Raw genomic sequence first — 70342 nt, forward strand, 5'->3', positions numbered from 1 at the left:
AAGCCACGTGCAGTTTCTTGGGTTGATGGTCTGCATCTGCTACTTTTCATCCTGGACTCTTGGGAACAGCTGTCTATTTTGGAAGTTGGTTGCTTCAGAGTGAGTTTGATTTTCAAAGTCAGGTCATCTGTAGGTTGTATAACCCAGGTAGGTGGAACTGCCCTTTTGAGATGTGACAGGTGGATCTAGAACTCCACTCCATGGAGTTTGGCTGCAGTAGGAGTGGTGAGCAGGACTTCAAAGGAACCTCTCTACCATGAATGTTCTTGGAGATGGTGTTTCCAGTCGTCCCAGTCACCTGATTGGATGAGGGGCTGAGCTTCAGGTGAGATTCCTAACGAATGGGGCTGTGAGACAAGTTGTTCAGTCTCATATTTTCTGAGCCTTCCCAATACAGTATTGTAGGAGAGAGCCTTTAGCTGCTACAGGTACAGTGGCATTGGGTGTCTTGTAACTGTCTCATAAGGAATGAGCTTATGGGAACCAAATGATCTAGATCTAAGGCTTAGTAGAACTAAAGGGAGGGCTTTCAGCTAGGAAATACTTAGCTCTACAGAGAATTCAGTAAGGGAGGTTTTAAGTATCCAATTAATTTTTTCAACCATCCCAGATGGCTAGAACTGATGGGCACAATCGAGATGCTGAGTGATTGAGCAAGATGAGAGCAGCTTCTGTAAAATGGGTACATCTATGTATTTCTTTAGGAAGCCCTTTAATGGAATGATTTTTAAGAGGATTCTGCCAGAGGCTATGGCAGTATGACTGAAGAACTTATCCATCCCCTGGGAAAGCATACAGGTCATAACCAAAGCTTATTTGTAACCATAGGCAAGTGGCAATTGAATGAAGTCTGACTGCCAGGTTTCAAAAAGTGTATCTGGGAGAGGAAGCCCACAAGCTGGTTTCAGAGGCTTGGATGTGTTGTGCTTAGGGCAAGTAGGATACATCTTATAAATGGTGACATTTCACAGGAAGTTTCCTATGAAAACTTCCCCACCAATATTTTCAAGCTAGTTCCACCAACTTGTCAGGATGAATGAATGAAGGTGTTCCATCATGAAGGGGGATACATTCTTAGGGAATCTATAAGTCCGTTTCGGGCCAATTCTAGTCTTAACAAATTTATATCCCTCCTTTTGAAGTTTTTCTTGCTCTGTGATAAACATTCTTTTAACTATTTCTTCTTTCTTTAGGCTAAGAGGCGTAGGTAGGCCTTCAGAACAAGATGGATAAGCGAAGGCCATACCTATGGGACAAAGTGAACGTTCTGCTAAGGGAGCTGTACCCTCAGGAATTTGGGGAGTTAAAGCTGCGGGTTTTAGCTGCTTGGTCAGCCAAATAATTTCCACGGGCATGAATGGTGTTTTTTCCACTGTGCCCTGGAATTTTAATTACTGTACAGCCTGATGAAACAATAAACAGTCTAATATACATGAAACCTATTGATGATTTTTAATAGGCTGTCCTGAGGAGGTGAGAAAGCCCTGATGTTTTCATAGCATCCCAAAGTCATGTGCCACCCCAAATTCATACCTGCTATCAGTGCAAATATTAATCTTTTTTCCTTTTCCTAATTCACAAATCCTGGCTACTGCCTTGAGTTTGATTTGTGCTGAATGGGCACCAAGTAATGATGAAACTTTAACCACTTCTGTAGTGGTGCAAAAAGCCATACCCAGCAATCAAATCTCCTTCCTCATTTCTGAGGCAGGAGCCATCAGATATCAGTGAAAGTCTGCTCCCTCTAAGGGGGTTTCTCCTTCAAATCCTCCAGGGGAGAAGCAAGACATCCAGATAAATTACACAGTTATAGTCTAAAGTCTCAGTGTCACTTTCCACCTCTGGTAGAAAGGTGGCAGGATTGAGAGTTGACAGATTTGTTGGCAGATTAGGCTTGGATAACAATGTCACTTCCAGGCTGGCTAGCCCGCTAAAGGACAAGTGCTGAGAACAGTGTAAATTCAGGAGTGTTTCAACAGCATGAGGAGCTTGTACTATTAAGAGAGAATCAAGACTAATATCCTCATTAGCAGAGATAAGGACAACTGTGGCCACCACAGTACAAAAAGCAGCCTTTAACAACATTGTCCAAAGTTTTACTCTAGTGTCCCACCAAATGAAAGTTTTTACCATGTATTCTGGGCTAGTTCACCAACTGCATTCCCTCCTTCTTCAGAAACAGATAAATTAAATGGGAGAGAATAGTTGGAGAGACCTAAAGTTGGTGGGTGTTAGAGGGAAGACTTCGAAGAATCAAAGGAATTTTGAAATTCTGGGAGAAAAAGCCAAAGGCTCAGAAGGGGTTAAAGGAAAGAAACTTAAAGGAAAGGGAACACTTTTTAATGTGAAAGGTGTTGGAGATAAAAGACAAGAAAGTGGTCCCTTCTGGGTCAAATGAAACAATGGCTTGTAATTTATGGAGTAGATCACTGTCCTAGTAAGAACTAAAAATCAGGGTTCCAGGAAAAATGGATGAAAGGCACTGATCCCTCCAATAAAAGGGAAAGACCTTCTGAGATATGGGCTGCAATATTCTTATTAGCAGTCCTAGGGGAGGGGAATGAGAAAGGCTGAGGGGTTTAAAAGTGAGAGTATGGCACCAGTATTAACTAGAGCAGACGTCTCTTGCCCTGTATGGGCAAGGAAACATCTCCAAAGGGAGTCAGGGGATAATGGGCATGGCCTGAATGTCCCCCTCCTTATACCACCTCTCCTGTCCCCCTACCCCATGAGTCATGCTGAGTGATTGGGATTTTATGGAGGGTCCCTCAGTGTTTTCTGGGATGCTTTTTTTTTTCTTTCTTCAACATCTACTCCAATTCCCCTTTGATATTCTTTCCTTCAGTGGACAGGTTTTCCACAAATAAAACAAATTTTTGGTCTGATTGATTTTGATGGTGGAGGGAGAAGGTAGGGGGAGGATGGGAAAGGGGCAGGATGGTAAAGGATGAATAGTGAGGAGATACTGCTAGTGAGGGCTTGAGTTGATAGCATTAGTTAAGAGACTTCCCTTCTATCCCTAGAATGAAGAAGCATTGATGCAGGTATCAATATCCCATTACACTAGCACTTCATGTTTGCAAAATGTTTTACATAAGTTATCTCATTTGATCTTGTTATTATCCTCATTTTAAAAATGAGGGAAATGAGGCTAAGAGAAAATCAAGTGACTTGCTCAAAGTCATAGAGGTAATCAGTGTCTGGGTCAGGATTCAAATTCAATTATTCCTGATTCCCAGTCTAATACACTTAGCAGCCTTCATTTTAGTCATCAAATTGAAAATAGTAATATTCACAAGAGATATTCAGTCTAAAGAAAGTTGACTTTTTTGTTTTAAATTTATTTTTATTGATATATTTTATTTCCTTTGTTGGCTTTCCCTATGCCTCCAGGACAGATTCTCCTTTATAACAAATAGTTGTGCTGTTGTTTTGTTTTGTTTTGTTTTGTTTTTGAAGAAGGAAAAGATCAGAACAGATCAGCCTATCAAATAATATGACATCCATACTCATTATACTCAATAACACAATATTTCACCACAGTTAAAGATAAAGATGATAATGCTATATTATTAATAAATATCTGTGATCAATTCTGAGGGATTCTCTTCAACAGTGAGATGATTCAAACCAATTCCAGTTGTTCAGTGATAAAGAGAGCCATCTGCATCCAAAGAGAGGACTGTGGGAGCTGAGTGTGGAACACAACATAGCATTCTCACTCTTTCTGTTGTTTGCTTGCATTGTGTTTTTTTCCCAGTTTTTTTCCCCTTCTTGATCCAATTTTTCTCGTGCAGCAAGATAACTGTATAAATATGTATACATATATTATATTTAACATATATTTTAACATATTTAACATGTTTTGGACTTCCTGCCATCTAAGAGACAGAGTAGGGGGAAGGAGATAAAACTATCCCTATTTGCAGAAGATATGATAATTTAGTTGGAAAATCCTAGACAAGCAGAAAAGATCTAATATTTTCAACAAAATTGCAGGTTATTACAAAAAAAAAAAACCTTTAAGAGTCATATGTATGTCTATATAACAAAATCCAAAAATCAGTAACAGAATGTGGATTCCAATTCCACATATCTAGAAAAAGCATGAAGTACCAAAACACACTGAAGGCTTACATATATTCAATTGTAAATTGCTACTTAAAAAATAAAGAACTTAAATAGCTGGCAAAATATTCAGTGTTCAAGCAAAGTTAATTTAAATTTTAATACTATGCCAATATAATTTTCAAAAGAATATTTTATAGAACTTGACAAAATAACAAAAAATTCTTTTAAAAAAACAAAAGATCCAGAATATCATGGGAAATTATGAAAAGAGGAAAAAAAGGAATAGCCTTGCACTGTAAATTGTATTATAAAGAAGCAGGGATTAAAATATTTGATATTGATGAAAAAATAGATAAAACAATGGAATGGACTAAACAAGAGGGGAATCTGAAATAAAAGAACTTGATAAATCAGTGTAGGATAAACTTAAAATCATAAATTACTTAGAAAAGAACTTCCTATTTGATTAAAAAAATGTGGGGAGCAAGCTGTAAGTCTTAAGGAAGACTGAAGCAAGGCAAGATCATTTGGAGGACTATTTGGAACATGGTAAGGCTTTTTCTATAACTGATAATCTATATCTGAGCTCCCTTGGATTATTTACTGAAAATATAATAGTAGACATGACTGGATTGTATTCTGAAACAGGATGTTTTCTAAAAGGCAAACAAAAAACAGGATAAGTTAGACTAATGGAACAAGGAAATATCACAGCCTTGATTATACTTTCTGTGGTTTTCTGGCATTTGTATAATGTATAACAGAGAAAAATATACTTATGGTAGAGTATAAAAGAGAAGCTGTAAGAAATAAAGTCAGTTCCATGCTTTAAGCTTGAACTCACCTAGCCCCACATTCAAAGCTCTCACATCAATTGCTGGCAAAAAAGTACTGAGGAAACTGAAAAACTGCTTAGATCAGCACTTTATACTATATTCCCCCATTAAATTCCAAATGGATAAGTGTCCTTTATATTGAAAATCCTGCTAATAAAAAGAAGAAAAGCAGATCATATAATAATAATCGTTATGAGTATCTCGATATGCACCAGAATATTTATCGCAGCACTTTTTGTGACAATCAAGAATTGGAAACACAGTAGATGGCCTTGTATACATAGTACATGTATATAATAGAATATTACTATGCTCTAAGAAATACTGAATAGGATGAATATAAAGAAATATGGAAAGATTTTACATGATCTAATGTGGAGTGAAGTAAACAGAACCAAGAAAATAATATATACAATTACTACAACTATGTAAATGGAAAGAACGACAATACAAAAATCAAAAGTGAAAGCTATAAATGATAAAAAAAAAAACCAAGCATATCTCAAAAGAAGACATATGTGAAGACGCTCTATCTAATACCTTTGCAAAGGAGAGAGGACTACATGTATACATCACACATATGTATTTTCAGAACTTTTAAATGTATTGATCAGTTGTGCTGATTTTTTGCTATATCTTTAAAAATACCATTTGTCATATAGGATGGCTTTTGGGGCAGAAGAAAGAGCAGGTTACTATGGGAAATGATGATGGTGTATAAAAAATAGATGAAAATTTATTTTAAAATTATCATACTTGGTGGACATATGGATTCAACATATGTTTGGCATTTGAACAATGTGGCCAGACCATTAGAGTTATGTTCTCTGCAGTAGAATTTGAATGCTTGGTAATTCAACTCCAGAAAGGACTTCTGTGTTTGGTATCTTTTCTTGCCAGGTGATTGTCATAAGATAATTCAAATGGAGGCAATTAAGTTTCCTGGCATGGAGCTTGTAAACTGTCTAGGATTCACAGGCCTACAGCAATGAAGTAAGCACACTGGTTCTATAAATCTTCAGTTCAGTAGGCAACCTAAAAATAACTCTTCTCTCACATATTTTCATTTGAAGCCTCTCAAACACTGAGCTAGCTCTGGTAAAGAGTGTGTTGACTACTACATCTATGTAAAAAGTATATTGCCAAGGTAAATGAACTTATCCATAGCATTATGGAGAACTTTATTTCTTTATTTGCTGGAGCCAATGGTCACACATATGGATTGTATAGTGCTGATTGGTGGAGAATTTGTATTTTCTTGGTATTAATTGTTAGGCCAAAATTAACACAAGCAACAGAGAATCAATCCATACTTTGTTGCATATCAATCTTAGAGACTGCATTGAGTACACAATCATCTGTGAACAAAAAATAATGCACCAACTCTCCTTCCACTTTAGTTTTGGCTTGTAGCTTTTTCAAGTTGAATAATTTGCCATTAGTATGGCAACTAACCTTGATGCTATTTTTAGCCTCATTGAATGTGTCTAACAACATTGCTGAAAACATCATGCTCAAAAGCATGGGACCAAGCTCATGGCCCTACTTCACTCCATTAGTGACTGGGAAAACTAGAATTTCATCCATTATCCAGAAACTGTGCAAAGCATGCTGTCATGAAAGTGATATACAATATTGATGAACTTATCTGGGCAACCAAATTTTATTTATTTTTTTAAAGCTTTTTATTTTCAAAATATATGCACAGATAGTTTTCAATATTCACCTTTGCAAAATCTTGTGTTCCAAATTTTTTCTCCCTCCCTTCCCCTTCCTCCCATCCCTAGACAGCAAGTAATCTAATATATGTTAAACATGTACAATTCTTCTATACAGATTTCCACCATTATCATGTTGCACAAGAAAAATCAGATCAAAAAAGGAAAAAAAAAAAGAAATAAAACAAAAAGCAAGCAAACAACAAAAAAAAGTGAAAATGCTAAATTGTGATCCTCATTCAGTTCCCAGAGTCCTCTCTATGGGTGCAGATGGCTCTCTCCATCAAAATCCATGAGAAGTGGCTTGAATCACCTTCTACTGAAAAGAGCCATGTCCATCAGAATTGATCATCATATCATTTTGTTCCTGTGTACAATGTTCTCTTGGTTCTATTCACTTCACTTAGGATCAGTTCATTAAAATCTCTCCAGTTTTTTCTGAAATAAGCCTGTTTGTCATTTCTTATAAAACAATAATATTCTATATGGGTCCTTTTCCTTTTTTTTTTATGATCTATTTGGGATACATGCCCAGTAGAGCATTAAAGGGTAGGCAAAATTTGATAGCTTTTTGGCATAGGGCAACCAAAATTTAACACAATTTTTCACAAGCTATCAAGAATGACAGTATCAAAGGCCTTGGTCAGATTGACAAACATTGTGTAGAAGTGTCTGTTCTGCTTCTGGCATTTATCTTGGAGTTGTGGGTCAGCAAACATCATATCAACTATTCCTTCGTCCTTTCTAAAGCCACATTGGCTTTTAGATAGATGACCATCTTCCAGGTGAAGAATCAATCTCTTAAGGAAGATCCTATTAAAAAAGATCAACCTATTAAGGCAAGAATCTTGCCAGCAAGGACTAACAAAGAGAACCCCCTATAATTATCCTAGGATAACCTATCTCCTTTCCCTTTATAGAGATGGACAATGGAAGCATATTTGAATCCCTGGGGCTAACTAACCTCCTCTTGAGATATAACCTGGAAAATTTCAATGTGTTGTCTTGTAATTTTCATTTAAGATAGAATCAGTACCAAGCTCTTGGCCACACAAGAGGATCCTAATAGCATTCAAATCTCTTCTTCAATTGGACATTTGGCTAGAGAAGGACTGAATTTCATCTGCCATCTTACTGAGCCAAGAATCCTGCATCTTTCTAAGCTTTACCTTTTACTTTTTATAGAATTAAACACTATCTATTTAAAGACAGATGAACCATCCTACTGGCAAATCCTGTAGAGTTCTTGTTTTTTATTTAGCAGTTTTCGACTTTCCCTATCATTTTCATCAAAGCAGTCTTGATGTTTACAAGTGTTCTGGCCTAGATGAGTAAATGTGGTACTGAACACCAAATCTCTGAAAGCTGCCCACTCTTTTTCTGTTTCACTGTTGCCAATCGTATATTGGCTCTGCTTTCCCTCCAAGTTAGCAATGAACTGTTTTCATTTAGAGAAGTGCTCTAATTTGTTGATATTAAATGTTCTAATAATTGTGTTGCCTTGGGGCTGCTGCATTTGTTGAATGAGAATATTTTGCTTGGAGAGGGGTAAATCTCCACACTGTGCATCACACATCACTTCCTCACTCTCACATCCTGCCTGTCTCTTCTCCTTACAAGACATAGTCTGTTACTATAGATTTTTGCTATGAGAGTCCATTCACAAAGTTTTATTGCATTTAGGTAAACAGAAAACCGTGTTGGTGATGAGAAAGTCATGAGACATACCAGTTTCACTAGTAAGTGACCTTTACTGTTGCTATTTATGACTCCCTTTCTCCCAAGGATTGTCATATCTAGTAGTTTGTGTCTATTCTTTCATTGAAGATACCTAGAACTATAAGCTTGTCCTCTTTTGGTACATTGATATTGAGGTCTTCATAAATTTTTTCTTTGACCTCATCAGGGTTAGTCATGGTGGGAGCATACACACTCATGATTCTGGTGTGGTTGTTTCTTGTAAATGAAAATCATATTTTCATGAGCTTGTCATTTACTCCTTTTGGTAGGAATACAACCTTATTGACTAGCTTTGATTGCAAAATCTATGCCAGCTTCATGGTACTCCCCTTCACTGCAGCTACTCCAGAAAAATGTTTATCCAGCTCCAAATTTGGTGAGCTGGCTTTCATTTGCCAGACTTGTTTCACTTAAGGCTGCTATTAGGGTGTAATACTTGCTGAGTTCTTTCACAAGAGCTGTTTGCCTTTCAGGTCTAGTGGATTTTGTATTGTCCATATGTATGTGCACATTCTATGTACAGATGGTTAGTGGAATCATTTTTGCAAAGTTTTTGGATCTTTTTTTGTGTGTATCAACCTCAGGGTAAGAGGCCAGGATTGAGTGAAACAGATTTTTAAAAGAATAATCCATTTTATTTCATCCTCCCCCGCCCCCAATTACATGTTAAAAAAACAATTTAACATTTGTTTTTGTTTTTCTAAAGTTTTGAATTCCAAATCCTGTCGTTCTTTTCCTCTTCCCTGATAAGGTAAACTATCGGGTATAGATTATACATATACATGTACAATCATGTAAAACATTTCCAGATTCAAGAAGACATTTTTTTAAAGTGAAAAAATAGCATGCTTCTGTCTGCATTCGGACAATATGAATTCTTTTTGTGAAGGCATATAATATGCTTCCTCCTGAGTCCTTTGGGATTGCCTTGGATCTTGTATTGCTGAGAATAACCAAGTCATTCACAGTTCTTCATTGTACAATATTGCTGAACATTCTCCTAGCTCTGCTCATTTCATTTTGTTTCAGTTCATGTAAGTCTCTCCAGTTTTCTGAAATTATCCTGTTTGCTATTTCTTATAGCACAACAACATGATAATAATCCATCACAATCATATACCACAGCTTGTTTAGTCATTGCCCAATTCCCTGAACACATCCTATACCACAGTTTTACAGGTAAGCCTATAGGTTCACCATGTCACCTCCCTAGTGTCTTGTGCATTCCCTCCTATCCATCCAGCTACTTTGTAATGTGTTGTCTTTCCCCGTTAGAATTTAAGCTCCTTAAGGGTAAGAAATATCTTGCTTTTAATTATATCTTCAGCACCTAGCATTGTTGTAAATGGATTTTTAGGAAAATTTAACGGGATTCCATTTTGTGCTATATTTGCTTTCATATAAATGTATTGAATGTCTCCTTCAGGATTTTCATTCCCCCATTCACTTTACAATTACAAAAGAAAACATTAAACAGGATTTTAAACAGTTCCAAACTCATCCCTTTCCTCTTTATTCTATCTGATGAAGCCTATGGTAGGGGCTTAATAAAAGTTGATTAATTATCTTACAATTACTTTTTCATCCTATACTAAACATCAGTCCAGTGTAATAGCTCTAGTAAAGGACACATTTCCTTTCTTAAGTAATAATGTAAATATTCTTTTTCATTTGATAATGTGCCTTTTCCTGTCTACCTGCTTTATCTGATCTTAATCCAAACTTTTCTGTAAGTTTGTTTATATGACCTACCTGTTCTTATCCAAACTCTGGGTCATATAGCTCAGACGAAGGAACTACACAAAAATATATACTGATGGTGTGTAGCACATTTCTTGAGTAGATAAATAAACTGTAATGTACTTCTCACTGTAACATGTGCTGTTTTATTCATGTAATGGCTAGCAAAGAGCTGAAAAATTATTTTAATGGTCCAATACATGACTCATAGAAGTATTTAATAAATAATTTATTTACCACAAAATATTATCTATCTATCTCAAAAAAGTGTATATAATGTTTAGACATAAGACTTCTATGTACTTTATTAGTCTTTGACTTCTCTCATTTCTTAATATTTATCCCTATTCTTATATACTTTTTGCCATTCTCACCTGTTCTCATGTTTGCATTAAAATCACCAAGTATCAAAGTATATAGGACAAGTTTAGAGACTGGATCTATATATGCAGTGTCCCTCTTGAATTTCACAACTAACTGCCTTTTGGTTATCTCAAACTCATATGTCCAAAACAAAATTCATTTTCTTTTCCCCCAATATGAAAGCACCATCTTTCTCCCAGTCAAATCAAGATCAGATCATCCTGAACTCATTCTCACTCACTTCACATATTCAAAACATGGATAAATTTTGTTCATTCTTTTCTCACATCTATCATATACATTCTCTAAGCTTATATAACAATCACTCTATCTCAGGTGCTCATCAATTTTCACCTAATGTATTGAAAGAGTCTTTCAATGGATTTCTCTGTCTTAAATCTTTTCCTATGCTAATTCATCCTTTACTCAGTGACAAGGTAGTTTTCCAAAGTACAAATCTGGCCATGTTACCCCTGTGCTCAGTGAGCTTCAGTGGCTCTCCATTACCTCTAAGATCAAAGATATAAAGTCCTCTGTGTGCAACTTAAGCTCTTCATAACAAGGTTCCTTCTTACCAGTCTTACAAACTTTGTTCCACAAGTTCTTATGATTCAGGTACACTGGACAAAACGCTGTTTCTCAAGCACATAACATACTATCTCCCATCATTGTCTATTCCTCATGCCTCCTCATCTCTCCTTTTTAGTTTCTCAGCTACCTTCAAGACTCAATTAAAAATCCTATCTTGTGCAGGATGTCACAATTCCTCCAGCTTCCAAGATTACCTTCCATTTATTTACTCTTATACATACATAGTTTTTTTTTACATGTATCCCCTTGACATGTTGAGCTCCTTTTGGGAAGGGGCTATGTCTTTGTGTCTCTTTGTATCCCTGGTGTGTCTACCATCTTGATACATAGTAAGCATTAATAAATGCTTGTTGCCTAATTTAGGGAACTTCCAGATGAGGAAACTTGATCTAGTAGTACAAGTCAATACCTCACCAACTTAATTTCTTAGAATGTTGGCTAGAAGAACACAAGATATTGCTCACAGTCGCAATCCAGTATTTATGATTAATTTGGAGGGTATTACTTAGTTTTTCACAGAATATCTCTTTGTCTTCATCATCTACAAAAGATGCTAATGCATTTGTTATTATTGTTATTGTTAACTCTTCATGACCTCATTTGAAGTTTTCTTGGCAAAGATACTGGAGCGATTTGCCATTTCCTTCTCCAGGTCATTTTACAGATGAGGAAACTGAAGCAGACAGTTAAATGACTTGCCTAGGGTCATACATCTAGTGTCAAAGGTCAGATTTTAATTCATGAAGATGATTCTGTCTCCAAGTCTAACACTATATCCACTTTGCCACCTAGGTGTCCCTTGTTAATGTATTAATGGCAATTATATTCTTTTTTAAAGTTTTTTTAATGATGTCTTTTGTATTTATATGATTTTAATAATATTAATCATATACTTTATATGATATTAATTTCCTATTCATTCCCACCAATCACACCATCCCCTGCCTAAAATCAAAATAAACAAAAAGAAAGAAAAGAAAAACAGTTCAGGTAAATCTGACTCTGACAGTACATGCATGATTCCACATCCATATTTCCCTACCTCTTCAGTGAAAAGAGAGGGATGCTACAATTTTCATGATAATTCTATTGCCAATGAGAATCAGTTTTGCCATAGTAAATAGGGAGCCAAGCACTGAGCTTGAAAACCTGTAGTCAAGTCCTTCCACTGACACATAATGGCTAGGTGACTTCAACAAACTCTCAAATTATAAATTGCAGAACAAGTGTTGATCTGCTTTGGTAGGACCATCCTGAATTCTCTCTATACTAATGATATTAAAGTCCTAGTTCCCTTACCTCTTCCCTATACCCCCTTTCTCTAACACACACACACACACACACACACACACACACACACACACACACACTTTTGCAAATATTTATCATGAACATTGCAATACCAGATGATTAAACATTCTATGAAACTATGTTACTATTGCCTTTGGGCACATGATAAAACCCAACTCTTCCAGCTCTTTTATTTGCCCTCCAGCCAAAATCTCTGAGCCTTCCTTCCATTTAGCTATAATTTAGATCCTTTTCTGATTTCATTTTTAATAAGACAATTAAAAATAATACAATTCAATCCCTCCCTTATTTTATTCTTGGTCATTGGACATACTTTTCCTACTTTGATTATAAAAAAACTATCCATACAAAAAGTATATAGCCAGTCTGTAAACAGTGATTTTTAGTACATTTTATACTCGTTTCTGCCACTATATAACAGAAGTGGAAAGTGATTGCACAACAGGTCCATTTTGTATTCTTCTTTGATTCATGGATTGACATGGTTAAAAAAATTCATTCTAAACTTGTCATTACTTAGAAGGCAGACTTATTCTCCTGCTGAGATTATACTGAAAGATTTTCCAGTGTGGAAGAACCATAGTTTGTATATAGTCTTCCAGAATCCAAGATTACTACCACAGCATGATGAGGCATCTTTATAACTTTAAAAAAATAAACATTTATTAATATATCATTTTTATATATTTACATTTCCTAATATATCTCTACCTCCTAGAGGGTATTCCTTATAACAATTTTAAAAACCATTTAGCAAAACTAACCAACACATTGAAAAAGTCTGATAATAGATACAATATTCAATACCCAAATGTCCCCACCTTTGCAAAGAAGGTGGGAAAGACTCTATGTTGGGGTCAGAAAGTTTGATAAAACACCAAATTAAGTCAGATTATCTTGAAAACTTTTCCATTTACAAATGGCAAATGAAAGATATATTTCGATTTCTATAATAAACTGTTTTTTCTTCATAAATGTCAGTGAATAGAGGACATTTGGACATCATTGTCCCTCGTTAAATGAAGAAGTAAAAATGGCCAAAAGAACACAGACAAGAATGCTTGATAAAAATCAGATTTATTCAGAGGAAATCCATGCTGAAGGCAATAATTTTGATAGCACTGAGGGAGCCATTCTCAAACAATTCGAAAAGGCAGGAACATGTCAAGCAACTGCAAAAATCACAGATATTATTACTACCAAAAAATGATGTTCAAGAGAATATCAATACCCATAGTCTGAGAATCAGTCAAGATCATTTGGGTCCTAGGAAAACGGAGCAAGTCAGTTCTCAATCAAGGCAGATTTTATTGTGAATAATGAAGCTGGCTTAGCCCATAAGAGACCAGCAGCAAGTTAGAGAAATTTCTGGGCTAGATGTCATGGGATGAGTTGGTTCTAATATGGGAATTAATCACAAGAAATAGAAAAACAGAATGTGGTTGCCTACTCAGCCAGGTGCAGGAAGCTTGGGTTGCACTGCATGTTTCAAAGATCTTGGGAACAAGGTCAATCCTGTTTGCCTCAGTCCCAAAAACAGACTTTGCTACTGGGCAAAGTTTCCATTGTTTCTGGGCAAGTTTTCCACAGGGCAAGGGTACAAGGCAAGGGCTGAAGTTCATCCTATAAAATATTCCTTTTTCTCAACCAAATCTTTATATTGGATAATCCAGTGAGTCTGTGATCTTAACAATCAATTAATCAAAATTCATCCATTAAGTTCCTCCAAGAATAAGTTCATTAGTTTTAATCTTATCATTCTACTAACACTAGCCTTGACTGATATCATCTCTTACTGTATTCTCCTTTCATTAGAAGACTTGACCTTCTTTTATAGAGGGCAGAAATTGCATTTTCAACTCACTCCACTGCATATGCTGCTCTCCCTAGTTTCAACCCCATAGAACATGATTCTTCCCTCTTTTACCTATCCCCTTTTCGTCTCCTTAAAGACATGGGCTGTCTTTATTAACTTAGCATAATGCTTGGGTTTAATAAATGTTTATTGCATTGGATTGGATTAGTACATGCTACATGGTAGAAGAGTGTGTGCCTCAGCATTGGATCCACTAAAAATAAAGATAGCAACACATATATTCTTCCTGATTCCATAGGGTGTTTGTCCATTCCTCTTATCCAGCCAAATTTCTGGGGGTTTTATTTATTTACTCTTCTATGGCATGGATATTAATGCATGGAAGCACAGGCTCTTGCTGTGTGACCAGACCATTCCATCTTTTTTTCTGGTTATAAATTTTTCTGTTAATATCCTTTACATTGGTTCTCTAATTAGATGATATTGTGGATAGGGTTCTAGGCCTGGAATCCATAAGATCTGAGTTGAAATCCATATTATATTGGTAGGCCCTTGGCAAATCATTTGACCCTTGAGTGTTTCAGATTCTTCAACTGTAAAATGAAGATAATAATACCTACATCATAGAGTTGTGAGGATCAATAAGAATACTTATAAAGCATTTAGCACAATGCTTAGCAACAGCTGATGGTCAATAATTGCTTGTTCCCATCCCTTCCCTTCTATACCTGGCTATTTTATATTTTCTTGATATTTGAAGGCTATTGAATGACATTAACTTTGTTTTTGTCTCTTTCAAGGAATCTTGTAGAATCTTAATCTATGCATGGGAGATAATTTGTTAAAAGGGACTTTCTAAAGCTACATTTTATTCTGCTCTATTCCCTCTTTCTCAATATTTAGTCATTAAACAATAAGAATTATATTGTCTAACCCAAAGACCCCAGTTTCTGGATAAGAATGCATTATTTGACAAAAATTGCTGGGAAAATTGGAAATTAGTATGGCAGAAACTAGGCATTGACCCACACTTAACACTGTACACCAAGATAAGGTCAAAATGGGTTCATGACCTAGGCATAAAGAATGAGATTATAAATAAATTGGAAGAGCATAGGATAGTTTACCTCTCAGACTGTGGAAGAGGGAGGAATTTATGACCAAAGAAGAACTAGAGATCACTATTGACCACAAAATAGAAAATTTTGATTATATCAAATTGAAAAGTTTTTGTACAAACAAAACAAATGCAAACAAGATTAGAAGGGAAACAATAAACTGGGAAAACATTTTTACAATCAAAGATTCTGATAAAGGCCTCATTTCCAAAATATATAGAGAATTGACTCTAATTTATAAGAAATCAAACCATTCTCCAATTGATAAATGGTCAAAGGATATGAACAGACAATTCTCAGATGAAGAAATTGAAACTATTTATAGACATATGAAAATATGCTCCAAATCATTATTAATCAGAGAAATGCAAATTAAGACAGCTCTGAGATACCACTACACACCTGTCAGATTGGCTAGAGTGACAGGGAAAGATAAAGTGGAATATTGGAGGGGATGTGGGAAAACAGGGACACTGATACATTGTTGGTGGAATTGTGAACACATCCAGCCATTCTGGAGAGCAATTTGGAACTATGCTCAAAAAGTTATCAAACTGTGCATACCCTTTGATCCAGCAGTGTCTCTACTGGGCTTATACCCCAAAGAGATACTAAAGAAGGGAAAGGGACCTGTATGTGCCAAAATGTTTATGGCAGCCCTGTTTGTAGTGGCTAGAAGCTGGAAAATGAATGAATGCCCATCAATTGGAGAATGGTTGAGTAAATTGTGGTATATGAACGTTATGGAACATTATTATTCTGTAAGGAATGACCAGCGGGATGAAACATAGAGGACTGGCGAGACTTACATGAACTGATGCTAAGTGAAATGACCAGAAGCAGGAGATCATTATATACCTCAACAATGATATTGTTTGAGGATGTATTCTGATGGAAGTGGATCTCTTCGATAAAGAGAGCTAATTCAGTTTCAATAGATCAAAGATGGACAGAAGCAGCTACACCCAAAGAAAGAACACTGGGAAATGAAATAAATTGCTTGCATTTTTGTTTCAATTCTCCCTGTGCAACAAGAAAACTGTTCGGTTCTGCACACGTATATTGGCACACATATATTGTATCCAGGATACACTGTAACCTATTCAACATGTAAAGGACTGCTTGCCATCTGGGGGAAAGGGTGGAGGGAGGGAGAGGAAAAATCGGAACAGAAGTGAATGCAAGGGATAATGCTGTAAAAAATTACCCTGGCATGGGTTCTATCAATAAAAAGTTATTTAAAAAAAAATCTATAGAAAGCCAAAAAAGAAAAAAAAAAAAGAATTATATTGTCTGCATTTTTCCATTGGTGACATATGGCTGTGAATAAGGTGGGACAATGGAGAGAAGAAGAGTGGGCATAGTTTGTTGCTTGCAGCAATTCCCAAGATGATTAGAGAAGTAATTTCCAATTGGTTTTTAGTCTATCTTTCCCTGGCTCTTTATTGAATGTAATTTTTATTGCATCATGGATTGAAAAGGAAACATTTACTATCCCTGCCTTTCTGCATTTGATTGTGAGGCTTTAATGCCCTAATACAAGGTCAATTTTTTGTGTAGGTGTCATGCACTGCTGAAAAAAAGGTATATTCCATTATTGTTCTATAAGAAACGATCAAGAGGATAATTTTAGAAAGGCCTGGAGAAACTTACATGAACTGATGCTAAGTGAAATGAGCAGAACCAGAAGATTATTGAACATGACAATATCAATATTATATGATGATCAATTTTGATAAGTGTGACTCTTTTCAACAATGAGATGATTGATGCCAGTTCCAATGATCTTGTGATTGAGAGCCATCTAAACCAGAGAGAGAAATGTAGGAACTGAATATGGATTGCAACATAACATTCTCACTCTTTTTGTTGTTCTCTTGCTTGTTTTCCTACTCATTTACTTTCTTTTTTTGATCTGATTTCTCTCTCTCTTTTATTAAAGCTTTTTATTTACAAAACATATGCATGAGTAATTTTTCAGCACTGACCCTTGCAAAACTTTCTGTTCCAATTTTTTCCCTTCTTCCCCCCACCTCCTCCTCTAGATGCCAGGTAGTCCAATACATGTTAAATATGTTAAAGTATATGTCTAGGCCTGGAATATGTATATATGTATATATATTTATACAGTTATCTTTCTGAACAAGAAAAATCATGATCTGATTTCTCTTGTGCAGCAAGAGAATTGAATAAATATATTTATACATATTGGATTTAACATATATTTTTGTTGGAATCTTTACAAACTGCTAACTCATTAGAGTTGATAGATTATTGATCTGATCTTACAAGAAGATGTTTTGGGCCAGAACCTGAAACAAGGTACTAAGTAGAACTAATTGATACAATGCTTGTGTTCACACCTTTACTCATTGGAGTTCACAAGTATGGGAGATTCACAAAGTTAACTGTGTAACTTTGTGAATTCACACCTCCCTTGAAGCTCTTAGGGCCAGAGAGCACTATGGGAGAAAACCCATAATCCCTCTCTCTCATATCCCACAATTCCTCTCTCTCATATAAAAGAAACAGACAGAGGCTCTCGGACAGATTTCAGCAGAATTACACCAGAAGCCCTCTCTCCGAGGCAAGAGAGATCCATTCCATTTTTCCACTTGGCTGGCTGGTGGCTGAAGAAAGCAGAGGCAGAAGCAAAGGACAATCTGCAAGAGCTCTTGGAACCAAGCAGAGAAATAGGCCTCAACTAACCAGGCTATTTTGGAAGGAGAAAATAAATGTTTGCATTTTTACCAACTGCTGCATTTGGGTGATTATTACTTTCAACTGCAACTAAGACTGCCTCCAGAAAAACCTTCCTCTCCCAGAGAGAATCATTATTATATTATTTTAAAGAAGAACAAGAACACCACATATTTTAACATGTTTAACATATGTTGAATTGCTTACCATCTAGGAAAGGGGATAGGGGGTAGGAGGAGAAAATCCGAACTCCAAGGCTATAAAAAGGTCAATGTTGTCAAATTATCCATGTATATATTTTGAAAACACAAAGCTTAAAAAAGAGAGAAAAAAGATATATTCCTTTCTGTCCCCATTTAATTTTCTCCATAGTTCTGTCATAATTAAATTTTCTAAGATTCTATTAACTTTCTCGATTTCTTTCTTATTTTTGGTTAGACTTATCTAATTCTGAGACAGAAAGTTGAGATCCCCCCATTAGTTTAATTTTACTGTTTATTTCTTCTTGTCCCTGGCTTAACTTCTCTAAGAATTTTGATGCTGTAACACTTGGTGCACATACATTTAGTAGCAATACTACTTCATTATCTATGGTACCCTTTAACAAGATGTAGTTTCCTTCCTTAACTCTTTAACAAGATCATAATAAACTTTGCTCCAACCTTTTACCCTTACTCTGTATGTATTCTCTGGTTCAAATGCATTTCTTATAAACAACATATTTAGGATTATGTTTTTTAATCTACTCTGCTACTTGCCTCCCTTTTATGGGTGCGTTCATCCCATTCACATTCAGTTAGGATTATCAGTTCTGTAATTCCCCCCATCCTATTTTCTCCCCTGTATATAGTTTTGTTCTCTCTTTCCACCATGTCCCTCCTTAACCCACCTAGTTCTCAACTTGTCCTTCCTTTTATCACCCCTCCTCCCTTCTCTTACCCCTATCTCCTAATATTTCTGTCCTTGATTGGAGAAGTAATAACAGTAAAAAGATATATGAGCAGACTGGGAAAGTGAGCGAGTGGGGAAGGGAGAGGGGCAGAAACGACAAAATGGATAGCTATCCCATTGGGCTACACTGGTACCCACCTAATGTTAGAGATCACGGTGTTAAGCCCCTGTAAGAGGAAGTCCAATGGAAGAAAAGACGTCTCTGGGTTGTGATCTGCCCCAGTGGAGGGTGTACTACATCCATGAATCCTCTGCAAGAAACTCTTCCTAGTTCCTCTTAATGTTAGTACCTTCCCCTGATAAAAGTTGCTTTCAATTCATCTTCTTGTGTGTAGATAGTATTTGCATGTTGCTTTCCCAATTAGACTGTCACCTCCTGGAGGGCAGGGACCGTTTTTGTCTTTCCTTTGTAGTCAAAGTACTTAGCACCGCGTTAGACACACGCTGGGCTTCTGATACATACTTGCTGACTTGATAAATCCATTAAAGGGCCAACGTGTACTTGTTTGGGTGCAGAGACTCCCCCCACTGCCTTAATCAGGGCAAGGGCTCAATTAATTTGGTTGGTTGATTTGGCTCTGGCTCCGCCCTATCCTCGGTAGGAGGGGCGATTTTCGGATCGCGCATGCTCAATCTGGGCAAGGAGCCAGGATTGTAGGTTTTACGATTTAGAGGATGGGTAAGGCACAAGATAAATTTTCTCTGTGATGAATCCCGAAGGTCTTGGATTCAAGAGAATCGGTGGCATTTACACAGAATGGGTAGATGAGTTAAGAGGATAGAATTGCCATGAAGCTGCCACGTTTATTCTTGGTATCTGGTAAGTTTTCTAGGAGGAAATCACTGAGCATGAGCGGAAATCGTGTATCATTTTTGTCGACCGCAATGACAAGCCTCCGTGAAAATACCTTTTTCATCTTTCTAGTTTCTTTCACGGTTAAAGGACCAAGTACGCACGTACATATAGACAAAAGACTTATGAATTCGAATGGGTATCTCCTTGCCCCATGGCGTCCTAACTTCCCATAGTAAAGATGAAGACGACCAAACGGAAGAATACTTCCGGGTCGCCGTGTGCCCTGGTCCAAGATGGCGGACGAGGCCACCCGGCGTGTTGTTTCTGAGATCCCGGTACTGAAAACGAACGCCGGGCCCCGGGATCGGGAGCTGTGGGTGCAACGACTCAAAGAGGAATATCAGGCTCTTATCCGGGTTGGTAACGATTCCTCAGTCAATGGGTTGGGGTAGGGAGAAGAAGAAATAGGTTCTTCGGGAATAGACTCCGGACGGAAGTTGCTTCCGGTTTTCTCTTTTGGGGTTCCCCTCTTCCCCAGAACCCTAAGATGCTGTTGTTTGAGGGAGACTGGAAGAGTGGAAGAGAAAACGACTACCTTCCGAGCCACTGGTCTTGTGAACCTGGGTGGTCGCCCACATAGGCTCAGCATTATCGGGGCCCCAGCCGGAACGTGACGTGTCCCTTCTACCCAGAAGTGTTCCTAGGGCCGCAGATAAAGCCTCCGGTCTCTGCGGGACTCCCTAGCCTGGGTTTCCCCGATTTTCTCTCGCTGACGCCCTAAGTAGCGTCCGGAGAGCGCCGCAGTCTCGGGCAGGGCGTGCTGAGAGGGAGTGGAGGCTGCAGGGCTGCAGGGAGATGACTGATCGGTGGCCGCCCTGCGCTCCTTCGGAATCACCCTTCCATGGCCCGGCTCTGTGCCGATGATCAGCTCCACACCTTGCTGACCGCCGGGGCAGGCCTTGGGCTTGCCCGAAACAGCTCGTCTTTCCCATTCCTGTGCGGACTCTGCTGTTTCTGTGGAGGGCATTGCCCACCAGCTCTACTCTTTCTTCCCCCGTTTCTCTCGATGTTCAGTCGCTTGCTAATTATGCACACAGAGTCTCAGCCTGCTCCCATTTCTCTGGATTAACAGCTGTCCTGCCTGGATTACTCTTAACGTCCTTCCAGTTTCAGCCTCTGCCCCACAGATAGCCAGCCTAAAAGGCACATTCAGCTAAGCCATCTCTCTCGTCAAACTCTTAAAAGTGATTTACTATTGCTCTAAGATATAATAGAGTTCTTAAGACTGGCTTTCCAAAGTCCTCTACAAAGGCCCCTTCCTGTTATTCCAGTCACTTTATAATGATTAGCAACATTAATGATCAAAATATTGTTTTTTAAAATATCTGTTATATAATTATTTTGTTTATATAAATATATAATAGCCTTATATAGCACCTACTATGTTTCAGGTTCTACTAAGCACTTTAGAAATAACTATATTTATAACTATATATAAAAAATTCCCAATAACTCTGGGAGATAGGCACTATTCCTGTCTTAACTTTCTGCAGTTGAGGAGTCTCTATTGAAATAAATGAAAGCTAGGCCCTTCTCTAGTAAAACAATAGCAGGTGGTGTGTTAAGGGACATATTGTATATGTCTTCTTGACTCCAGGCTCAGTCCCGCTATCCCTTGGGCCATCTCAGTATTATATGCTTTAGTCAAATTGTTTCACTCTTTGCAGACTTTCCTCACTCCTAGAAGCCTCCTTCTTCACTCTCACTTAGATTCCCTAGCTTCCTTAAAGACTCAATTAGGTATCCTTTCTTACTTCAGGTCTCTGGTTAGTGGTGTTTCCTCCTCAAATTATCTTGTAATTGTTTATGTAAATACTCTCTTGTGTATAGATCCTAAACTGGGAATCAGGAAACCTGGTTTTCTAGCCTCTGCTATATTCCTAGACATGAGTCTTTTAGAAGCCTTAATTTTGCAATTGTTTGATAGTGAATCAGATTGCCACAAGTCTCTGTGTACTCCTGTTATTCCTACATTCAGCTGGCAAATTGATCTTCCTTAAGTGAAGGTCTGACCATGTCACGTGGTCTTTTGGTTTCTTTAAAGGAAAAAACCTTGTGCCTTGTTCTTCAAGGAACACCTCTTAAATAAGTACACAGAGCAAGGGAGAGAATAACCCATATTTTTAGTACTTCTTGGACATTTTCTCATTTATTCCTCAAAACAAAATGTTAAAAATATCATCTCCATTGTACAAATGCAGAGTCTTGTAGGTAGATGATTCGTTCATGGTCAGATAAGCTAGTGAGTAGAACCAGGACTTGCACCAAAATTGAGTAGAAATCATGTTAAAGATCCCCAGTCATCTGCTCTGTTCGATGGGAAGTCAATGCATCTCTCTGAGGTCTCAGCCTTTGGCATGATCAAAAGTGATTCAAGTCAAGGCCAGAGGAATTGTTAGATTATTCCAAGTGACTGTATAGTCATATTTCTCTATGTCAAGAAGAGAATTCTCTTTCCTTCAAGGTGCCTCAATGTTTTCTTTCTTTTTTTTTTTTTAATAACTTTTTATTGACAGAACCCATGCCAGGGTAATTTTTTTACAACATTATCCCTTGCACTCACTTCTGTTCCGATTTTTCCCCTCCCTCCCTCCACCCCCTCCTCCAGATGGCAAGCAATCCTATACATGTTAAATAGGTTACAGTATATCCTAGATATAATATATGTGTGCAGAACCGAGCAGTTCTCTTGTTGCACAGGGAAAATTGGATTTAGAAAGTATAAATAACCCAGGAAGAAAAATAAAAATGCAAGCAGTTTATATTCATTTCCCAGTGTTCTTTTTTTTGGGGATAGCTGTCTGTCCATCCTTGATCAATTGAAACTGAATTAGATGGGGACACTGATGCATTGTTGGTGGAGTTGTGAACGAATCCAACCATTCTGGAAAGCAATCTGGAATTATGCCCAAAAAGTTATCAAACTGTGCATACCCTTTGATCCAGCAGTGTTTCTATTGGGCTTATACCCCAAAGAAATACTAAAAAAGGGAAAGGGACATGTATGTGCCAAAATGTTTGTAGCAGCCCTATTTGTAGTGGCTAGAAACTGGAAAATGAATGGATGCCCATCAATTGGAGAATGGCTGGGTAAATTGTGGTATATGAATGTTATGGAATATTATTGCTCTGTAAGGAATGACCAGCAGGATGAATACAGAGAGGCTTGGAGAGACCTACATGGACTGAAGCTGAGTGAGATGAGCAGAACCAGGAGATCATTATACACTTCGACAACGATATGGTATGAGGATGTATTCTGATGGAAGTGGATTTCTATGACAAACAGACCTAACTGAGTTTCAATGGATAAATGATGAACAGAAACAGCTACACCCAAAGAAGGAACACTGGGAAACGAATGTGAACTATTTGCATTTTTGATTTTCTTCCCGAGTTATTTTTACCTTCTGAATCCAATTCTCCCTGTGCAACAGGAGAACTGTTCGGTTCTGTAAATATGTATTGTATCTAGGATATACTGCAACATATTTAACATATATAGGACTGTTTGCCATCTTGGGGGGGGGTGGAGGGAGGGAGGGGAAAAAACGAAACATAAGCGAGTGCAAGGGATAATGTTGTAAAAAATTACCCTGGCATGGATTCTGTCAATACAAAGTTATTATTAGCTAAAATAAAATTTAAATTAAAAAAAAAAAAGAAACTGAATTAGATCTCTTTATTGAAGAGATCCACTTCCATCAGAATACATCCTCAAACAGTATCGTTGTTGAGGTATATAATGATCTCCTGGTTCTGCTCATTTCACTTAGCATCAGTTCATATAAGTCTCTCCAAACTTCTTTGTATTCATCCTGTTGTCATTTCTTATAGAACAATAATATTCCATAACGTTCATATATCACAATTTACCCAGCCATTCTCCAATTGATGGGCATCCATTCGTTTTCCAGTTTCTAGCCACTACAAACAGGGCTGCCACAAACATTCGTGCACATACAGATCTCTTTCCCTTCTTTATGATCTCTTTGGGATATAAGCCCAGTAGTAACACTGCTGGATCAAAGGGTATGCACAGTTTAATAACTTTTTGAGCATAGTTCCAAATTGCTCTCCAGAATGGCTGGATGTGTTCACAATTCCACCAACAATGTATCAGTGTCCCTGTTTTCCCACATCCCCTCCAACATTCCACATTATCTTTCCCTGTCACTCTAGCTAAATCTAACAGGTGTGTAGTAGTATCTCAGAGTTGTCTTAATTTGTATTTCTCTGATTAATAATGATTTGGAGCATATTTTCATATGGCTATAAATAGTTTTAATTTCTTCGTCTGAGAATTGTCTGTTCATATCCTTTGACCATTTATCAATTGGAGAATGGCTTGATTTCTTATAAATTAGAGTCAATTCTCTATATATTTTGGAAATGAGACCTTTATCAGAACCTTTGACTGTAAAAATGGTTTCCCAGTTTATTGTTTCCCTTCTAATTTTGTCTGCATGAGTTTTGTTTGTACAAAAACTTTTCAATTTGATATAATCAAATTTTTCTATTTTGTGGTCAATAGTGATCTCTAGTTCTTCTTTGGTCATAAATTCCTTCCTCTTCCACAGGTCTGAGAGAGAAACTATCCTATGTTCTTCCAATTTATTTATAACCTCATTCTTTATGCCTAGGTCATGAACCCATTTTGACCTTATCTTGGTGTATGGTGTTAAGTGTGGGTCAATGCCTAGTTTCTGCCATACTAATTTCCAATTTTCCCAGCAATTTTTGTCAAATAATGAGTTCTTATCCCAAAAACTGGGGTCTTTGGGTTTGTCAAACACTAGATTATTATAGTTATTGGCTACTTTGTCCTTTGAACCTAACCTATTCCATTGATCAACTAGTCTATTTCTTAGCCAATACCAGATGGTTTTAATAACCGCTGCTTTATAATATAATTTTAGATCTGGTACAGCTAGGCCACCTTCATTTGATTTTCTTTTCATTAATTCCCTTGAAATTCTTGACCTTTTGTTTTTCCATATGAACTTTGTTGTTATTTTTTCTAGGTCATCAAAATAGTTTTTTGGGAGTCTGATTGGTATAGCGCTAAATAAATAGATTAGTTTAGGTAGTATGGTCATCTTTATTATATTTGCTCGCCCAATCCAAGAGCATTTAATATTTTTCCAGTTGGTTAGATCAGACTTGATTTGTGTGGAAAGTGTTTTGTAGTTTTGCTCATAAAGTTTCTGATTTTCCCTTGGCAGATAGATTCCTAAATATTTTATACAATCAGTAGTTATTTTAAATGGAATTACTCTTTGTAACTCTAACTGTTGGGTTTTATTAGTGATATATAAGAATGTTGATGATTTATGTGGGTTTATTTTGTATCCTGCAACTTTGCTAAAGGTGTGTATTGTTTCTAATAACTTTTTTTTCTTTTTTCTTTTTTATTTAATGATTACTTTATAATGACAACATTATTCTTTGCACTAGTTTCTTTTCCGATTTTTTTTCCCCCTCCCTCCCTCCACCCCCTCCCCTAGATAGCAAGCAGTCCTTTATATGTTGGATATGTTGCAGTATATCCTAGATACAATATATGTTTGCAGAACCGAACAGTTCTCTTGTTACATAGGGAGAATTGGATTCAGAAGGTATAAATAACCCGGGAAGAAAAACTAAAATGCAGATAGTTCACATTTGTTTCCCAGTGTTCGTTCTTTGGGTGTAGCTGCTTATGTCCATCATTTATCAATTGAAACTTAGTCAGGTCTCTTTGTCAAAGAAATCCACTTCCATCAAAATATGTCCTCATACAATATCGTTGTTGAAGTGTATAATGATCTCCTGGTTCTGCTCATTTCACTTAGCATCAGTTCATGTAAGTCTCGCCTGTCCTCTCTGTATTCATCCTGCTGGTCATTTCTTACAGAACAATAATATTCCATAACATTCATATACCACAATTTACCCAGCCATTCTCCAATTGATGGGCATCCATTCATTTTCCAGTTTCTAGCCACTACAAATAGGGCTGCTACAAACATTTTGGCACATACCGGTCCCTTTCCCTTCTTTAGTATTTCTTTGGGATATAAGCCCAATAGAAACACTGCTGGATCAAAGGGTATGCACAATTTGATAATTTTTTGGGCATAATTCCAGATTGCTCTCCAGAATGGTTGGATTCGTTCACAACTCCACCAACAATGCATTAGTGTCCCAGTTTTCCCGCATCCCCTCCAACATTCATCATTATTTTTTCCTGTCATCTTAGCCAATCTGACAGGTGTGTAGTGGTATCTCAGAGTTGTCTTAATTTGCATTTCTCTGATCAATAGTGATTTGGAACACTCTTTCATATGAGTGGTAATAGTTTCAATTTCATCCTCTGAAAATTGTCTGTTCATATCCTTTGACCATTTATCAATTGGAGAATGGCTTGATTTCTTATAAATTTGAGTCAGTTCTCTATATATTTTAGAAATGAGGCCTTTATCAGAACTCTTAACTGTGAAGATGTTTTCCCAGTTTGTTGCTTCCCTTCTAATCTTGTTTGCATTAGTTTTGTTTGTACAAAGGCTTTTTAATTTGATGTAATCAAAATTTTCTATTTTGTGATCAGTAATGGTCTCTAGTTCATCTTTGGTCATGTTTCTAATAACTTTTTAGTAGAATCTCTGGGGTTCTTTAAGTATACCATCATACTATCAGCAAAGAGTGATAATTTGCCTCAGTGTTTTCTAATGAAGACTTTTTGACTACTTGTTGGTAATTTTTTAAACATTCCAACTGAGTATGGGCTGGGCTAGATGGCCTTTGAAATGCTTTCTGGCTTTTAAGTCCTATAATCCCTCTGTACCTTTAGTATGTGGAGAATAACAAGAATGCTGACAATGACTGGTTTCGACTGGAGTCCAACAAGGAAGGAACACGGTAGGCATGGCCTCTGCGGACGGGTGGGGTAAAGGTGCTTGAGTGGGTAGTATTATGGATCTGGCACCCCAGATCTCACAGGGAGGGCTGTTTTCCCTCTTCCCCTTCCTCCCAGGTTTCCATTTTCTGCCAATTCTTACCCCACAATGATTTTTCAGGCCTATAGCCCAAGCTAAAGAAAAGAGTGAAAGAGAAGTAGGTCTGAAATCTTGGTATTTATTACAGATGGTTTGGAAAATGCTGGTACATCCATGATCTACTTAAGTATGAGTTTGACCTCGAGTTTGATGTGAGTATGGTGGGATAGAAAATATGGTGGTGGGGGAAAATTAGGGGAACCCTCAACATGCAAACTAGCCTCTTGGGCTAAGAAGGATTATGAGAATTGAAGGGATGAAATTTGGATTTGAGGAGATAACGATACTTTGGGGGCAAGCATTGCTAACCAATAATCTACCTCCATAGCCAGGGTTATAGAACTCTGTTTGGAAAAGGTTATAACTCTTATTTTTCTAGATCCCGATTACATATCCCTCTACTGCGCCTGAGATTGCTGTCCCTGAACTGGATGGAAAGACGGCAAAGATGTATAGGTTGGAACTGATTTGGAAATGGGAAATTTTGGGGAAAAGGGAAGTTCTTTAACTTACATTTTGCCAAGGATGGGATGAGGAAAATTGATTGGCCTTTATCTTGACTTCATTTACTAGGCAAAGGAGGAACATTCTCTCCATTTCTTTTCCTGTTGCTATTTTACCCTGTAGTTTGGGAGTTTTAGGTTTTCTCACTTTCCTCATCTCTCCCTCAGGGGTGGCAAAATATGTCTAACAGAACACTTCAAACCCTTGTGGGCTAGGAATGTGCCAAAGTTTGGACTGGCTCATCTCATGGCTCTGGGGGTAAGTGTGGTGGTGATATATGGTGGTCTCTATTTGTAGATACTGTGTATGTAAATAGGTGTCCTGGGAAAGAACAGAGATGATGTAAGGAAAATAGCTGAGAGTTACAAGGGGTACATTCCTCCAAGGAATCTCTCATGATCAGAATTTCTAATGGAATTGAATTATGCAGTAAAATTTCTATGAATTCTTTACTCTGTAGTTGGGACCTTGGCTGGCAGTAGAGATCCCAGACCTGATTCAGAAAGGGGTGATCCACCACAAAGAGAAGTAATGCCTCTGCCTGAATTTCTGATATATTTGGCTCCTGCCCCCTTCAGCCATCATCACGATGTTCATCCACCCAGCTGATAAAATGGCCCTTCTCTGCCTTTTGCCATGAAGTTGCAGTGAGTGGGCCTCTGGGATTGAATTGCTACAAATAAGTATGCTGGGACTCATAGCCTGGCCTTGTTTGGAGACAGGGCTGAGAGCAGCAGGCAGACAATGGGACAATGATTTCATCGTTTTCCCACTACTTGGAAAAATGTGAGCATCCTGAGAGAGATGCAACATGAAAATTTATGTCATTCCCTCTGTTGGAGGCAATAGCTATGTCCTCCTTAAATAAAAGCTGCTTCCCCTGGCTCCTGTATCTTATTCATTTTTGCTCGAGGAAGAGGGAGGGCAGAGGGAAGAAGTGTCAGCAACTGGGAGTGGACATGAAATGGGCAAGATGCAGTGGCTGCCTCTGACCTAGAGGATAAAATATAAATTTTTCAGCCTAGCATTTAAAGTTGTTCATTCTCCAAAACTACTTCAGTCTTAATACCCCTTTTCCCCCTTATGTTAATTAATTCCCCCCTTATATTCTACATTCCAGGTAAAATAGACTATTAACTGATCAGAATCATTTTGTCTCCACATGTGTGAAAGTCTTCCCCCTTTCCTAAAATTCACTCCTTTCCTTGTTAAAGTCCTTCTGTAGAGTCTTTGTAGAGAAACCTCAAAACTCAATATATGACAAAGAAAAAGTACCAAAACCCACAAAAATATAGTTGATTTTTTGTGGTGGCAAACAACTAGAAATTAAGAGAATGACCATCATCAACTGGGAAATGGCTTGACATTTGGTATAGGAATGTAATGTTATAAATTGTGTTATATAAAGAGGATGGTTTCAGAGAAACTGAAAATATGATTGAATTGATGGCTAACAGAACATGAACAACTATATTCTAAATATAACTTTGAAAGACTTAAGAACTCTGATCAATACAATGACCAACCAGAGGATGCATCAGTGATGAAGTATGCTATTTACCCCTTGATAAAGAGGTTATATGCTTAGGCTACAGATTGAAACTTTTTTTGGATGTAGCAAATAGTAGAATTTGTTTTTCTTGATTATTCCTCAGTGTGGAAAGAGGGGAAGAAGAGAGAAAGGAGATAGGTTTCTGTTACTTGAGAAAAATAAAGTCAAGGCTCATCAAGGGTGCCATTGTCTTACAAAGCCTTCCCTCATGTCCCTAGCTCAAAGCATCACATTGTTGTGGAAATTATATAAAACTAATAAGCTTTATATGAACAAAATCGGTGCCATTGCAAAAAAAAAAAAAAAAAAAGGGAAGCTCAAATATCTCTGATTAAGGTCATATCTGAAGAACTAGACATGTATAAATGTATGAGACTGTTCCAAATAGTCAAAAGAACATGAACAAGCAGTTAAAAGACATTGATGCCTTTGTTTTTATACCACAATATTTCATCCCTTTCCTGTAACTCAAACTTTCTTTTAGAAAAATGCTTAAGCAAAAACATGATTGAAGCTGATAATGTACATCATGTTCTAGTAGTCCCCTGCTTTTCTGTGGTGAGAGGGTGGCACATTTTATTTTCCTCTCTGGAATCTCCATTAATTTTTCAGTTACTCAGAGTGGACAGGTAGGAGCAATGCAGACCATTAACAACCATTTGATAGTGTTCCAAATCCCTAACTGAAGAGAAATTCCAATTTCACCTCCTATCCATCATATTGACAAAGATGACAGGTTGTGAAAATGGTAAATTTAGTTGTTGCTGTGAAGATACATTTTACTACCCCATTTTATCCAACAATTCTAAAAAACAATTTGAGAATATTAAAAAAATAACTAGAATGTTTATAAATACTCTTGGCCCAGCCATCTCATTCCTTAGGCATATGTACCCTAAGGAGATCAAAGACTAAAGGAAAAATCCTATATGGATAAAAAACATTTATAAAGGCTTTGAAAAATTGGAGGCAAAGCAAATGTCTATCAGGTAAAGTCTGAAGAAAATGATGACACTTAGGAAGATGTGGGTGAAGTAATGCAAATTATTCAAAACCCCTGGGAATGGCCTTCTAGACCATTAAAGACATTCAATTCTGACTACCTCTTCCCCCTTCTCAGAGATGACCGATGCTGAATGAAGCAGGAATATACTTAATAGTCAAAATACTACTTTGTTCTGGGTATCTACATAGGCCTATGTTACAGGGGAGGGTCCTGGAGGTCTGGGTTTAAGATTGGGCACTGTCGTTAGAAAGAAAGCAATAAAATTTGATCTAAAACACTCCGAATCTCTCTTCCGCTTCCATTCAATCCTACTTTGCATTTCTCAATCACTCCCGTCCTTGAATTTCCCACCTCGACAAAATATTAGCTGCTTGGTCATTTTGCATTGCTGCATCCTGGTGGATGCAGAATTTTGCACACCGGTGGGAACTTAAGAGTGAATGCTCGAATGCGCTATAGGATTGACTCCTGCTGCAGCTCTGAGGAAAGCCCCTCCTGGCCTGGCTGGGGTTTGCCTAAGTGGGCCAGCTCTGGATTAGTACCAAGTCAGAGCTGTCACTGGCCTTAGAAACGGCAAACTGAGTAACATGAGACCTGGGAGAGAAGACAATTCTAGTGATTGACAGTTCCCTCAACCCGGGCTTGGTATTCTATAATTCTCTGTCAGAGAACCTGGGCCCTGTGGCCAGCAGAGTGACGCGGGAGAAAACCGGTCAAGGCCCTGGAGACGTCCAGCTCTAGGCTGAGTTACTACAGTTGGCTGCGTTTCCATGGCACCCACCGCGGGACGCAAGGGGCGGGACGACGCCAGCGCCACGAAGGAGGCGGTCCGAGCGAATGCTGCGCTGCGCAGGCGCCCTCGTCCCCGGTGAAGCTCGGGCCCGGGCGCCGGGCGGGAGGAACAAAGATGGCGGTGGCGCCTGCGGCTGGAGCGGCCTCGGCGGCGGCAGGGCCAGCAGCCGGGCCCGCGGGGGGGGTTCTCTGGGGCAGGAGGGGGTGGCCCTGAACTGGGGCCCGGGCCCGCCTGGCCTCCTGCCGCCTCGCTGGGGACAGGTACAGGCTGAGGCGCCGCGAGGGGTAGGAGGGTGGGGGGACGATGCTGCCTTCCCGGCGCTGGAGCGCCTCCGGGGTCTGGGGGCGCGAGTATGTGTGCCAGCGGCGTCGGGGGAGGGCCGCGCTTGTCGTGGCTGGGTTGGGGGCGGGACGCCGCCGCTGAAGTGGGAGGATGGCCGGTGGCCTGTCCGCGGCCGCCCGGGAGCCTCCCGCATCCGTAGCCAATCAGCGGCGACTATATGCCTGGCCCTGGGCCGAGGCACCTGGAGGGGGAAGGGGTGCACTTAACGGGGAGGGGGCTCTGGCCGACCCGACGCCTGGGCCATAAATCCGAGTGCTGGGACTGTGCGTAGGGTGGGCTCCCCGGGCCTTCCTTCGGGGCTGTGGTAGCCTTTGTCCCCTTTGCATGGGCCCTGAATCAAAGGGGCGAGTCCCTTGCCAGGGATCTGACTCTAGCCCCTGGGGCTGGTGGCTGTGTAGCCCCCGAATGCTTAACCAAATCTGCCAGCCAGAATGCGGGTAGGGAATGGGTTGAAAAGCTAGAGCTGGAGCAAGGATGCCCAGCCATCAATCCAGCCTCCCAGAGGGCAGCCCAAATGTGTATGGGCATCACTCCCCAGAGGAGTTCTGGCGTTGACCCTTTCCTCTCCTCCCAGGGCCTGCCCCGGGTCTCCACTATGCCCCAGGCCTCGGAGCACCGACTGGGCCGGGCCCGTGAACAGCCCATCAGTGTCCAGCCCCGGGTGGGAGCCAAGCTACCCATCGGCTCCCGGGCCAGGAGCAAGGAGCGCCGAAGCCCAGTGCCTGCGCCTAACCCCATGCTAAGGCCACTGCCCCCTCGGCCCGGACCCCCTGAGGAAAGGTTCAAGAAGCTGGAGCTGGGACGGGGGAGAAACTCAGCTCCTCGTCCCAGGGGCCCTCTGCGGGCTGATCATGGAGTGCCCCTGCCGGGCTCACCACCTCCCACTGTGGCACTGCCCCTGCCGACCCGTACTAACCTGGCTCGCTCCAAGTCTGTGAGCAGTGGGGACTTGCGGCCAGTAGGGGCTTTAGGTGGACATCGAGGCTGTGGGGAGCTCGGGGCTGCCCTGAGCCGCCTGACTCTCCGGCCTGAGCCCCCAGTGCTGAGACGCAGCACCTCTCTTCGCAGACTGGGTGGCTTCGCTGGGCCCCCTACCCTGATAACCATTCAGTCAGAGCCCCCTCCCACCCATGGCCCCTTTCTCACGTCTGCCCGGCCCCTGGAGTCTGTCCACCCCGATGACAAGATGGTGAGGACTCTTCTCCAGGCTCCCCATCCCCCTGGCTTCTGACTCCCTTGGGTTCCCTGTTCTTGCCGCTTCCTCAATCCCCTCCCTACCCTTTCATCTTTCTTCGGTTTCTGTGTAAGCATTGCTAAGTAGTATAGCCCTCTTCTCTCCCTTCCCCTTTCTAGGCTCTTGACATCCTTTTCTGGGATATCTGAGGCCCTTCAGAATCTTCTATCATATGGTCATGCATGAGTCTCTGGGGATTCAGTTTCGCTATTTGGAATTCTTTTTTTAAGTCCCTATGCCCTTCATTCCCTAATGACCTCCCCTTTCTACCCCCTCCCATCTCTTGGCTTGTGGCTAATTAATCTCTGGGGCTAAGGTGGGGCTAGGAATATCTGAGGGAGCTTGGGATAGCTGAGTAAGCGATTGCTGTGTTAGCTGAACTAAGCATAGTTGGGGTCAGCAAGGGAGTCTGCCACGGGGGCAGGAGTGGGTCACCGGAGCAGGCGGGTGGAGGCAGGGGGCAACTGGGGAGTCATGCCAGTGCTAGGGGAACTACCCCGGGAGCTGCAACGCAGGCTGGCTGGGCAGAACTGGAATGGGCTAGGAGGTGGGACAGCAATGGCAGAGTCAGTGATGCATACAGCTGTTCTGGGTATACTACTCATGGCCAATGAGGTAGGGGACCAAAGGGATCTGTGGAGTGGTACAAGTCAGAGGATAGGAAAAGAAGTTATAGAGTCAGCTCTCTTGGAAAGGAAAGACATTAAAAAAGAAAGGAAAGAGAAGGCTGGGGGTTTTGTTGTGGTGTCTAGCATTGTGCACTTTTTCTAGGCTCATCACACACTGCTCTTGGGGTCTGGCCATGTTGGTCTCCGGAACTTGGGTAATACGGTGAGTGTCCCTCAATCTTTGGCAACAAGAAAAAGGGGAGGAAAGTGACAAAACTGATGAGATGAGGCTTGTCCTTTCTGAAGACGGGCCTGACTGGAGGACCTGCTATGTTCTACAGTGTTTCCTGAATGCCGTGTTACAGTGTCTGAGTAGCACACGGCCTCTTCGGGACTTTTGTCTTCGGAGAGACTTTCGGCAAGAGGTGCCTGGTGGGGGCCGGGCCCACCAAGAACTTACTGAAGGTAGGAGAACATACCCTCATTCATTCCCCATAGCTTCATTATTTTTCTTATCAATATCATGGAGTGATATATTTTATATTAGCATATTATTATATTATATGTACAATATTAGCATATTATATTCATGTGATGGATGCTTAACAGTTTTTGGAATTAGGTTCTTATCTCAATCATCACAATATTCCTGTGAGGTAGCTAGAGCAGGTATTATCCCCATTTTACAGATGAGGAAACTGAGGCTCAAAGAGATTAAATGACTTTCCCAAGATTACCTAGCTAGTAAGTGGCTGAATCAGCATTAGAATATAGGTTTTATCATTCCTAGTCCAGTGGTCCCTTTGCTCATTCCACCCCAAATTTTCCAACTTTTTAAAACTACCCTAGGTACCACTGTCACCTCCATCAACAAATCCATGTATCTGCCTTCATTATAAAGCCCACTGGTCCCAAAGAAACAACTCTCCTCCATTTCTCCTTTTCCAACTTCCTCTTCAATGCTTCACCTTTGTCCATCATCCTATAATAGCCTTTGCAGATGTGCTGGGAGCTCTGTGGCACCCTGACTCCTGTGAAGCTGTGAACCCTACACGTTTCCGCACTGTCTTCCAGAAATATGTCCCTTCCTTCTCCGGATACAGGTGGGGGTCTGGTAGGAAGAAGAACTTCTTCCTACTTCTGGCCAGGTTGGTGAGGGTTAAGGGTGGGACAAGGCAGGGCAACCCTAAACAGAGGTAAGGTAGGAGGATTCTTAATATGTCACTCATAAAAATATAGATAATCCTTATCTGTGTGGGATACTGTTTGGGAAAGGGGAATGGGAATGGGAAATCTACAGTCAGTGTCCACCAGTCACTGTTTGGCTATAGCCAGCAGGATGCCCAGGAGTTCCTGAAACTCCTCATGGAGCGGCTACATCTAGAGATCAACCGGAGGGGTCGCCGTGCCCCACCCATCTTGGCTGATACTCCAGCCCCCTCTCTACCACGACGAGGGGGGGCTCTCCTTGAAGAGCCTGAGCTGAGGTAAGGGGAGAACCTTTTTTTTCACCCTGATTCCCCCTTCCTTCCTTATAAATTTATTAGTATATCCAAGTTTTTTGAATATAAGCTCAGTAGACTTGCAAATGCAGTATTAGAAATGGTACTTTCTTAAGATGGGGAGGAGGCAGGCATACAGGGGTCATTTGGGAAGAAGGAGTTAAGGATGAAATAAAGTAGGGAGGTGAGTGTTACATAAAGGAATTGAGGGGAGATGGGAAATTGTCCTGGCTGAAGCCTGTAGCCTGGTAGAAGGGGCAGGAGAATACTTAAGACTCCCAAACATTGAGAAGTGGGGTAGAAAAAATGAGAAACAGAAGCAAAGCCTTCTCTCTCTCTCTTTGTGTGTTCATGTCTTTATCTTTGTTTCATCTTCCTTGACCTATGAGACGTTCCGTAATGCCCTTACCTCCTACAAGGTTAGTGAAGTAAGGAGGGAGAAAAGAGCACAAGGCTCACAAGGGGGCAGTTAAGAATGGGGCCTGTTCTAGTGAGAGAGAGGGCAGCCTAAGGCTGGGACTCAAGTTTTCCTGGGGTCTAAGAGCTGCTTTCCCTGATTTGTGACAGTGATGATGAGCGAGCCAATCTAATGTGGAAACGGTACTTGGATAGAGAAGACAGCAAAATCGTGGGTATGAAGGCATCATGAAAGGGGGGGCATAATGAGGTGGAAAAAGGGGAAGTGGGCCTGGGAGAACTGAAATATACAAAACAGGGAGGAAAAGATGGGCAGTATGGAAAACTGAGGAGTAAATGCTAGAAATAGAAATGGGGATGGGACATTTTATACCAGTGGGACATAGCTTCAGAGGCAAAACTTATTTCCCTGCTGTCTTTTGTTTTTTAGACCTATTCGTTGGCCAGTTAAAAAGTTGTCTCAAGTGCCAGGCCTGTGGGTATCGCTCCACAACCTTTGAGGTTTTTTGTGATCTGTCCTTGCCTATCCCTAAGGTGAGAGTTTAGGGAGATTTTAGGGTTTAGCTAATGAGTTGGTCACAGGGTCTGTGACCTAATGGAGCTCATTTCCAGCCCATTTTGAATTTTTTTTAATCAGCTGTGGTAATGATGAGTAAGCATTTATGTGTCTTTGCATTTGTAGCACTTTTAACTGTGTATATATGGATTTTAACTAAACTTACTAAGGTTTGGGAATGAGGGTGGTTGGCTTCCTTGAGGTGGGTACCTGAAGGTGATGTGTATCCTGGATTGGAAGGAATCAAATTGAGATAATGTGGTCACCATTTCTCTTTGTACTCCAGAAAGGGTTTGCTGGGGGGAAGGTGTCTCTTCGAGATTGTTTCAGCCTTTTTACCAAGGAGGAAGAATTGGAGTCAGAGAATGCCCCGGTATGTAGTAGTGGGGGAGAGAAGACAGCTCCATAGGATAGAATACTTAAGCTTTACTTTACTTTGTAAAAGGGGAGTTGAGAGATGCTTCATTAGTTGCTGGGGATTCCTATAAGGAGAGGGGGTATATATCATAAATGGCCCTCTTCAGATGGACATGAGATTCAGATCATAGGATACCAAGTGAATGGAGGGCACATTCAGTCTTAAAATAGAGATGACTAGCATGTTCAGGATGTGGAACATGTTAATTTCATTTCCAATGCAGGTGTGTGACAGATGTCGTCAGAGAACACGAAGCACCAAAAAGCTAACTGTGCAGAGATTCCCCCGGATCCTTGTCCTTCGTATCCTGCCTTTGGAATGGCCTCTGCATTTCTCCCCTAACCCCCTCTCACCACTCATTTGTTACTGTTCCTGTAGACATTTTCTGCTTGGATCCTTTCAGTACTCTGAGGTTGGAGGGATTGCCCTACAAGAAGTAGGGTATAAAGCAGGATTAGTCTTCTAGGGGATGGGGGTAGTGCATGATAACCCACCAGGGACTCTATGGTGAATTCAGTAGCTTTAGTCTGCAAATCTCCCACCTGTTTCTCCTCATTCCATGTTCCTTAACATGGTACTTAGACCTGAATCGATTTTCTGCATCTCGAGGCTCTATTAAAAAAAGTTCTGTTGGTGTTGACTTTCCCCTACAGCGACTGAGCCTAGGTGACTTTGCCAGTGATAAAGCTGGTAAGTCTGGTTGGGTGGCTCCCTAGGAGGTGGAGAGAGAAGAAGTTACCTGGGAGGGAGGAGGAATACCAGGGGACTTTGCTGTTGCCCAAGGGAAAGGACCTAAATAGCTTTAACTCCACAGGGAGCCCTGTGTATCAGCTGTATGCTCTTTGTAACCACTCGGGCAGTGTCCATTATGGTCACTACACAGCCCTATGCCGGGGCCAGACTGGTTGGCATGTCTACAATGACTCTCGGTGAGGACAACTTCCTTCTTTAACTCTTATCCCAAACATTTCCCAGCACATTTGTGAGGCTCAAGTCCAGGATGGGAGCCAGTATGAGGAAGGGAAGGAGAGGGAGGGGGGCTATGGGTTTTAGGGGGCTGGAATTCTGCCCTCACCTGATCCCGGAGGAACTGGATCTTTCGCAGCAATTGAATCACCAACCACCTTCCCTTCCCCCATTCTGCAGTGTCTCCCCTGTCAGTGAAAACCAGGTGGCCTCCAGTGAGGGCTACGTGCTGTTCTACCAGTTGATGCAGGAGCCGGCAAGGTGCCTGTGATACCCCTCCAAGTCCCGGGACCTGTGAAGCCCTCTTGATGCCCATAAATCCCAGGCCTCCCATTTACCTCAGAGACGTCTATTTTTGTGTCTTTTTAATCTGGGAGGGGCTGTCTCCCCTGTATTTTTTTTATTAAAACAGAAAACCCCTTAACACCTGGAGGCTTCCTGGCCTCTCAGACCCGTGTACAGAGCTGCCCTACCTTTTGCCCGTGTACAGCCCCCATTCCCGCTACAGTCTCACTTTTTGTGAATAAATTTAATAGGAAAAAAATACAAAGTGTTTCTTTATGGTCTGGACCTCGGGGAAAGGGCCAGAATTCTAGATTCCGGCAGTCCTGGGAGTGGGAGCCTTTGTCCTTCACGTGTGACCGCCGGGAGGCCCGCGGAGCTGCTGGGGGAAGGAGGGGGGAGGGTCTGAAGCCAATCCCCTAGCCTCGGGACCGACGCGCATCACCTCAAAGCCTGGGGGCCCGGTTTGCCCCTCCGTGTTGACAAACAGCTGCTGCGTTGCCGGGAGCTCTCGGTTCCCGCAGGCCCGGCCTGTTGCTAACATCAGCCTGCTGTTTATGGAGCCCTTTCCCCATGGTCCCGGCCTCCGGCGGCCCCTGCTCCTCCGCCACGCGCCCGGTCCCCGGGGTCCCTGCCGGTCCTATTCTCTTGACGAACTTAAGAGACCCTGCTTCTCCCGCCTACTTTCCTGACCGGCAGCCTCAGGGTGGCTAGGTGCGGATGGGTTAATAAAAAGCCGCTGGCAATTGGCCCCGCCCCCTATGGAAGAAGCCCGGAGACTCCGCATTTTTTATTGGTACAGCCTACGGAGGGGTTTCTGACCTCGCCAATCGGAACCCGAGAAAGTCTCGCGTGCTGGGACGAGCCTCCGGAGAGTAAGTGGATAGCTAGCCGGAAAAGACTGCCCAGGTCGGGTGGGAATGGGAGGCCGGGACGGTGACTGAGGCCTCTCGGCCATGGGAGGAGTTCGGGGCCCGCCTTGCTGGGGCTTGACTCTCGGCTCTGTCCTCTCTGGATCCTGCTGGGTCAGATAGGGCGAGGCGCGGCCCTTATCTGCTCTGCAGTGCAGCGACTTGGGGGCGGGGCTGCCGGAAACCCGCGATCCCCCACTTCCCCACCTCCCCTTGCCCTCGCTCATTTTGTCTCCCAGATTCTTTCGGTGAGTGTTGAGTTGAGTTCTTCTCCCGGGGGTCCAGAGGCTGCCCCGGCCCGGCGGGGGTGCAGAGGGGGTGGGGGAAAGCGGTGAAGGATCGGACGTTTCCTGCAGGCCGGAGAGTCCCAAATGCTGCCCGCTGCCCACGTGCCGGGCTGCTTCGGGGCCTGGGAGCCGCGAAGTCCTCTCAGCAGCGGTCGCCTGTCCTCTCCATTCTCGCAGGCTCCAAAATGCCCCGGACCGTGGCCGTGCTGGGTGGCGGCATTAGCGGCTTGGCCGCCTGCTACTACCTGAGCCGGGCCCCTCAGCCTCCTAAGGTTAGTGCCCAACCCCGGTGCGTTTAATCCAAACTCCCACCCTGTTCTTTGGGACAGCTCAAGCTTGTGGCCCCCCGGCCCCCACCAGTGAATCCCAACTTTGATCTCAGTGAGTCTTGCATTCCGAGGCGGGCTACCCGTGAGTGGGGTCCGTGCCTCGTGGCTTCCCTCGCCCCTCTCCTCCAGGTGATCCTGATCGAAGCCAGCCAACGCCTCGGAGGCTGGATTCGGTCTGTTAGAGGGGAAGATGGAGCTATATTTGAACTTGGACCCCGAGGAATTCGTCCCGCCGGAGAGTTAGGAGCCAGGACCTTGCTCATGGTGAGGGGCAGTCAGAGGCTGCCTGGAACTCCGGGAGAGGGAGAATGGTTTTCCTGGGGGATGAAGCCAAGAGGCCCCCTTTAAGACGGCCCGATCCCACTCAGTCCTCCCGGCTCAGCCTCTTCCTTTAATTTTTTTTTTTCCCTGATGGTGGGGGGTTTGTTTAAGGGCAGGTCTCTGAGCTTGGTTTGGATTCTGCAATTTTGCCAGTTCCGGGGAACCATCCTGCTGCTCAAAATCGATTCCTGTATGTGGGGGGAACCTTGCACCCCCTGCCTACTGGCCTCAGGTAGATTTTACTTTACCTTAAATACCTTAATCCTAGCTTTTCTATTGGGAAACTTTTTTTTGTCCTTTTTGCCTTCCTTTTCCCTCTCCCCCTATTTTTCATTTCAAGAATTCTTCTTTAGCCTTAAATCCTTTGATTTCTCTTATATTAGTTATCCTGATATGACAAACCCCTATGATGTAGAAATAATACTCTGGGTTGGAGGAGCCTTTCCAGCTGATCCTTCCTCATCGTGAACTTTTTCCTCTCTTGGAAAACAGGGGACTGTTCCTTCCAGCGCCCCCTTTCACCAAGCCCCTGTTGTGGGCTGGGCTTCGGGAGCTGACTACTCCTACGGGTATGGAACCTGATGAGACAGTGCACAGTTTTGCAGAGAGGCGCCTGGGACTTGAGGTGATTCCACTATAGAACTCTCTTAAATTCTCCTTTCTGCAATAAAACCTGATCCCAGGACACCCATGCTCAGTCTAATTCTCAATTCCCCAACCATATCCTTTGGGAATGTTTACCCTCTTCCCACCCTACCTCATTTTTACTGCATACATTTCTCATGGGGAATCAAAACCTAAAACGGAAGGTGAGCCTTTTTTCTCAGTCCTTCTCCTGTTTGGGGAAAAAAGCTGTCATTAAGGGAAAGCTAGGATGCAAAACCCTGGAAGAACCAAAGGCCTGAAGCCTTTTCCGTTCCTTTCTTTTTTCTGAAGGTGGCTTCTATTGCCATGGACAGTCTATGTCGAGGAGTATTTGCAGGAGACAGTAGAGTTCTCAGTATCCGCTCCTGTTTCCCCAGTCTCTTTAAGGCTGAACGGACTCATCGATCTGTTTTGCTGGGGTTGCTACGGGGTTCAGGTGAAGAGATGCAACTGGAGGGGATGGTTAGTATATATGAAAGCCAGCAGCTAAAGGGGGCAGCTAAGAAAAACTGATATATTCCCTAATTCCTCCAGGGAAGAGCCCCCTACTAGATTCACCTCTGATTAATCAGGCCAGAGCTGAGCGTTGGAGCCAGTGGTCTCTTCGGGGAGGGCTGGAGACACTGCCCCAGGCCTTGGGCACCCATCTGAGTCATCAAGGAGTCGACATTCTAAAGGGTCAGGCAGTTTGTGGACTCAACTTCCAGTCAGGTCGATGGCAGGTATAAATAATTCTGGAGATAACCTACCCCTCAAGGCTGTGTGGCTGGTGATTTCTCACGAGGGTCTACCTTTTTTTAAGGAGCTCAATAGTAGGACAAAGAATACTGTTTGTCCCTACTAACTTTTTTCTCTGCTCTCTGATCCCTAAACTGTAAATAGCTGCTGACTGCCTAACATTCTCTAGAATAAAAGGGGTGCTTGTGAGAACATCAGGAATTCCAGTTTCCACCAGGACTTTCAGTAAGGGGCATCCATCTTTTTTGCAATGTGCAGGGATGACTGAACATTAGAACATGACATTTTGTGAGGAAAGATGTTAAGGAAGGGCACTGCTATTGCTGTAGAATACAGGCCTTTTTCAGCACACATCTCCTCTCCTCCCCCTACCCCCCTTCCAGTTTTGAGTTATACCTCTGATTTGCTTCCATTTGTTTCCCCATCTCCGTCTCTCAGGTGTCTCTGGGAGAAAGCAGCCTGGAGGCTGATCACATCATTAGTGCTGTCCCTGCTGCAGGTAGTAGGGTGAGAGGGTGGTCCCCCTTGGGTGGGGGTGGAGCAGCTTTTTCCATACTTTCTCTGGGGGTGGATTGAGGATTATTGAGGAGTAAGCCTTTTACTATCATTTCTCCAATCTTTGCAGGGACTAGGAGTGCTTCGCTAGAAGGTGCCAAATGACCATGTGTCTCTTTTCCTCCAGTGCTAAGTGAGCTGCTTCCCTCTGAGGCAGCCCCTCTGGCTCAGAGCCTGGCCCCTATTTATGCTGTATCTGTGGCTGTGGTGAATTTGCAATATCAGGGGGTTCATCTGCCTGTCCAGGTAAAAGGAAACGGGGGACTTTGGAATAAAAAAAACATGGGCATGTCTGAGGCCCTACAACACTGACACACTTGTCTCTTCCCCAGGGGTTTGGACACCTAGTGCCATCTTCTGAAGACCCTGGTGTCCTGGGAGTTGTATATGATTCTGTTGCCTTCCCTGAACAGGACGGGAGTCCTGGCAGCCTTAGAGTAACGGTGAGAAAGTGTCCTTACTGGGGTTTATTAAAGACTACCTGAGGGGGCTGTTGGAAGGCTGTTGGAAGGTGCAATGGATAAAGCACCAGCCCTGGAATCAGGACTGGATTCAAATCTGAACACTTGTTACTTCCTGTGTGACCCTGAGTACATCACTTAATCCCAACTGCTTTGCCAAAAAAAAAAAAACCAAAAAAACAAACAGGAAGTAGAAGACCTGAACTAATCACCAACCCTTTTACTTACAATTGGTAATTCAGTTCTGACTTGACTTCTATAAAGAATGATTTTTTTAAAAAACAAAAAAATCCCAAGAAATCATAAGCCAGATGACTTATTTAAGATTCAAGATCTGGGGTGCAAGGAGGGGGGGGAAAGCTACTCATGTTATTTTTGATGCCTAGGTGATGTTGGGGGGAGCTTGGCTGCAAGCCCTGGAGAGTGGAGGACAGAAGCTATCTCAGGAACTATTCCAGCAACAAGCCCAGAAAGCAGTTGCCACACAGTTGGGGCTAAAAAAGCCTCCAACTCAAAGTCTGGTCAGCCTACACAAGGTAATTTAAGTTGGGGCAGAGGGACAAACAGGAGAAGGCTAGGAAATCACTCCTGACCTCTTGATCTTCTATCCTCAGAGCTGTATTCCTCAATATACTTTGGGCCACTGGCAGAGACTAGGTGAGTTGAAGGGCAGGGGGAAACCCAGTGATAAAGAAGGGTCAGAAAGTAAAAATTAAAATGTTTGCCTATATTTTGTTTTTTTCCAGAGGCAGCTGCCCAATTTCTGGCCAAACATCAGCTGCCTCTGACTCTAGCTGGAGCATCTTATGAAGGTGTTTCTGTCAATGACTGCATTGAGAGTGGGCGGCGGGCAGCAGCTCAAGTCTTGAATGCTAATCCTGACCTTTGACCCAGAGCCTTTTTTTCTTATCCCTGCAGGCCAGGGGCTGCCATCAAGAATAATAAAATTGCTCTAATTGGAAAGTAGTGGCTTGTTTTTTCAATAAGCTTCTTGTCCCTGCCAAAGAGAGGCCAGACTTTGAAGACAGTTCCAAAACTCACGTAAATGAGTCAGAGAAGATAGGAGCAAAAAAGAGACACAACAGAGTCCTTTATTAGAAAATATATAAAAATCCCAGGGTTCCCAGACAGATCTGGTAGGGAGAGAGAAATCCCAGAAGAGAATCCCGAAGGGGAGGGGGGTTACACCCTTCCCAACTGACACATTCCCCCAGGGGCCATAAATAAAATAAATATTCACAGGGGCCCAGGGAGGAGGGTCATACCTGAGCCCTCTTTTGGGGATGGGGGTGTGGAGGGAGTAGGAGAACCCTAGGGTCCAAACCTACTCCTACCCTAGTGGCAGGGTACTCCCACAGAGGTGGAGAGTCAGCATTATGTGTAATACCGTCCGTGAATCACAGTCAGGTGCCCTATCTAGGGAGATTCAGAAAGAGGGCCCTCCAGGGCCGCAGGAGCCCAGCTCCAGCACAGCAGAGGTAACCCCCTTAGGCAGCAGTGAAAGGGGACCAGGAGAGGACAGTTCCCTCTAAACTCAAATGAGAAGAGGGGTTGTCAGTGGGAACCAGTGTGGTTGGCAGCAGGCGGAGGACCGGGCCGTGCTGGGGGCCGGCGTTGTAGCATTTCTTGGCGAAAGGCCTGAGACGAGCCAGGTGGGTATCTGGGCCCCGAGGGTGGCCGGGGGCCCCGGGGATCAACCCCAATGTCTGCTGTGATATTGGTATAAAGCGGGCCCAGCTCTCGAGCCAGCAGTCTGTAGGTGAGCGAGTTCATCCCGTCCTGTGTCCATGAACGCTGCGTCCGGATCAAGAGGTCAAACCTGAGGGTCACAAGTGAAGAGCTGAGGCAGGAGAAGTACCACCTGGGCATATGCCAGCTTCTCTAGCCCTCCAGGCCTACCTGTGGGGGTTCTCTTCATTGCCCTTGTCCCCGCGGTGCTTCACCATCTTATAGTGTCCCACCGACATTGGTGGCCGGGAGATCTTCATTCCAGCAAGGCGAACCCTGAGAGAGAAGGGAGCTTAGGAAGGTGCAGGGCCAACCACCTACATTGGGCAAGCCTTGATTCAGTCCATGCACTGACCCCACTTGTGGTTTTCTTGCCATTTGAAGAAACTGAGGCAAGCAGGGTGATGTGGCCTGCCCAGGGTCCCACAACTGGCGTCTGAAGCCAGGTGTGAACTCAGGAAGGAGTCTTGCTGACCCCAGGCCCAGCATTCTGTCCTGCCTCAGCTGTTCTGTGGGCTGGGAATGGGGAAAAGAAACATCTGGGAAGCGACAAGCAGGCTGAGGAGAAGGGATGCTTGTAACAATGAGCCACAACTACAGAACATTCCTTTTAAAAAAGATTAACTTATGATTGTGACCAGAAAACTGGAGAGGAGCATCACGCACTCAGAATGATTAAGAAGTCAAAAGGAGAGACAATGAAGCCCTTCATCACCAAGTTATTATTGCTTAACCTTGTGCCCTCATTTCTCAAAGTTCCCAGAAAACAGAAGCTGCCCTTGATGCCTGAAAAAAGGACAGCTGGGAATCCTATGTTAGAAAAGAGGCAAGAGCCCAAGAATTAAGGTACCAGTGACAGGGCCTAAATTCTAGCACAGACTTAAGTTATGCAGCCTATCCTGACAGAAGACCCAGATAAGGGGACTCCTTAGAAATTCAAGGGAGCAGGAAGGGTGACTGGTTAATAAAACAGAAATAGAGTTCTGCTCCCATCTTTGTAAATTGTCTGAGAGGCAGCAGAGAGGAGAAATGAATCCAGGGCAGGGAGCACATAATCCACTAATACTCTAAGAAAGGAAAAGATGACAGACAGCAAAGGCGAAGAGTCAGCATTGGAGGCAATGAAGCCTCTGTAAATATAAAAACTGTGAAAATATTTAAATAATAAACCTCTTTAGAATGTCGATAAAAACAGGACAGACAGACCAGATCCTACCCAGCTCTCCACAAAGAGGGACTTCGGATGTAATCTTAGCAAAAGGCCAGGGAGACTACCCTAAATGACCTTGAGGGTCCCCTTCCAGCTCTAGAAGAATGTGGTTCTATCTCAGGCCCAAAGCCAACCAGCCCTGGGAGAAGAAAAGGTGCTAAAGTAGCAGTGGGGAAAAGCCCAGACAGAGTCATGGAAAAAAGTGGGGAAGGGCGAGTAGAAAGAAAGCCAATACAAAGACTCCAAGTAGATCAAAAACAAGCCAGAGAGGTGGGGAAGGGGTGGGTATCTAAAAGAAGTAGATATGAGATGGGGGGAGAGGGAAATGTCCATCTAACCTGGTGGCAATATCGTCATCTTCTCCGCCCCAACCCCAATACTCATTGGGGAAGCCATTCATCTTCAGGTACTGATCTGGAGTAAGAGCTGAGACCCCCCCAAAGTACTGGGGATACGGGAGGCTAGAAAGAAACAGACTTGTTCAGAAAGTTCAAAGGGAAAACATTCCCTTGTCCAAACAAATCTTTTTCTTCCTCCCCCACCCCGCCTTGGCCCCTATGCCAAACCACATCTCTGCTGCTTCTAGACACCCCCCCCCCCCCCACCCCCTTCCAAATCCTCAGTCAGCATTAAAACACAAACCTATATCCAAATTTGTTCATGGCAACAGCAACATGCCTGGGCCCTCCAGGGTCACAGACATAAAGATTGTGATCATTTTCAGGTAGCAAATCCACATCATGCAGAAAGAGGCAGTCCCACTCTTCATCACGAAGGGCCTCCCGAACCCCCACATTCAGCAACTTTGCCCTGTTAAATGTTCCATTTCCAGCCTAAGAAATATGGAAAGATCATCATTAGGAATGGCTTTGGATGGAGTGAAAATAGAACAAAGTAGGGTTAATGAAAGGATATAATTACCCAGAGAAGGGCAATAAGTGAAATGGATCATAGTGGACATTGAGAAGTACTGTTTTATTTTCCCTCTGAGAGTTTTATCTGATTAAATGTCATTGCCCTAATATGAAATATAAAGTAGAGTTAGGAGTACTGCGTACACAATTGACTACAATTTGACAAAAGAAAAGAAGTACTGACATACCCCACAACATTGCTACTGTTCAATAATTTTTCAGTTGGGTCTGATTTTATGACCCCAATTGGGATTTTCCTGACAATGATAATGAAATGGTTTGCCATTTTCTTCAGCTCATTTTATAGATAAAGAAATTGAGGCAAAAAGAGTTAAGTGATTTGCCCCGGGTTCACACAGCTAAGAAATGTTGGAGGCCAGATTTGAACTCAAGAAGATGAGTTTTTCTTGACTTCAGGCCTGGCATTCTACCCACTGAGCCACCTAGCTGTCTTTAGCTGCCAATGTGTAGGGAACTCACTACCAATGCAAAGAAATAACTATTTGATAGTTCAGAGTATCAGAAAATTTCTTGGGAGTCCCAAGGAGTTTAAGGGATGTTCATAGAGTCACCCAGTTACTGATGAATCAGAAGTATAATTCAAAGCGTGCTCTCCATCCACTACATGACACTGCCTCTCAAATAAACACAGAAGCAAAAGTAAATGAAAACAGAAATAAAAGCTGTGACGTCCTATTTAATGCCATTTATATCAAGTATGATGGAACATCTGCAAGGGTACCTGGTGGATGACATAGATGCCATAGGCAAGCTGCTGACGCTGCAGAAAAGGATGAAGGTGGTAGAGTAACAGCCGGAGATGGGGCTCTCTAGCCCGATGGGGCACAATGATGGCGGTTCGAGAGCGAGGCTCACAGTCACCCGGATGGTAACGGCCTCCTAGCTCTACTCGAGGATTCCTCTCCAAAATCTGTGCCATTGATGGTATGGGGCTAAAGGACACTGACACAGGACCCACTGTTCAGAAGGAAATAGTAAGGTTAGGAACGCCAACACCTCATCTTGTTTTGGGTCTGAAATTCCAGAAAGATTCTAGAATCCCTGGCACCTGGAGAATCTTAAAAACAGGACAGACATTCATCAAGCTGAGTTTGGCTCTAAAACCCAGAAGTTCCTTCTAACTAGAGTTCCTCACTTACAGGCTTCTCTTCTCTGACCGAAAGTACAGCTGCTTGTGAGAGCAAGTATGGGAGATGGGTACATTACTGAACAAACACTGAAATCTACAGACTCAGAATTACCTGTGAGGGTTAAACTTTCAAGGGCTGGGGATGAGAAGTGAGAAAGAAAAAGGAAACAGATCATAATGAGATTAACCTGGACGAAATTTCTTATTTCTCTTTCTATATCATCTTCAGATTTCCTATTAGACGTCATCATGTCCCCAGATCCATTTATTCATGCTATTCAAACATGCTTCCTCCCCATCCTCCGATGCCCTCTGTCCTATTATTCACCTTCTTCCCTCTCAGCTCACCTAGGAAGGGAGAGCGCTCAGGGCAGTAGGGCAAAGCTTCTGGAGCCATTGGAGCCCCTGGGACAGCAGGGGCCCCAGGCAAGCGGCTGAGGTTGGTATAGACATCATGGGGTCGTGAATAATCAAAGGTAGGGCCTGGGTCTCGACCAAATAGGGCACCAAGGCTACGGAAACCACCAAGGGACAGGTACATCATGACAGCCAGCTGGGAGCCCACAAGCAAGGCCAGTGTGCAAGGCCGATCTAGAATCCGACGAAACATCCTGGAGTGAAACTAGAAATGGGCAAAAAAAGATGAGTGAAACAAAGAATCCTGGAAGAGATCAAGAGAGGCAAGGCAGAAGAAGCTGAGAGAAACCAGGTGGGTCAAGAGACAAGAAGCAGAGAACAGGCTCAGGACAGTCAACAGGGCAGAAAGCAAGAGGACATAGTAGACAAAAAGAGGTAGGCAGAATAACAGAAAGGAAGCTAAGGTGAGTAGGGAAAACCCAGGGAAGGACAAAACCGGACTTTCAACCATCCCACATAGACCTACTATTTCCTGTTCAAGTTGAACCTTCCCACTCTAGCCCTGGGAACATTTTCCATTCCCTCTTTTTAACTCTAAGAATCTTTAACTCTAGGAATTCTCCCCTGGGCCATCCCTACTAGGAACGTCAGTCAATACCCTTAGAGAGGAAAGGACTCACCTGGACTCAGGCTATGACTTGAAGGGAAGTAGGGGGTCCGGGGGGCTCTGAAGGGGTGGGTCTGTGAGACATCATCTAAAGTTGGGAATGTTGGAAAGAGGAGAAAGGAAAGTTCTGTCCATCTGTAGAGAGACAGTTTGGTGTCCTGAAATGAACAATGGACTTGGAGTCAGAACTGACTTCAAATCCAAGCAAAGAGCCTGAGCAAGTCAGGAGGCTTAAGAGTAGGAATAAAAATACTGACCCTATTTCGGAGGGTTGTGCAGAAATTTAAAATATATAAATGTGAACTATTATTAAGATCCCGAAATTCTTCTGGGGAAAAGAAAGTTCACAGATCTTTTGCTTCTTTTTGGATTAAAGAAATAAGATTCCCTGTAAGGGGGGGAGGGGTAAAGAGACTGTTTTGGGGGCCAGTTCGGGTAGTTAGGTAAAACCTGTTTTCCAGGAAGTATATGTAGTGAAAGGTAGATGGAGAGGAGAGGGGTCACGGTTTAGTCGATGGAGAATTCCGGGAGGGAGGGGAAAGGGGGGCAGGGTTGTAATGTCTCCTTGCCCTAGAATCCAAGGGTCGGCATTTAAGCCGGCACCCAGAGAAGAGCTCCCAAAGACCTCTCCTCTCCTATCTCCAATAGGACAGACAAGTTTTGGAAGTGAAGACCTGGGGTACCCGCTGGATGAATTTATATCCTTAGGGAAAGTACCCAGCTGGAATGGAAGGCGGGGGCAGAGGACACGGCCAAACCAGAGCCGAGGAAGGGAAGGGCTGGGACTCCCGGGCCCAAAGGAGCCGAACAGCATCAGCTTCCCCTCCTCCTCCTGTCCCTCTCCCTCCCCAGCTTGGCAGGTGCCACCAGGGAGCCGGGGAGTGATCGGCAGCCCTGGGAGTCCGCTATGTCGGAGCAGTGGGGGACGACTCTTACCCCGACCCACATGGAGGTCTGAGATGGAGAGACATCTCGGGGAAAAGGGGGCCGGGGGAGGGGGAAGTAAGGTAACCCAGCGCTCCAGCATCCGGGAGAAAGCGCCAGCTCACCTGGAGGGGGCGGACCCAGCTAGCTGTGGCGTCGGGGGAGGACCGCGAGCCTCCCCGCATCCAGCTCCCCGCCCGCCCACCCCTGCGCGCGCTCCGCTTCCCCTCAATGACCCCTGCGGGCCCCCGTCGGTCGGCAACAGCTGAAGACGCCCCCGTCTCTTTCCATTCCATCCCCCAACCCCAAGCTCCTCACCGCCCCGCCCCTCCGACTCTATGGGTTTCCTCGCCCTCCACTCCCCACCTCGAAATCGGGCCCAGGTCCCCTTCCTCGGCGCCTTCAATCCCTGATACCTGGCCTTCTTTCATATCCCCCTTCACCGCCGCCCAGAGAGCCAGGAAAGAGCCGCCACCGCCATCTTGGAAAAGGGCTGGGGGTGGGGGGCGGAGCTCGCCTTCCGGGGACCTGAGGCAGAGTGGGGCGGAGCCTAGAAGAGGGGCTTGGCCGGCGAGAGCAGGGCCTCGAGAGGGGCGGGGCCTGAGGAGAGGGGCGGAGTCTAGGGAGGGGCTCAGCGGGGAAGGGGGAAGCAGGGCCTCAGGAGAGGCGGAGCCGAGACTAGGCCTGAGTTTTGCTAGTTTAAACCACGTGAATGGGTCCCTCCCTTAGAAGTTCCTTGATAGGGGAATCCAAAAATAAGAATTGTATTGGAGGTCATCTTTCCTTGTGAAAACTCTAAAAGCTCCTCTCAGGAGGGGCCGATTCTCTGTCTGTAAACCTACTGGCAGAATTGTAGATTCAGAAAACTAAGTTTGAAAGAAGTTGACAACCATTTTTTTTCAAATAATGTATTTTATTTTTTTTATTTTTTAAATATTTTATTTTATTTTATAGTAACTTTATATTGACAGAACCCATGCCAGGGTAATTTTTTTACAACATTATCCCTTTCTGTTCCGATTTTTCCCCTCCCTCCCTCCACCCCCTCCCCTAGATGGCAAGCAGTCCTTTATATGTTGGATATGTTGCAGTATATCCTAGATACAATACATATTTGCAGAACCGAACAGTTCTCCTGTTGCACAGGGAGAATTGGATTCAGAAGGTAAAAATAACTCGGGAAGAAAATCAAAAATGCAAATAGTTCACGTTCGTTTCCCAGTGTTCCTTCTTTGGGTGTAGCTGTTTCTGTCCATCATTTATCCATTGAAACTGAGTTAGGTCTCTTTGTCATAAAAATCCACGTCCATCAGAATACATCCTCATACAATATCGTTGTCGAAGTGTATAATGATCTCCTGGTTCTACTCATCTCACTTAGCATCAGTCCATGTAGGTCTCTCCAAGCCTCTCTGTATTCATCCTGCTGGTCGTTCCTTACAGAGCAATAATATTCCATAACGTTCATATACCACAATTTACCCAGCCATTCTCCAATTGATGGGCATCCTTTCATTTTCCAGCTTCTAGCCACTACAAACAGGGCTGCCACAAACATTTTGGCACATACAGGTCCCTTTCCCTTCTTTAGTATCTCTTTGGGGTATAAGCCCAGTAGAAACACTGCTGGATCAAAGGGTATGCACAGTTTGATAACTTTTTGGGCATAATTCCAGATTGCTCTCCAGAATGGTTGGATTTGTTCACAATTCCACCAACAATGTATCAGTGTCCCTGTTTTCCCACATCTCCTCCAACATTCATCATTATTTTTTCCTATTATCTTAGCCAATCTGACAGGTGTGTAGTGGTATCTCAGAGCTGTATTAATTTGCATTTCTCTGATCAATAGTGATTTGGATCACTCATATGAGTGATAATAGTTTCAATCAAATAATGTATTTTAAAAATTATTATTACACCTTTTTATGTACAAGATATATGCATGGATAATTTTTCAAGCATTGACAATTGCCAGACCTTTTGATTTTTCCCCTCCTTCCCCCCACCTCCTCCCCGAGATGGCAGATAGACCAATACATGTTAAATATGTTAACGTATACATTAAATACAATATAAGTACACATGTCCAAACCGTTAATTTGCTGTACAAAAAGAATCGGACTCTGAAATAGTGTACAATTAGCCTGTGAAGGAAATAAAAAATGCAGATGGACAAAAACATAGGGATTTGGAATTCTACGTAATGGTTCATAGTCATCTCCCAGAATTCTTTCGCTGGGTGTAGCTGGTTCAGTTCGTTACTGCTCTATTGGAACTGATTTGGTTCATCTCATTGTTGAAGAGGGCCACATCCATCAGAATTGATCCTCATATAGTATCATTGTTGAGGTATATAATGATCTCCTGGTCCTGCTAATTTCACTTAGCATCAGTTCATGTAAGTCTCTCCAGTCCTCTCTGTATTCATCCTGCTGGTCATTTCTTACAGAACAATAATATTCCACAACATTCATATACCACAATTTATTCAGCCATTCTCCAATTGATGGACATCCACTCAGTTTCCAGAATAAGCATTTCTTTAGCAACGGTTACATGCCAAAGGTAAGGCAATTTTTTTTTTTTTTGAGGGTATCCTGGACAAGGCAGATTTGAAATGCAGTCCAGATTTTGGGTTTTGAAACAGCTAACAGGGAAAAAAAATCATTGCAGTAGATTTCTCTGACAAACCTATCATTTCCAAGATATAGAGTTTGTTAAAATTAAAATAATGCCAATTTATAAATGGCCAAAGGACATGAAGAAGCAGTTTTTGATTTTGAGATTTTTATGCTCTAAACATGGTCAGTTTTTGGGTAGGTGCCATATGCCACTTACAAAAAAGGTATATTTCTTTCTATTTCCATTCAGCTTACTTCAGAGGTCTGTTATATCTAGCTTTTCTAAAATTCTATTCACTTCCTTACCTAATTGTTTATTTTGTGATTAGATTTATGTAGTTCTAGGAGAAGGTTGAAATCCCCTATTATATTTTTATTTTTTTCTCCTATAATTTATTTATCTTCTTTAGAAACTTGGATGCTATACCACTTCATGCATATGATGAGGTTCTAGTGGCAGTCAGAGAATTGTGGGAATCCCCTTTTGGTTGGCGCAGATCCTTCGTGAAAGAATTCACACCCCCGAAGAGTTTTAAGTGGCAAAAATAGAAGTTTATTTGTAATGTTCTTTTCTCTAAAGTATATATAAAGAGAACGATTGCTCTCTGGGAGCAGGTTTCTTAGGGGGCTTCTGGGAGCAGCCTTAGTTTCAGCTCAAAGTAACAATCATCTCAAATGCAGCCAGGGAGTTAAAAGTTCAGATTCTTTATTATCTCCTTCAAAATAGCAGGGTTAGCTTTCTTAAAAGCCTATCTCTCTCCTTGATCCCAAGAGCTCTTGCCGCTAGTCCTTTGTCTCTTCCAGCTTCAGCCTCCAGCTCTCTCTGAATCCAAAGCCACCAGCCAGCAGAAAGGTGGAATATGGAATGAATTGACTCCTCCTCTGAGAGTAGGATTGTGGGCTTTTGACTTGTGAATCTCCTGGACTGAATCCTGACCTGGGAATCTCTCAGAAGTCTCTAGTAGGCTTGTGGGAATTCCTCTTTATATATCCTCTCTTATATATGTACATATACATAAAGTCTAATGTGTGAACTCTCCCAAAGGTGTGAACTCCAAAGGTGTGAACCAAGTACATAAACATTGTTTCTATCAATTCCAGTGACTTAGCACCTTGTTTCAATTTCTGACCCATAACATTTATTGTTGGATGAGAAGTCAGCTTTACTAGGAGACTGACTTACTCAGTGGCAGAGAAATAACAAAAGGGTTTTTTCGTGAGAAGAGATGTCTTTTTAGTGGGGGGGGGGGGTCCTGATAGACAGCTATATCAAGGGACGAGGCATAGTCCTGCTTTGGACATTCTGCAAAGAAATGAGTGAACAGAAACCTACTTTATAAGCAGATCCTAAAGGAGAAAAGAGGGGGCGGGCAGTTTGAGCTGATTATCAGACCAAGGTCTTTTTATGAGAATCTGGAATTTCCTGAAGAAGTGGCACCCCCAAAAGACAATAGAGTGCTTTTGACCAAGACTCTTTGGGGAGACTCTTATGGAATCTGGGAGGCCAGGAGTCAAAGGGGATAGAATTACAGAGTATTAATTTTACCTGTCAAAAGGGAACACAGTTTCACAGTCCGATCACATAGAAGTTTGGTATTTTATTATTTCATTGTTTATGGCACCTTTTAGCAAAATTGTAGTTTCCTTGTTTCTTTTAATTAAATCTATTTTTTTTTTTTTTGCATTTGCTTTGAGATAATGATTGCCAACCCTGTTTTTTTTTTTTTTTTAAACTTCAGTTAAAGCATAATATATTTACCTTTACTTTATTTCTCTGGTTCAAGTATTACTAGTAAACTATGTATTATGGAATTGTAGGGTTCCTTCTTTTCTTCAGGCTCAATTTCTTTTTCTATGACTATACCTTAAATCAAAATCACTTTAGCTCTCTAGGATTAGCCAATAAAAGGTCCCAGGCCAAATCCATTTGGTCTTTGTTTTGGTTCTGATTACTTCAGAGTAAATATAAATAGCAATTGTTATTTTGGCCAAAAATCCTGATGGTCTTCTCCTAGATACATAAATTAAAAAAAAAAAACATATATATATTTACTTAGACTAGGTTTAAACAACGACAACAATAACAACAGCAACAAAAAGGACATTTTTTTTGGCCTCATTTTCTTACCTGGCTTGAATGGGTAGTAGGGTCAGTCAAACTGAGACCTGTTTAAAAAAAAAAACAAAAAAACACTTAAAAAAAAACAAAACACTTATGGGCGCCAAGGTCTCTTACTGCATCCAGGGCCATCTCCCATCATACAGTAGCTGACCACTGGACCCAGTTCTAGAGGAGTTAGTGAGCCTCACTTAAATCCAATTACTTACTTGTCATGGTACTAATGGGCTGATATCTTGTTCAGATTCAAGTATGAAGGACAAACAACAGCAACAGCTAGATTTGTCATTGCTGTTCTTCCAAGGAGCAAGCATCTTTTATTTTCATAGCTGCAGTTACTGTTTATAGTGATATTTGAACCCAAGAATATAAAATCTATTTTTATATTCTATTTCTTCTTCCTCTATTTGCCAGGAAATGAGAGCCAGTTGTCAAGATTTTTTTTTTTTAATGTTAAGCTTCAAACCACTTTTACTCTCTCCTCTTTCACTCTAATCAAGAGTTTATTTCCTCTTCATTTTCTGCCATAGAGTGGTATCATCTGCAGATCTTTTTAAATTATTAAAGCTTTTTATTTATAAAACATATGCATGCCCTAGAGAATCAACTAAAAAACTATTAGAAATGATCCACAACTTTAGCAAAGTTGCAGTATACAAAATAAACCATATAAATCATCAGCATTTTTATATACCACTAACAAAATTCAACAGCAAGAGATACAAAGAAAAATTCCATTTAAAATAACTGTTGATAGTATAAAATATTTGTGACTATATCTGCCAAGGGAAAGGCAGTAAGTATATGACCAGAACTACAAAACACTTTCCACACTAAGTCAGATCTAAACAATTGGAAAAATATCAAGTGCTCTTGGATAGGAAAGAGCAAATATAATAAAGATGACAATAGTCCCTAAACTAATCTATTTATTTAGTGCTATACCAATTAAACTCCCATGAAACTTTTACTTACCTTGAAAAAATAACAAAATTCATCTGGAAGAATAAAAGGTCAAGAATTTCAAAGGAATTCATGAAGAGAAAAACAAATGAAGGTGGCCTAGCAGTACCAGATCTAAAACTATATTATAAAGCAGCGGTTACCAAAACCATTTGGTACTGGCTAAAAAATGGAGAAGTTGATCAGTGGAATAGCTTAGGTTTATAGAACAAAATAGTCAATGACTATAGCAATCTAGTATTTGACAAACCTAAAGGCCCCAACTTCTGGGATAAGAATCCACTATTTGACAAAAACTGCTGGGAAAATTAGAAACTAGTATGGCAGAAAGTAGGCATAGACCCACACCTAACACCGTATACCAAGATAAGGTCGAAATGGGTTCATGATCTAGACATAAAGAATGATATTATAAACAAATTAGAACAACATAGGATAGTTTACTTCTCAGATCTGTGGAGGAGGAAGAAATTTGTGATCAAAGAAGAACTACAGACTATTATTACTTCAGAAGTCTATTATAGCTAGCTTTTCTAAAATTCCATTCATTTCTTTACCTAATTGTTAGTTTTTGTACAAACAAAACTAATGCAGACAAGATTAGAAGGGAAGCATAAACTGGGAAAACATTTTTACATCCAAAAGATCTGATAAAGGCCTCATTTTAAAATAAATTGAGAATTGACTCAAATTTATAAGAATTCAAGCCATTCTCCAATGGATATATGGTCAAAGGATATAGATAATTTTCAGATGAAGAAATTTAAACTATTTATAGTCACATGAAATGGTGCTCCAAATCATTATTGATCAGAAAAATGCAAATTAAGACAACTTTGAGATATCACTACACACCTGTCAGATTGGCTAAGATGACAGGAAAAGATAATGATGAATGTTGGAGGGGATGTGGGAAAACCGGGACACTGATACATTGTTGGTGGAACTGCGAACTGATCCAACCATTCTGGAGAGCAGTTTGGAACTATGCTCAAAAAGTTATCAAACTGTGCATATACTTTGACCCAGCAGTGTTACTACTGGATTTATATCCCAAAGAGACCTTAAAGGAGGGAAAGAGACCCACATGTGTAAAAATGTTTGTGGCAGCCCTCTTTGTAGTGGCAAGAAACTGGAAACTGAGTGGAGGCCCATGAATTGGAGAATGGCTGGGTAAGTTATGGTATATGAATGTTATGGAATATTATTGTTCTGTAAGAAATGACCAGCAGGATGATTTCAGAAAGGCCTGGAGAGACTTACACAAACTGATGCTGAGTGAAATGAGCAGAACCAGAAGATCATTGTACATGGCAACAACAAGACTATACAATGATCAATTCTGATGAAAATGACTCTCTTCAACAATGAGATAATTCAAACCAGTTCCAATTGTGCAGTGACGAAGAGAATCATCTACATCCAGAGAGAACCATGGGAATGGAGTGTGGAACACGACATAGCATTCTCATTTTGTTGTTGTTTGCTTGCATTTTGTTTTCTTTCTCAGTTTTTCTTTTCCTTCCTTCTTGATCTGATTTTTCTTGTGCAGCAAGATAACTGTATAAATATGTATACATATATTAGATTTAACATGTATTTCAACAAATGTTGAAATCTAGGGGAGGGGATGGGGAGAAGGAGGAGAAAATTTGGAATAAAAGATTTTGCAAGGGTCAATGTTGGAAAACTTACCCAAGCATATGCTTTGTAAATAAAAAAAAAAATTTGAAAAAATAATTTAAAAAAAAGAAGAGAATATCTTCACAGTGGGTAAAAGTGCTGGCAGGAAGCTTTGACAAGAAGAGAGCTTCCTTAGCAATCATAATCCTGTTTCAGACTTCTGCAAAGATTTGGGGTTTAGAATTGGCTTTTATTAGCTGTCTGAGGCTTGGGCTTCAATGCCCCAGCCTAGATTTCCAGGTGAAAAGAGATAACTTATCTTGGAGTTTTGATCCACTCAATAGGAATATCAGGCCGAGATCTCCAACTGAATGAAACCACTTAACTTGGGGAGGGAGTTGTCTGAGAAAGATATGTTTTTCCGAAGGGAGAGCCTGAGACCCCTAATCTCCCTTCTCAGATTAAAGGGAACAGAGTTTCAGAGTTCACCCCCATCATAATGATCTCCTGGTTCTGCTCACTTCACTCAGCATCAGTTCATATAAGTCTCTCCAGGTCTTTTTTAAATCCTCCTGCTGGTCGTTTCTTACAGAACAATAATATTCTATAACATTCATATACCACAATTTATTCAGCCATTCTCCACTCAGTTTCCAGTTTCTTGCCACTACAGAGAGGGCTGCCCCAAACATTCATGCATATGTGGATCCTTTTCCCTCCATTAAGATCTCTTTGTTTCCAGCAGAAACACTGCTGGGTCAAAGAGTATGTACAATTTCATAACTTTTTGAGCATAGTTCCAAATTGCTCTCCAGAATGATTGGATTAGTTCACAGTTCTACCATCTGCATATCTGAGACTATTTTACAGATGAGAAAATGAGGCACACAGGGTTAAGTAACTTGACCAGGGTCATCCAAATAGAAAAGGAAAATGATGGAGGGAGTGTAGTAAAATAAGTACATTAATGTACTATTAGTGGAATAATGAACTGGTCCATCCATTATGGAAAACAATTTGGAACTATGTTGAAAGGGCTATGAAAGTGTGCATACCCTTTGACCCAGAAATATCACTGCTAAGTCTGTACCCCAGTTCTAAGTCTGTAAAAGGAAAAAGATCCAAGTGTTAAAAAAATATAGCTTTCTTTGTAGTGGCAAAGAATTGTAAACGAAAGGAATGCCCATATTTGGGGAATGAAGCTATGGTATATGATTGTGATGGAATACTATTGTCCTATAAGGAATTATGAAAGGGATAGTTTCAGAAAAACTTGAGACATATATACTGGTACAAAATAAATTGTGCATCAAAATTGTAATAATAATCAGTTGTGAAGGATTTGACTGCTCTGATCCTTCACAGTTCCTAAGGACTTAGCTGAAAAAATGCTCCTCTACTTCCAGAGAGAAAACTGATGATCTCTGAGTGTAGATTGGAGCATATTTTTTTTCCTCTTCATTTTTCTTGTTTGTCTGCAACTTGGCTAATGTGGAAATAAATGTGTTTTGCATGACCTTATACATTATGAGTATGGCATTTCTTGCCTTCTTGATGGATGGGGAAAGTGTGGAAGAAGGGAGACAATTTGGAACTAAAATTTTAAAAAGATATTTTAAAATGAAACAATCCCTAATTCACAAAGATCTTATTTTATAATGGGAGAGAAAGCAAGTATATATATAATAGTATACAACTTAAAAATTAAGTAAATATATACAAATGTATGTAAAGTAGCTACATACAAAATACTTTGAGAGGGAGGGCATTACCAGCTAGGGCTCTAGGATAAAGAATACAAAAACACAGTCCTCTTCCCGAAATTGGAAGCTCAAGAACTATTCTCTACATGAAGCTTTTCTTTATCCTCCAGCTCTAGCATTTTCTACATGTTTTCTCCCTAAGATGCCTTTTGATTTCTTGTCTCTTTTTTCCCATGTAAAACTTCATTATAATGTTATTCAGTTCTAACAAATCTCTTGAGGTTTTGATTGGCATTTCATTAACTATGCAAGATAATTTGAGGAAGATTGTCATTTTTGTGATATCAATCTGACAGATCTATGAATGATAAATGTTAAGGCCTTAATTAATTTTAGTTATTAACATTTTAAAGTTGTATTCAAATGTATTTCTATCATAATGTATTTCTAGGTTAATTCCCAAGTAGTGAAGGGGTTTTGTTGCTACTGCAAATGAGATTTGTGATGTCTTCTTGGTCATTATTGTTAGTAAATAAGAATGTGACGTATTTTTTGGGTTGAACTGTACATCTTGCAACTTTGCTAAAGTCATTTATTGCCTTCATTAATTTTCTTAATGAGATAGTTGGTTTCTCTAGAAATTTTTTTGTGACATATGCAAATATTAACTTTCCCTATGTTTCTTACATTAATAGCTTTTTCCTCTCTCATTGTAATTGTTAGAATTTCCAACATTACTTCGAATAAAAATGATTTGGTCATTCTTGTTATTTACTGGCTTTTAATGGGAATGTTTCCAAATTGATTGACTTAAGGTTGCTGTTCATTAGAGCCTGACTCTTCCTGACCTCATTTGGAGTTTTATTAGCAAAAATTAACTAGAGTGGTTTGCTATTTCCTTTTCCAGCTCATTTTATATATGAGGAAATTGAGACCAAAAAAAAAAAAAAAGAAGTTAAGTGACTTGCCCAGCACCACAGAGGTAGTAAATATCAGAGGTCACATTTGAATTCAGAAAGTTGAGATCTTCGGACTTTCTGTTGGATTCAATAACTACTGCACCATCTAGCTGCTCTTGACTTAAAAGTACATGCTTTTTATCAATGGTTCTCAAACTAGTTCTCGCTATCTTTATACTATTAAAAATTATTGAGGATCCATCCAAAGAGTTTTTATTTATGTGAATTATATTTATAGATATTTACTATATTAGGAATAAAAACTAATTTTGAATATGTAGACTCTCTGAAAGAGTTTCAGAGACACCCCCCCACTCCTACCCCAGGATTCTCTGGACCACACTTTGGGAACCGTTCCTTCATATGTGTATCTTAATCTCTATTTTTTATTCTATTACTAAAATTTTTATCAAAGGCTTTGTCTACATTTATTAATGATGATATTTCCTTAAAAACAAGACAAAAAATTCAACCATACCCTCCTCAACCCTTCCACCCGACATCGGTCCCCATCGCTGCAAATCTGCAAATCTGGCCCAGTGGTGCTCAGTCCTGAAAGGCCTTTTCTTTCTCCAGGCACAGAGGAGTCGGGAGGGAGGACAAGTCCGGTGTCTCTGAGGGATTTTCCCTCTGTCTAGCCTGTAGATGGTGCTAAAGAGTAATCTTTCCTTTCTGGCCTTTTTAAACGGATCACCCTAATAACTGCAGGGCCTGTGGGTCTGTAGTTGTGTTCTCAGCTCAAGGCTGCTGTTACCACGGCTACCTTTACCTTTCTCCCCTCAGCTTCTCTTAATAACTCCTCAGCTCCATCTGCTCTGACTTCTGGTTTTGTATGAAGCTTCTAACACTGGTGACCTCTCCTAGGACCTCTAACTTAGCTTAAGAAACCCTAAATCCACTTTTCTGACAGATTTGACCCGAATAAGTCAATATAGAGTTGTTCATAGTTTCTAAACTGTTCTTTAAGCCTGGAATTTCCTAGTAATAAACCTTAAATTCATTAAAAAGTGATATGTAATCAATGCACTATACAGTCAGTCAATAAACATTTATTAAGCACCTACCATATTCCAGGAATTGTGCTAACAACTAAGGGTTAAAAAAAGAATGGTAAAAGATAATTGCTGCTCTTAAGAACTTCATAGTATAATCAGGGAGATAAGATGTGCAAAAATATGAGCAAACAAGCTATTTACGGCATACATTAGAAGTAATTAACAGAGGAAAGGTACTAGAAATAGGGAGGACAGGAAATGTTAAGGCCTTAATTTATTTCAGTTATTAACATTTTAAAGTAGTCTTAATGTCATAATGTATTTCTAGATAAGTCAGTTCCCAAAAATTTAAGTTTTGTTGTTTTTGCAAATGAGATTTGTGATGTCTTCTTGGTCATTATTATTAGTAAATAAGAATATGATTTATTTTGGGGATTGATAGCATATCCTATAACCTTGCTAAACTCATTGTCTCCATCAATTTTCTCGTTGAGATAGTTGTATATAGTTAGGTTTATCTGGGACCTCCCCAAATCTCTTACCATAGAGGCCCTACCAGGCTTTTGGATTATGCCCACCTTGCATTTTATGGGTGGGATAGACTCCTTGGTGTGACTGAGATTTTTCTTTCACTCTCTGTTCTGTTGCACACAAGGTGAAGCTCACAATTCATCCATAGCTTGGGGACCATCAATTGACCCATGAAGTAAGGACTCTCCTTTTCCTGGTTACCTTCTCTTTTGCTCTTGGCATAGACCTACATGATTTGGCCATAAAAGAAGATACCATAAGCAAATTAGGAGAGCAACAGATAGTTCACCTATCAGATCTTTGGAGAAGGGAAGAATTTATGACCAAAAAAGAACTAGAGAACATTATGGAATGTAAAATGGATAACTTTGATTACATTAAAAAGTTTTTGCCCAAACAAACCCAACACAAGATTAAAAGGAAAGCACAAAGCTAGGAAAAAAATTTTTATAGCCAGTGTTTCTGATAAAAGTCCTCATTTCTAAAATTTATAAGAATACAAGTCATTCCCCAATTGACAAATAGTTAATAGGATATGAACATACAATTTTCAGATAAAGACATTAAAGCCATCATAAAGTCATATGAAAAAATGCTCTAAATCACTATTGATTTGAGAAATGCTAATTAAAACAACTCTGAGGTACCATCTCACACTTCTCAGATTGGCTAAGGTGATAGGAAATAATGATAAATGTTGGAGGGGATGAAAGTAATGGAATATAATTGTTCTGTAAAAAATAATGAACAAAAATCAGCTAGATGGTGCAGTGGATAGAGCACTGTTTCTGGAATCAGGAGGATCTGAGTAGAAACCTGGCCTCAGACACTTAACACTTACTAGTTGTGTGACCTGAGCAAGTCATTTATCTCCAATTGCCTAACAACAACAAAAAACAAAAACAAACAAAAAAAAATTATGAACAAGCTGATTTTAGAAACTGAGCAAAACAAGCAAGAACCAGAAATGCATTTTATACAGTAACAGCAAGATTGTGCATTGATCAACAATGAAAGACTTAGTTCTTCTCAGCATTTCAGTGATCCAAGTCAATCCCAATAAACTTTGGATGGAAAACAGCCATCTACATCCTGAGAGAAAACGATGGACACTGAATATAAATCAACTCTTGCTATGTTCACCGTTTTTTTCACTTGTGTTTTTTTCTTTTGTTCTGATTTTTATCTTTTAACATGATTCATAAGGAGAATTCTGAAGAAGAGGTGAAAAGAAATCTATCTGGGCTTCAGTCATTGGGGGTTTGGATAGTCAATATTCCATGTGGGCTTTTATCTGGGACTTGAAGGAAGCCAAAAGGCAGAGATGAGGAAGGAGAACATTTCAGGCAGAAGGGGCAGCCAGTCGGGAGATGGAGTATCCTGTCTGATGAATAACAGAGAAGGTATGGTCACCAGTTTGAAAAAATAGGATTTGGGAAGAGGCAGGGAGAAAGGTAAAGATGACTTAAAATGGAAGGAAGTAGGTTTTAAATTTCTTTGGGCACTAAACAAAGAGTTTTACATTTGATCCTAGGAGTTATGAAGAGCCACTAAAGTTTTTTGAGTAGGAGGATAGTGCAGTCAGACCTGTAATTTAGGATAATCAATTCCCTAACTGAGTGGAGCATGGAAGGAGTAAGGAGAAACTGTGGTAGGGAAACCAACCAGCAAATTGTTTCTATAGTTCAGTCAAGAGATAATGAAGACTTGTATCAAGATGAGAGTAGCATCAGAGGGAAAAAAGGTGGCATAAGGTTCCTAACTATCAGTCAATACATTTGCTTCTCAAGAGTTACTTTTGCTCAAGTGCTTTGGAACTTTCTGTGTCTCCACTCAAGAACTTTTGTCTGAGAAATTCCTTTTCTCTCAGATCCTCTCACAGTGGTGAGCATTTCTCTTCAAGCTGCTTTTTGAAGTGTTTTTCACACAAATATCTTTGTGTTTTCTTTCAGTAAAAAACCATATAAAAAAGGGTTTTATTTTACAAGTATATGAACAGACAAAACCAGACCTCTTAGACGCACAAAGTTACCTCTATATCTGGATTTATTTTTCCTTAAGGCAGATGTTCCATCACTTACTCAAGGGAAACATAAAGTGGAAAGTGTTGACAGGGATAGAGGCATAAACCCACCGTATTTTTAATATATTTAATAAATAAATCCCATTATTTTAATTACTTCATGAGAACTGTCACTATGATGCTGGGTCTGGGAAGGGTTATCCCATTCCCCAACCCACACTAGAAGTCTCAGAATTAAATGAAGTCAATTGAAGGACTGAATAAAGAAAGAGCCAGTTGGGAGTTTTCTCTCCTTTCAATTAATGGTGCACCCTATTTCACTGCTATTGTGAACTAAATAAGTGAATTAAAGGATGCGTCATATAAAAACAAGTCCTTTGAGTGTCAGGCTACCATATGGCCAGAAGCAGCTAGGAGGTATATTATCCGTAAAAGACCTAGTCACTGGGTTATCAGGTTTATGGAGTCCCCATATGTCACTAAGAGAATTTCCTTATATAACAATTTATAGGTAAATAATACCATGAAGAGATTCTATAGGCAATGGCAACCTGTTGGAATGTTAGTTCCTGATCAAGGGAGTGATGGATGAAAAGAGATACCTGAGAAAAGTTGATCTGCTTATGGATTAATCCTGGATATAATCCTGGAAAGAAAGAACCCCATTAGGCAATTGCAATAATAGAAGCACAAAAGGATGAAGGCTTGGAATAGGATGAATATAACAGAAGAACATTAACAGGATTTAGTGGCAATTATAAAGAATAACATGAAGGGTGAAACAAAACTTTAAAGAATTGAATCTGGGTACCATTGATAGAAATGGGGAATTAGAGGAAAAGACCTAGTCAGGGGTGATGAGAGATGATGAATCCATGAAATAATACTTATTAGTCCTATTGCATAGGTTCATTTTCAATGTTGGAGATGGGGATAACTCTACAAAAAGAGGAATACTGAGAATCATGAAGCATTTGCTAGATTTTCTGAGGAATTATTTTGCACAATTATGTGCTTGACTAGAGTATAGAACGTCAAAAGTATTCTGTCATCCTTAATATGATTCATTTCTGGTGATTAATGTGCAGACAAAAACACTGCTAATAGAAAACTAAAAAGGGTCCCTAGGGACCAAGAAGTCCTGGGAATTAACTTGAAGGACTAAGAGACACAGCTGTGGTTTTGTCATTTCTTCCGATTAAAGTTTGGGAATTTTTATGAGAAAGGAAGATATGGGAAGTGAACAACTGACAGTGTTAGAGAGGAGATTGGATTTTTTTTTTTTTTTTGGACCATGACTAAGGCATTGGAATGATGGGCTCTTTGCCAGGAACAGAATACATATAATAAAGTTATAAAAATATATTTGCTTGAAGATTCTCCAATATATCTTAACCAAGAAGTTTAAACTCCAAATGGAGAAAAAAAATTCCAGGAATCACTTTTTAAATTAAAATTAATTAAGAGAGGGAGGGGGTGGAGGGAAGGAAGGGAAAATTTGGAACAGAAGTTTTTGCAAGAGTCAGTGTTGAAAAATTACCCATGCATATGTTTTGTCAATAAAAAGCTATAATAAAATAAAAAAAGAAAAATTAATTAAGAGAGAGAACATTTATGTGTATATACTGCAGGATTGTATGTGAAAATAAATCTCCATTTCATATCACTTGTTCATACATATACATCTATGTATTTCCACATATTACTTATAAAATTATCCTTTTTGTCTGTTTTCTTCAGAACTTTCTTCTGTCTTCTATTCATTTAGCAAATGTTTCCATAGTAGTTCCCTTTTTGGTAAAAGGTTTCCCCATTCATCCTGAATCTCTCCAAACAAAAGCCAGAATAAAAACAACCTTTTTAACATAAATAACAGATCCACATAGTGTTCATATCTCAAACTGTATGGCTTTTTCTACTCCTTGAGTCCATCATTTTTTGTGGGTAACATGATTCACAAGAGATACATGGTTGGTCATTGCTTTAATCAGAGTTCTTAAGTCTTGCATAACTGTTTTCTTTACAAAGTTGCTAATATATAAATTGTTCTTCTGGTTTTGCTCACTTCATTTTGTATCAGTTTTTGTTTCCTAGAATTCTCTGAAATTGTTTCTTTCATAATTTCTTATGGCACAATAATATTCCATTATAGTCATATAATATATTGTCTATCCATTCTTCAGTTGATATGCACACTCTTCCCCTCATTAAGTCCTAATTTTTTATCTTGTATTTTTTCCCTTTTTATCCCTCCTTCAGGATCAGGAAGTTGTGTTGCTTTTGACTATTCTTTTTTCAGTTTTCTATTTCTTTCTCCCCTTTCCCTTCCCTCCCACCTTACGTCTTTCCTTGTTGATTCTGTGTGTATAGGTGGGTGTGAGTGTAAAATCCTCAAAACAGAATTAATCAATTCACAGGTCACCTGTTTGGTTTTTTTTATTTTTTTAAATTTTCCAGTATACTTTGAAGACACCAAGATTTTAAATGAACATTTGTTTCTTCTTTCCTGTTAGAATGTGTTTTTTCCTCCTTCAAGAAAATTGGGATTTAACATGTGCAAAAATGTTTGTGACAGTCCTTTTTGTAGTGGCAAGAAACTGGAAACTGAGTGGATGCCCATCAATTGGAGAATGGCTGAATAAATTATGGCATATGAATGTTATGGAATATTATTGTTTTGTAAGAAACGATCAACAGGATGATTTCAGAGAGGCCTGGAGAGACTTACATGAACTGATGCTGAGTGAAATGAGCAGAACCAGGAGATCATTATACATGGCAACAATAAGACTATATTCTTATCATTCTGATAGTTGTGGCTCTCTTCAACAGTGAGACGATTCAAACCAGTTTCAATTGTTCAATGATGAAGAGAATCAGCTACACCCAGAGATAGAACTATGGGAACTGAGTGTGGAACACAATATAGCATTTTCACTCTTTCTGTTATTATTTGCTTGCATTTTTGTTTTCCTTCTCAGGTTTTTTTTTTTCTTTCTAGATCCAATTTTTCTTGTGCAGCAAGATAACTGCATAAACATATATTGGATTTAACATATATTTTAACACATTTAACATGTATTGGACTACCTGCCATCTAGGGGAGGGGATGAGAAGAAGGGGAAAATTTGGAAGAAAAGGTTAAGCAAAGATCAATGTTGAAAAAATTACCCATGCATATACTTTGTAAATAAAAAGCTATTAAAAAAGAAAGAAAAAAAAATTGGCGTTTACTGACTTGTCAAGGGTCACTCAGCTAATAGGCATTAAATGTCTGTGGCTGGATTTGAAATCAGTTCTGCCTAACTCTAAGGTTGGTGTTCTATCCATCTAGCTGCCCCACCAATTAGAATGTTAATGCTACATCATTATTCAGCCCTGTCAGATTGCTCAAATAATTTACTTTGTGTTTGCATTTCAAAAAATGCCTGCTCAGCTCTAGTTTTTTTTCATTAGTTATGGAGGAAAATCCTCTTTTCTATTATATGAATATTTTTTCTCTATAGGATTATATTCAGTTTTATAAGGTAAGTTATTTTAAGTCATATGCTTCTTTTGCATTTTGGAACATTATATTCCAGGTTGTCTTTACATTCATAATGAAAGTTGCCAGATCTTGTGTGACCTTGATTGTGGTTGCTTGGTATGTTGAAGTCCTTTCTGGATGCTTTTTCTTTTTCTTTGATGTGAAATTCTGGCTTCTTTGCATGCTTTCCTCTAAATCCCTTCTTTCATTTTTTATTTTTTGCTTAATTTCTTCTAGGTATTTGAATAGTTCTTGAGGAAAATGCATTTTTTCATTTGAATGTCTGCTTGCAACTGTTATAATTATACTCTTTCCTAGTTTTTTTTTTTTTTTTTTTTAAGCCTCCCTGGATTTATAGTAATTTTATATAGTAGTTGGTTTCAATTTCCCTGTGATTTTCTTGTGGGAAGACTCTTTTCTGATACTTTAAAACACATAGCTTTGGAGGCTACATTTGTCTCTGGCTTGTCTATGGTTGAGCTGGACAGCTACTAGCTATTTGCCAGCCAACAGCTGGCCTGGGTTTTGTTGGAGATCCCCTTTCCTGTTGCCTATGGGCTTTTGGCTGGCTTTTTTGGTGCAGCTTAGAGTGGAAGAAATCACTCACTATAGTTTCTCACCGAACTTTTTTTTTTAATCATTATTTGGTTTGGAGTGAATTTCACGGTTTTTGTTTATTTTTGCTGGAGTATGTATATAGTAATTGAATGGTCTATCTCTGTTCAGGCAACCATAGGAACCAGAAATTTCTTGTTATTCCTCTTTTTGTATTTAAAATGCTTCATAACCTAGCTCATGCCTACCATTTTCGAATATAGGAGCAACATTAATTCCATGTAAAATGTATGTAAGAAAAGTGTAAAAAGGTTAATTTTCCACTAAAAGGCAAACTGTGCTCAACATTTTTTGATCTAGACAAAAAGTCTTGAACCATGAACTTAATCTCCTGATCCCTTAAGAGAAATAGACCAGTGTCAGGCAAGAGTCTAGAACTCTTCAGATTTCACATACCCTTTTGACAGCATGTAGTACTATGGTAAATGGAAAGGCAAGGCAGGCTGTGCTCAACTCAATCACTGCTGTGCTTTTGCTGAATTCATGTTGTTGTTAAATGAAATTATTTTGTTAAATGTTATATGATCTATGAGTATCTCATTTAATTCTAATCTGGAGCCTGAACTATTGGCCTGAGTCATGCCTGGCCAGACAGACATTATTTCCCTTCACATAGTCTATAGTCAAGTCAACTTGGCTTAATTGATGTTCTTCACACATGATACTTTATCAATTCCCTACATCTGGAATGTATTTTCTTCTCCTTTTAGAAACTAGTTTCTTTCAAAACTCAGCTCAAATGTCACCTAATGACATTTTTCCTGGCACTCCCACACTATTAGTCCTTCTTCCATTAAAATTACCTAAGTTTTTTTGTATCTTGTGTATACTTTTTTATGTCCTTTTTCTATATCTTTTGTATAGATATTTGTATCAGCTTCTATACATTATAAGTTCCTTGAGAGCAGGGACTGGTTCATTTTTGTTTTTGTATCTCCATCTGACACAATAAATGCTTAATAAATTCTTGTTGATTGATTGACTGATCTGATTGAGAAGTCTTTCAACTGGAAGTGTAGGAAGAGAAATTAAAGTACCCAGATAAACTGTTAATTGAAGGAATCAAACTTGTAATTATTGGTTTTAGAGAGGAAAACTAGGAGTAATGATAGAAGTTACAGGGAGGCAGATTTAAGAATTGACAATTATAGTTATCCCTCAAAGAATTCCCTCAGAATTCCTGAAGAATTGAATTCTATATCACTGGAAATGTTTGTGCAGAGGGATGAATTAGTGTGAATAAATATTCATGGAGCCCAAGAATTAGATTAGCTAAAAAATAACTCTCAATTGGAGGATTCTATGTTCCACAATTTATTTACAAAATCAACACCAGAGGCCACTAATCTTCATTAGGAGAGCAAGGTCTTATATGTAGATTTTTATTTTTATTTTTACTTTTTGTTATTCTGAACTTGATAAACACCAACAGACATGAATGTTTCCACAAAGAACAGAGAAAAAGGATTGCATATAAAACCTCAAATTGCAATTACATGCAGCTTGTTTTTTTTTTTTTTTAAGTATTTAATAAATCCAACATGTTAGCCTTTGTTTCTTCCCTGAACTTCCTTTCTTTTCTTCTGTGCATTAAGGGGGAAAAAAAAGGCTTCATTGATGCTATCTTTTTTGCTTCTTTTACTTTTTTTTTTTTTTAAATCACAACTAATTATTTGATGAATAAATAAATCACTAGCCCTCCTTTCCCCAATTCTCACACTGCTAGTTTTAAAACTCCTTTCTTATAACAAAGAGTATTATGAAGCAAAGCAAATCTACACAATGTCCATATCTGAAAATGTATGTACCATTCTCTATTTCTAGTTCATTTTCTCTCTACCAGAAGGTAAGGAACATATTTCATCATCTGTTTTCCAGGAAGTTGGTCAATCCTCTGGTCAATGTTCTTAGAGTTGCTTTTTTTTTTTTTTTAAATACTGTGGTTACTATATAAATTATTCTCTTGATTCTGCTCAGTTCCCTCTGAATCAGATCATACAAGCCTGCTCAGGTTTTTCTGAATAATCTTTTATAATGCCATAACATTCCTACTGCATTCCTATGCCATGTTTTATTCAGCCACTCCCCAATTTTTTTTCTTACCTCATCTTACATTCCAATTCTTTGTTATGACAACAAAAAAAATTCAGTATGACTTTTTTGTACATATCAAAATGATGAGGGGAGCCCTGAAACTCTCTCTTTCTCTCTGACTTTGGGGGGAATGCTTGAGAAATTCCCTAAGAGAAATTCTCCCCTGAGAGACCCACCCCAGTCAATCAAGATAAAATGGTTTCATTCTGTTATCTGGATGGGACTAGTTGAGCCCAGAACCACTCTTACTTAGCCCAAGCTGGAGATTTTGATATAGGCCTTTATTGAGCTTATTATTATTATTAGTCCAGGTGATTCGGGAAAGATTCCTTTCTAGATTCCCACCCTCTCCTAGTTAATAATGTAAATTGCCCTTTAACTCACAAATCCTGGTCCCTTTGAATTCCAGTAGAAGATCTGACCTGTTCTCAGCCCCACCTGGATATGAGCCAACTTTGGGGCTATACCCGAAAGCCCCTCGAGCTAAGTCTCCTATTATAAAAAGGCCACGCTGGGAACCCCTCTTTGCAGAGATTCCAAACATGGCTATCATGTGAGGACCCTCTGTCCACTGGACCCTCTGTCCAGTGCCCTCCTTATCTCTACCTTTGCCTATACTTTAACTTTGCTTATCTAATAATAAACCTCTTTTATCAATCTAGCTCTCTGGGCCAATAAATGCTTTTATTGGGAACTCGCGCCGCTACTAGACCCCTTGTGCCGAATCTGTACCCCAAACCTGCCACTAGATCTTAACCTTAATCTCATTTAGGTTCCCCAAAGCTAGACCTCAACACAGGGACACTCATTGAATTCGAAGATTCTCTAATTCTGATTTTAACTCAAACTGCTCCCAGCCTCCACCAAGAGCTATTCATATAACAAGCTTCCTTCAGCTCAATTCCTTGCAGAGGACAAAAGCAGGACTCATGCCAAGATACCTCTCTTCACTGAAAAGACATTCTCTTTTCAATATTACTCCCTCTTTATCTCTCTCACCTATTTCCCTAACAAGACTTTATATCTCTCTGTCAGGATTTCTCTGCTAGATCTTTACTTTTCAGTCGGGACCCTGCCACTAAGGAAGTCAGCCTGCAAAAGCTTCTTTTGCCAGTTTAACTTTTCGGGTAAATTCATTTACGAAGGACCTGTGCTGCCCAGAATGGGGTTCCCACAACTCCCTGCCCTGCCATGAACCTTATCAACTATACCCTCTTTCTTTGGATATCTCATAATGAAATATCCTTTTGTAATTTACAAAGGGCACTCCTATGAGATAAATAGCACTATTATCATTATCCCCATTTTGAATGAAGAAACTGATTGGGGATTCTGTCTTTACACCAGAAGGAACTTAAGCTCTAAATACCACTTCTAAAGTCTATATTTTGATCAGGAGCATCCATTTTTTTTTTTATTTTTTTTCCTGTGAATATCTTTTTTTTTTTAATGTTTTATTTAATAATTACATTAAATTGACACTCGTTTCTGTTCCGATTTTTTTTTCCCCTCCCTCCCTCCACCCCCTCCCCTAGATGGCAAGCAGTCCTTTATATGTTGGATATGTTGCAATATATCCTAGATACAATATATGTTTGCAGAACCGAACAGTTCTCTTGTTGCGTAGGGAGAATTGGATTCAGAAGGTATAAATGACCCGGGAAGAAAAACAAAAATGCAGATAGTTCACATTCGTTTCCCAGTGTTCTTTCTTTGGGTGTAGCTGCTTTTGTCTGTCATTTATCAATTGAAACTCAGGTCTCTTTGTCAAAGAAATCCACTTCCATCAAAATATGTCCTCATACAATATCGTTGTCGAAGTGTATAATGATCTCCTGGTTCTGCTCATTTCACTTAGCATCAGCTCATGTAAGTCTCGCCAGTCCTCTCTGTATTCATCCTGCTGGTCATTTCTTACAGAACAATAATATTCCATAACATTCATATACCACAATTTACCCAGCCATTCTCCAATTGATGGACATCCATTCATTTTCCAGTTTCTAGCCACTACAAACAGGGCTGCTACAAACATTTTGGCACATATAGGTCCCTTTCCCTTCTTTAGTATTTCTTTGGGATATAAGCCCAATAGAAACACTGCTGGATCAAAGGGTATGCACAATTTGATAATTTTTTGGGCATAATTCCAGATTGAGGAGCATCCATTTTGAAAACCAGTCTGCAGGTCCCACCATCAGTTTAGGAATGAACCGGTAAAATTGGCATGAAAGCCTTGTCCAATTAAATTATACTTAGTGACCAAAAAAAAAAAAATCTATCTTCCTATACCTCCTACCATCTGTTAAGTCTTAAGGCCCCTTTGGAGCCAAGCAGAACAA

The 70342-nt window shown here is 40.5% G+C and overlaps 4 protein-coding genes across 13 annotated transcripts; 3 read left to right on the plus strand and 1 right to left on the minus strand.

Moving 5' to 3' along the window:
- The first annotated feature begins 20014 nt into the window (after positions 1 to 20014).
- Positions 20015 to 28237, plus strand: UFC1 (ubiquitin-fold modifier conjugating enzyme 1). Its single transcript, XM_051998240.1, has 6 exons — positions 20015 to 20167; positions 26644 to 26711; positions 26937 to 27000; positions 27228 to 27304; positions 27520 to 27610; positions 27813 to 28237. The coding sequence occupies exons 1-6, from the start codon at positions 20045 to 20047 to the stop codon at positions 27882 to 27884; spliced, it is 495 nt and encodes a 164-aa protein (XP_051854200.1). The 5' UTR covers positions 20015 to 20044; the 3' UTR covers positions 27885 to 28237.
- Positions 28238 to 30851: 2614 nt separating this feature from the next.
- USP21 (ubiquitin specific peptidase 21) lies at positions 30852 to 37296 on the plus strand. Of its 4 annotated transcripts, XM_051998226.1 has the most exons (14): positions 30852 to 30963; positions 31620 to 32234; positions 33051 to 33110; positions 33229 to 33352; positions 33879 to 33990; positions 34219 to 34374; positions 34779 to 34808; positions 34957 to 35021; positions 35237 to 35340; positions 35649 to 35735; positions 36004 to 36082; positions 36363 to 36470; positions 36595 to 36709; positions 36927 to 37296. In XM_051998226.1, exons 2-14 carry the CDS (start codon positions 31641 to 31643, stop codon positions 37015 to 37017), a joined length of 1725 nt encoding a protein of 574 aa, XP_051854186.1. In that variant the 5' UTR covers positions 30852 to 30963; positions 31620 to 31640; the 3' UTR covers positions 37018 to 37296. The 4 variants fall into 4 exon arrangements, with proteins under 4 accessions (XP_051854186.1, XP_051854187.1, XP_051854188.1 ...); XM_051998227.1 differs by lacking the exon at positions 34779 to 34808; XM_051998228.1 differs by lacking the exon at positions 30852 to 30963 and having other exon boundaries at positions 31326 to 32234.
- A 101-nt stretch (positions 37297 to 37397) lies between these two features.
- PPOX (protoporphyrinogen oxidase) lies at positions 37398 to 42238 on the plus strand. Of its 3 annotated transcripts, none has more exons than XM_051998231.1 (13): positions 37398 to 38187; positions 38296 to 38498; positions 38685 to 38819; positions 38993 to 39108; positions 39369 to 39501; positions 39813 to 39957; positions 40056 to 40243; positions 40698 to 40758; positions 40942 to 41060; positions 41147 to 41257; positions 41662 to 41811; positions 41890 to 41932; positions 42022 to 42238. In XM_051998231.1, the coding sequence occupies exons 2-13, from the start codon at positions 38412 to 38414 to the stop codon at positions 42162 to 42164; spliced, it is 1431 nt and encodes a 476-aa protein (XP_051854191.1). In that variant the 5' UTR covers positions 37398 to 38187; positions 38296 to 38411; the 3' UTR covers positions 42165 to 42238. The 3 variants fall into 3 exon arrangements, with proteins under 3 accessions (XP_051854191.1, XP_051854190.1, XP_051854192.1); XM_051998230.1 differs by having other exon boundaries at positions 38404 to 38498; XM_051998232.1 differs by lacking the exons at positions 37398 to 38187; positions 38296 to 38498 and having other exon boundaries at positions 38729 to 38819; positions 39030 to 39108.
- A 97-nt stretch (positions 42239 to 42335) lies between these two features.
- On the minus strand, positions 42336 to 48754 carry B4GALT3 (beta-1,4-galactosyltransferase 3). 5 transcript variants are annotated; one of them, XM_051998235.1, is made up of 8 exons: positions 48642 to 48754; positions 47315 to 47459; positions 46626 to 46899; positions 45870 to 46105; positions 44856 to 45046; positions 44552 to 44674; positions 43175 to 43279; positions 42336 to 43094 (listed from the first exon to the last, which is right to left on the minus strand). In XM_051998235.1, the coding sequence occupies exons 3-8, from the start codon at positions 46885 to 46887 to the stop codon at positions 42830 to 42832; spliced, it is 1182 nt and encodes a 393-aa protein (XP_051854195.1). In that variant the 5' UTR covers positions 46888 to 46899; positions 47315 to 47459; positions 48642 to 48754; the 3' UTR covers positions 42336 to 42829. The 5 variants fall into 5 exon arrangements, with proteins under 5 accessions (XP_051854195.1, XP_051854199.1, XP_051854198.1 ...); XM_051998239.1 differs by having other exon boundaries at positions 47315 to 47389; positions 48642 to 48733; XM_051998238.1 differs by having other exon boundaries at positions 47315 to 47436; positions 48642 to 48731.
- Between the last annotated feature and the right edge of the window lie 21588 nt (positions 48755 to 70342).

Source organism: Antechinus flavipes, chromosome 4 (genome assembly GCF_016432865.1).
Source record: "Antechinus flavipes isolate AdamAnt ecotype Samford, QLD, Australia chromosome 4, AdamAnt_v2, whole genome shotgun sequence".
In the NCBI taxonomy this organism is placed as follows: Eukaryota; Metazoa; Chordata; class Mammalia; order Dasyuromorphia; family Dasyuridae; genus Antechinus; species Antechinus flavipes.

Coding starts and splice junctions, on each gene's coding strand:
- UFC1 (XM_051998240.1), top strand. CDS start 20,045: ATGGCGGACGAGGCCACCCGGCGTGTTGTTTCTGAGATCCCGGTACTG. Junction 26,712..26,936: donor TCCAACAAGGAAGGAACACG/GTAGGCATGGCC, acceptor TATTTATTACAG/ATGGTTTGGAAAATGCTGGT. Junction 27,305..27,519: donor AAGACGGCAAAGATGTATAG/GTTGGAACTGAT, acceptor TCTCTCCCTCAG/GGGTGGCAAAATATGTCTAA.
- PPOX (XM_051998231.1), top strand. CDS start 38,412: ATGCCCCGGACCGTGGCCGTGCTGGGTGGCGGCATTAGCGGCTTGGCC. Junction 40,244..40,697: donor TCCAGTCAGGTCGATGGCAG/GTATAAATAATT, acceptor TCCGTCTCTCAG/GTGTCTCTGGGAGAAAGCAG. Junction 40,759..40,941: donor TAGTGCTGTCCCTGCTGCAG/GTAGTAGGGTGA, acceptor CTTTTCCTCCAG/TGCTAAGTGAGCTGCTTCCC.
- USP21 (XM_051998228.1), top strand. CDS start 31,560: ATGTGTATGGGCATCACTCCCCAGAGGAGTTCTGGCGTTGACCCTTTC. Junction 33,991..34,218: donor CCTTCCTTCTCCGGATACAG/GTGGGGGTCTGG, acceptor GTTTGGCTATAG/CCAGCAGGATGCCCAGGAGT. Junction 35,341..35,648: donor TGTCCTTGCCTATCCCTAAG/GTGAGAGTTTAG, acceptor TTTGTACTCCAG/AAAGGGTTTGCTGGGGGGAA.
- B4GALT3 (XM_051998235.1), bottom strand. CDS start 46,887: ATGTTTCGTCGGATTCTAGATCGGCCTTGCACACTGGCCTTGCTTGTG. Junction 44,675..44,855: donor ATGAACAAATTTGGATATAG/GTTTGTGTTTTA, acceptor GTTTCTTTCTAG/CCTCCCGTATCCCCAGTACT. Junction 43,280..44,551: donor GATGACGATATTGCCACCAG/GTTAGATGGACA, acceptor CTTCTCTCTCAG/GGTTCGCCTTGCTGGAATGA.